The sequence below is a fragment of the Pseudomyrmex gracilis genome, unplaced genomic scaffold, assembly GCF_002006095.1.
Source record: "Pseudomyrmex gracilis isolate BER0280 unplaced genomic scaffold, ASM200609v1 scaffold_3, whole genome shotgun sequence".
Lineage (NCBI taxonomy): Eukaryota > Metazoa > Arthropoda > Insecta > Hymenoptera > Formicidae > Pseudomyrmex > Pseudomyrmex gracilis.
Window position 1 is genome coordinate 123,582 of NW_018020587.1, and position 72,089 is coordinate 195,670.

General features: G+C 33.3%; 6 protein-coding genes across 17 annotated transcripts in view; 2 read left to right on the plus strand and 4 right to left on the minus strand.

The window, feature by feature from the left end:
• Nucleotides 1–3,616: 3,616 nt before the first annotated feature.
• LOC109855696 (putative glycine-rich cell wall structural protein 1) lies at nucleotides 3,617–6,248 on the minus strand. The gene is made up of 2 exons (XM_020430213.1): nucleotides 6,159–6,248; nucleotides 3,617–5,582 (listed from the first exon to the last, which is right to left on the minus strand). The coding sequence occupies exons 1-2, from the start codon at nucleotides 6,174–6,176 to the stop codon at nucleotides 5,058–5,060; spliced, it is 543 nt and encodes a 180-aa protein (XP_020285802.1). The 5' UTR covers nucleotides 6,177–6,248; the 3' UTR covers nucleotides 3,617–5,057.
• Nucleotides 6,249–18,170: 11,922 nt separating this feature from the next.
• On the minus strand, nucleotides 18,171–20,166 carry LOC109855712 (lysozyme-like). The gene is made up of 2 exons (XM_020430239.1): nucleotides 20,074–20,166; nucleotides 18,171–19,709 (listed from the first exon to the last, which is right to left on the minus strand). Exon 2 carries the CDS (start codon nucleotides 19,674–19,676, stop codon nucleotides 19,194–19,196), a length of 483 nt encoding a protein of 160 aa, XP_020285828.1. The 5' UTR covers nucleotides 19,677–19,709; nucleotides 20,074–20,166; the 3' UTR covers nucleotides 18,171–19,193.
• Nucleotides 20,167–21,952: 1,786 nt separating this feature from the next.
• LOC109855063 (chondroitin sulfate synthase 1) lies at nucleotides 21,953–37,395 on the minus strand. Of its 4 annotated transcripts, XM_020428881.1 has the most exons (8): nucleotides 37,216–37,395; nucleotides 36,618–36,815; nucleotides 32,549–32,657; nucleotides 30,877–31,858; nucleotides 27,552–27,692; nucleotides 27,064–27,244; nucleotides 24,518–24,874; nucleotides 21,953–23,712 (listed from the first exon to the last, which is right to left on the minus strand). In XM_020428881.1, exons 4-8 carry the CDS (start codon nucleotides 31,687–31,689, stop codon nucleotides 22,763–22,765), a joined length of 2,442 nt encoding a protein of 813 aa, XP_020284470.1. In that variant the 5' UTR covers nucleotides 31,690–31,858; nucleotides 32,549–32,657; nucleotides 36,618–36,815; nucleotides 37,216–37,395; the 3' UTR covers nucleotides 21,953–22,762. The 4 variants fall into 4 exon arrangements, with proteins under 4 accessions (XP_020284470.1, XP_020284497.1, XP_020284478.1 ...); XM_020428908.1 differs by lacking the exon at nucleotides 36,618–36,815; XM_020428889.1 differs by lacking the exon at nucleotides 37,216–37,395 and having other exon boundaries at nucleotides 36,618–37,209.
• Nucleotides 37,396–39,825: 2,430 nt separating this feature from the next.
• Nucleotides 39,826–56,351, plus strand: LOC109854955 (A-kinase anchor protein 9-like). Of its 8 annotated transcripts, none has more exons than XM_020428612.1 (19): nucleotides 39,826–40,139; nucleotides 41,199–41,324; nucleotides 41,426–41,674; nucleotides 41,865–42,035; nucleotides 42,368–42,703; nucleotides 43,170–44,834; nucleotides 44,969–45,460; nucleotides 46,083–46,217; nucleotides 46,462–46,739; nucleotides 47,220–47,893; nucleotides 48,038–48,165; nucleotides 49,131–49,187; nucleotides 49,942–50,109; nucleotides 50,681–50,740; nucleotides 51,295–51,609; nucleotides 51,685–54,455; nucleotides 54,610–55,390; nucleotides 55,510–55,883; nucleotides 55,963–56,351. In XM_020428612.1, the coding sequence occupies exons 1-19, from the start codon at nucleotides 40,077–40,079 to the stop codon at nucleotides 56,087–56,089; spliced, it is 8,970 nt and encodes a 2,989-aa protein (XP_020284201.1). In that variant the 5' UTR covers nucleotides 39,826–40,076; the 3' UTR covers nucleotides 56,090–56,351. The 8 variants fall into 8 exon arrangements, with proteins under 8 accessions (XP_020284201.1, XP_020284219.1, XP_020284211.1 ...); XM_020428630.1 differs by having other exon boundaries at nucleotides 50,684–50,740; XM_020428622.1 differs by having other exon boundaries at nucleotides 49,134–49,187.
• Nucleotides 56,352–57,406: 1,055 nt separating this feature from the next.
• Nucleotides 57,407–65,359, minus strand: LOC109855540 (2-phosphoxylose phosphatase 1). The gene is made up of 4 exons (XM_020429925.1): nucleotides 62,602–65,359; nucleotides 61,354–61,521; nucleotides 60,360–60,925; nucleotides 57,407–59,091 (listed from the first exon to the last, which is right to left on the minus strand). Exons 1-4 carry the CDS (start codon nucleotides 62,711–62,713, stop codon nucleotides 58,372–58,374), a joined length of 1,566 nt encoding a protein of 521 aa, XP_020285514.1. The 5' UTR covers nucleotides 62,714–65,359; the 3' UTR covers nucleotides 57,407–58,371.
• A 2,868-nt stretch (nucleotides 65,360–68,227) lies between these two features.
• The window catches only part of LOC109855313 (patched domain-containing protein 3), a 22,989-nt gene continuing 19,127 nt past the window's right edge, over nucleotides 68,228–72,089 (plus strand). The window contains exon 1 of one of the 2 annotated variants that reach the window (XM_020429471.1): nucleotides 68,228–68,548. The gene's annotated coding sequence lies outside the window, so the exon portion shown is untranslated. The remainder of the gene's footprint in view (nucleotides 68,549–72,089) is intronic. The other variant, XM_020429445.1, reaches the window with a different exon arrangement.

Here is a 72,089-nt window from a genome sequence, read left to right on the forward strand (position 1 = left end):
TCTTGTCCGACTTACCATACGTCGCTCGGTACCAACGCTAATCCATTCGCTTAGTTTCACATTAGTTCCGGCGTTTTGTTTTCAATAAATTGGAGATAAATAAAAGTTTTATATATACAATATATATATAATAAAAATAATAGAAATAATTATTGTCATTATAGATTTTAAACAGTTCATATTAGTATATATTAAAGTATCAAATAAATGTTTTCTATTTATTTGTATTTTATAATAAAACACATAATCATAAATCGATTTATTTCAAATATTCGCGCGGGGTAGATTGATTAAATAAAACATATATAACTTGACAGATACATAATTTGATAGCGCACAAGTTTACGTCATGTGTATTCGTAGTTACAAAAAAAAAAGAAGAGAATAGGTTGCCTAATTGTAAGAGGAAAGATTCGCTGAAGTTGTCTCTTTGATTCCTTCAGATTAGCGCAAACGTTAACGTTCGCGATGTTGTTGAGCAACGCGCGTGCTTCTGTTAAAAGTCTCGAGCAAAAAATGAGACTAGCGAAAGTACCGGCGAAAAAACTAGCAGCCGCATGTGGATCCGGTGTTTTACGATGTCTCGATAAATGTGCTTCCCATAATTGATACCGCGGATGGTATTGTGTGCACTTCCTCTCTCGACGTCTCTCTTTCTTTCTTTCTCTCTCTTTTTCGCACGGGTAATATTTTTTTCTATGGTCCGCATAGATTGGTTCTGCCGATTTGTACTATTAAACGATCTGTTAAACAATTACTATTACTATTAAATTATTACTTTTGTACTATGAAATGATCTGTTAAAAAATTTAAGATTTTCAAAAACAATTTATTTTTTCTTCCAGAGTTTATCAGCAGCGCAAGTAGAATGTTTGCTTTTTTCACCTAAATTTACTCGCGATTGCCTCATTTTATTACCGACAAAAAATGAGAACAATTGTCAAACGCGCGAAGTAAATCGTGTTTTTGTAACTTTATCTCAGGTGCGTATTTTTCTTTTTTCTCACGCTGGTGAGGACGAATTCAAGCGCACTTCTTGCAAAATTCCACCGAGAATCTCACATAGCGAATAGGTAAGTATACTTACATACATGCGCTTCTCTGTCTCCCTTCTCTTTCTTCTTTGGTGATCTCACCGTACTCCCTGACTCGATGTCGGCACTTTCCCTAGTGGACGTCGCAGGTGAGTCTTTCGGGACAGATAGACCTGCTGATATACCACGCTTTCTTATACGTCTCTCACGGAACCACTTTTAATGGGCACTTTGTAGTAGAGTCATCAGTCGTGCGTCGTCTTGCCAAGTGGCGCAACGAAACACTATATGCGCGCTGGCTTTACGTGCTTGTGACGCTTCTTTACATATGGATAGTTTGTATTTTTAGCAGATATAAGATTTTCCAGAATTTTAAAATCGTGGCTTCTTATGCAATTATACAAAATACGCATAAATGTTGAAGCATTCAATTTTCTCGGCAAACGGATTCAGCGTTAGAAAATAACTTTCTTACGCTGAAGTTACCGCTGATACGAAAATTATTCCAAGCGTATATGACATTTCTGACATCTTATACGTAAAGCGTTCATTTTTATTGCTCGTTATTTGTAGTAAACTCGCGTTTGCATCTCTTACTCTTATTTTATAGTTGGTTTCATTGACTCTAAAGACGCCTCAGCAACGCGAAAACAAGTCTTGTTGATCTACGTACAACACAACAAGATAGATAGATAGATAGACGTTGTTGGCACGAAACAGCACTATTTATCGAAAATGACTTACAGTTAGTTTATGTCTGATAAAAAAGATAGGATATATTTTTCTTTATTAAAGTTTCTTGGGCATAAATGCATATTAGTGCACTTGAGTGATTTTCTTTGAATCTGAATCTTTTAAAATATATTATTAACAATATTTTCTTCATATCGATGCTTCCTTTTTACCTGATTCTTCGTATTTCAAGTCCGTACCGTTGAAACGCAATATTAATATTTTCTAGTTATATAATCTAGCCTAACGTACTTATAATTTATGAAGTTTCTTACACGCATTAAACGTCATCTCGTAATATCTCAGAGATATATGCGGAATTCCGAGAAAACTTATCCGTGTGCAGTTATAAATTACTGTGTGAATTACTTAATTCTCAAAAAGAAAGTAAAACAGGTAATAATAGTTCTGTCAATAATTGAAGATGAAATATAATTTCACTTTCTAGTTCTCTCTCTCTTTCTTTAGTTGTATCAAAGAATGAGTCGTATTACGACTTCTAATGATAAAAGTTTATATTTAATAAATGTTTTGCTTTGTAATATACTCTTGTTTGTATATTTGTGTCCACTTGTGACGCAAATTACTATATTCTGTGTAACAGAGAAAATCTAAATAGTTAGTACACATAACTTGTCATTGTGAATGCAGATCATATCGCGTTACACAAAACTATCAGTGATGAATGTCGTCATAAATGTTTAACTGCGTTATTCAAAGAACATAGTAATTAAGTATTTTTGAGATGTCAATATCTATAAATAGCTATATTTGATAAAATAACAAGACTTAATTAACTTAGTAAATATATGAGTCACGTTTTCTCATATCAATTATAGTTTGTTACAAACAAATTTTAAAATAACAATTATATTAAAAAGAAGTATTTTATTAAACAAAATTTATATAATACGAAATCAAATATACTTTGTACTACTTAGAAACTGAAATAATGTTATATGTTTTATATCTTGTCCACTTATTATCACCTTATAAGATTATACAGAGAAATTTTGATAATTATTTATTAATCGCCGATTACTTAGTATATGCATTTCATTATGAAGAACGGATAATAATCTTTGCCTTCTCTTTAAAAATAGTATTCTAGCGAAATTTCTGAGCACACAAATCTACCAGCATTGCAATCCACTCGCAAGCCATATGCTTACATCATCTCGTCGCAATTAAGGAACTCGAAGCTTAGATGTTAATCTCATGTATAACACGAACAAGAGAATAGAGCTCATGATTGTAATAGCGGTGTTATAAAGCCTTTCGAAAGTATAATGAAGAAAGAGATTCCAACATCCCTCCCGGACATCCTTTGCTTAAATCAAATATCCCGGCGAATATTGTACTCATCTCTCAATGCAATCGTAAAGTCAAGCCACTTTCGAATCCTGACTGTTGGTCAGATGCTTGTCTCACTCTCTTTCTCTCGTAACATGATGGCCTTTTGCGTGTAGTGGTTCTACTTTGCGTGCTCGTCAAGCATTTACGTCATGCGCAGGTGAAGAGAATCCCTCCCCACCTCAACGAAGATAATGCGATCCCGCTGGATGGTGGTTGTGCGAGTGAAAGGAGAAAGGCGCCGATCTCTCACGCGAAACGCGTCATCGAAGATAAAGAGAAACGATGTCTACGGAAGATATCGCGAAGCCGAAAAAAACCATCCGTGCGAAGAAACCTAATGTCTTTGGCGACGGTCGTGAGGTCATGTACGTTATAAACCATAACAGGGAACAATCATGATCGGTTAATGGAAGAAGAATAAGATTAAAAACCGCAAAGAAAAGACTAGTCAGAAGCGAATCGTGCCGAGGCAATAAAGAGAAAAAATACGCAAGGGTTTTTTAACGGTGGCGACGTTTTTTTTTATTCTTTTTTCTACAAAAAAGCCTTTATACAAGTAAAAAAGATGCGTGGTTAAGGAGTAGAGCGATAAAATGTATACAAAAATAATGTGTATTCGTAGCTTTGTGTATGTGTCGCCCGACACGTTGTGGCGTCCGCTCCGCAAACCAGCTTGTTTTTCCACCGATGAACACCATCGTGATCTCGCGAGCGGATAAATTTCTATTCTTATCCTGCGCGAAGTCGAGTATACGTTTGTGCGAGCTATTCGGGGAGAAAACGGGTCGGAAGACTGTTTTTCATGATCTACTGACTTTGGATCTCCTGATTTAGTCTTTTAAGGTCTTCCGATGTTTTCCGCGTCGTTCGCAGTTGAACTCAACCCTTCGGCGGAACATAGCCAAATCACGCAGTGAACGCTACGCGCGACGGAATTTTATTTACAGAGAGCGCTTTTTTGCGCCGATCACGTCTTCGGCTTGACGGCCTCCTCCTCCCGCTCCTTCTTTGTTCTATGAGTGACTCCTGGCGATCCCAATTGTCGGGAATGTGTGATGTGTGAAGTCTGCGTCAACGATTGCGCCTGTCTTCTCCGAGATGTCATTGATCTCGTTGATTTCACGCGCGCGGATAACGACCGCGACGGTTGATGTGATTTTGGTACGGTAGACTCTTTGGCATCCCGCCAACTGCTGCTCAAAACACGTCTTGAGAAGAACCGTCCTTGGAAAAGCAAAGAAAAGAAGATAAAACTGGCCCCATGTTCACTGCCGTGGTCCTCAACTTGTCGGAGCGACGACCGTTAAATCTCCAACAAGTCGAGAACTCAGAGAAGGGTGCTGCTTGTGTGCGCTGAATTGCTGTTTCCCAAGTCCTGGAATATCCCGAACCGTTGAAGCGACGACTATTTGATCTTCAACGAATCAGGATCCGTCTCAAGGATCTACATTTTTCCTCGTCTCATTTTTACTTGTTCTCTAGTTACATATCTTGACATTGAGATTGAAAAATGAGAGAATGTTGGAAACCGCAAAGATAGTAACGCGAACCTTCAGCGGTCCAACTTGGACGATTCTTTTTGATCTTCGTGAAGCAGATACGTGACAATTTGATCTTAGTATCGACAACCTTCCGAGTTTGAGAAGTGTGTCACTTTAGGAGAAACTGGTCTAGTGATTCGTAAACAGTCATGACCTTCTTGTAAGTAGATTTGATTTTTTTCATAAATCCTTTTATGTGTTTCTATTATATTTCGGCTATGTCTCGGAAAGTAGTCGTCGTTGGCGGATGCCATTTTCCACTTTTTCTCTCGCTCATTCTTTTGTTCTCTCTCTCTCTCTCTCTCTCTTTTTCTCTCACTTTCTCTCTCCCTCTCTCTCTCTCTTTCTCATCATCGTCATCATCATCATCATCATACAAATTCAATATGATCTCTTAGTACGGTGCGCCATAGGAGCCGGATGGCCTGCTAGGTGCTCCGTATCCCGTGCTGGGTCCGCTGGGATAACCTCCTCCAGATCCTTGACTAATCTGGTTGAATTGGGCTACCTGAATAGCCTGCCTGATGCCCTCGAGATCAATACCTACGACGCGAGTCTGATAACTGGGCACGCCGTATTGTGGGGATGGAGCACCATAGCTGCTCGATGGAGCACCATAGCTAGAGCTAGGTGCGTATCCACCACCTGATCCACCACCGAATCCTGATCCGCCACTCTGTTGCTCTTCCTTCAGGAGAATTTGACGGATTTGTTCAAGCAGTGCTCCATCTACAGAGGCACCTTCGTTGGTCTGGTAGCCGGTGGACACTTGGGTATAACCGCCACCGCCCCCGCCACCGCCACCGCCACCCCCAAGGAAGCCGCCGAAACCTCCACCACCGGTAGGTCTGTTGTAGTTGTAACCGGAGGACACAGGCGCCTCGGCTAGAGCGAACCCTGCCAGACCGACAATTATACACTGTAATAAAAAAATTGAACATATTACTTTGCAAAAACTGTAAAAGTTTGAGAAAAGAGTTACAAAAACTTATTTTCTGAAATTATTTTTTTTCCTTAAAAAAAGTAGAAAAGAAAAACAATTAATTATAATATCAAACTCATATTATTTAGATATTTTAAGTTTATTATTTTTAAAGTCTTTCTTTCTCTCTCTCTTTCTCCCTTTCTGTCTAACAGTTCTATTTGTTATGTTAAATTTTCTTCAACAAAAAGTTTAGATTAGAAGTAATCGTTAAAATACAAGAAAAAAATCATCATTAACCGCCTATCACCGCTTAACGTGAAAATCACACGTCACAGAAAATGACGGTATATAGGTAACGATGATATGCAATCCAGAATATCAGCATTCGTTGTTTTCTTACTGATCAAGTTGTCGATCACTTGATCTTCTTTACACTTCTTCACGATTTCTCGCGCGCACATTTTCCCGTTCGCTTTCTTTTTTTCAGTTTGGTTTGTTCTCTTTTTTTGTTGTTTCTATCCGCTTCACACCATTTCTTAATGTTAATAACTATGAAAAAAGCGTGCTTACCGCGATCAGAGGATTCATGTCGGCTTCTGCGATGCCGCTCAGTTCTGTGACTCCGTGGAAGGTAGACCGGAGTCATTTATACTCCCGGGAGAAGCAGGGGGCTTCACATGGTGCCCCCACGAAAGAAGAGACGGGGGGACTTCTCGAGTGAGAGTAATTCACTTGTGAGACAATTCTCTCCCTCCTTTTTCTCGATTTCGTTGCTTCTCTTTTTCTCCACCGAGTTCTTACGTCGAGTCATCCTGTTTGCCAGGAATCGCCGGTGAACTCGAGATTTGGACGATGAAATCTTACGAAACCCGACCTCTTTCGATACTCAAGCAGCAGATCCCTGCTTGTGTCCTAGACCTAGACTCGGTTGGTCGAAACGACTCCTTGTCGTAACGACTGTCTCAGAAAGGACCTTGCCTTAGCCACCTGCTAGGCTATGTATATATTTTTCTTTTTTTAACAATGACAGAATATGAGCAGTTATGAGATATAGTCGGAGATAATGTACGAATAAACATAACTTGATATACGTTATAAGTTACGAACAACCGTCAGTTTGTGAAATTAATTTTCGAAGTTTTTAGACATAAATTACATATTGCAATATAAGAATGTATTGTATCTACTAACATTATCAAGTTTTATATTTTAACAAAGTACATTTTACAATAAGTCCAAGTTCATAAAGATTTTTGCTTTCTAATTTAGTGCATTCTCTTTGCATTTCTCTGTTATTTATTCTACGTTATAAGTTGTTATTGTAAGATAATTTAGAAACTGATATTTGTTGTAAAAATTATCTAGTATTCAAGAGTATTGTAGTGACACTACGTTGCATCCATATTTGAAAACTACTTCTTATCTATCGAGTTTTATTTTTTAATTGAATAGTTTGTTGCAACACGTCAGAGAATTTTCGTAATTTATTGAAAATTTGATTTTTATATCATTATGTCACACATAAAATAAAACGAGAAACGATTCTACTTGTTGATAACTTTGCGTTAATTATATAGCGAATTTATGTGGCTAACGTATGTTAATACTGTAGGTTCCTAAATACAGGCGCATATTTTATTTCACTAACGTTGCGAAGCATCACGTAACAGGAGTTGAACTAGAAGAGGACATTATGTAACAAAGTTTCTTTGTTCGTGCAGTATATAGTACCGGATGTGCACCGAAGCATTTCCTCATCGAACATTTCTGTTAATTGTTTCACGCCGTAAGAGAAAGATTTCCGTTTTTTTCAAAAAACATACTTTTACTATCAACTATTTCAAAGAAGTTTATTATCTCTTGCAAGATAATAAGAGCCCAGTGGTTCTTATTGCATCTTGAATTAATCATTTTAAAGAAAGTATACAGTATTTCAGCGTTGAGGTCTTATATGATTGACAAGCACATTACTCTAGATTCAACTAGTGACTAGTATCTAAAAAAAGATCAATCAAGAGATGAATATATTTTCCAATTAATATTTTCAGCAAGAATATAACTAAGCAGCAGTTTTCTGTTAATTGAGATATGACTAAACCCTTCTCATCGCGAAATATTTTCATCCAGTCTAATTGATATTCTATAATCATCTCTATAATTCAGTGTATTTTGTTTTTCACCAATTTTGTTACAAAATACAAAATAGTCGAAGATAAAACTCTTTTAAAATCTACATTGAAAAATATAAATTTTGCGAATCGAGTTTTCTACAAAGACGATACAAAGACGATAAATCATTCGTATTTTGTCATTTGTAAGGGTTGCGTCTAAGCGAGATTGAACCGTGAAGTGCACAATTATCCGGCGTGAAGTCACGAACTCTCTGATCGCTGTAGAAGTAGAAAGGTTAGAGAGAAAAGTACGTGCTTTACCATCATTGTATCATCTACGCAGTAAAGCTTCCGTGCGTTCGATTCGACGTAATCGTCGATTTCGTGATAAACGCATCATTAACAAGCACAACGTTGCGACATTAAAGTTCTCAGTGCATCACTTCAGAGCTGTTACTTGTTCAGATAATCTCTTTTATAATAATAATAATAATTTTATAGTCCATTTTTTTAAGTAGGTTTTACTTGTTTAATAGACACTTTTTTAAATGTCTATGCTTATTATATTTCGCAATCATTACATAAAAATAAAGAGAATACTAGATTTCAATAGGAATTCATTTTGCATATATATTCTACAATTTATGTTTGCAAAGTTATATTGTTTGGTTGCAATGACATTGTGAAGTTACATGACATTTGTGAAGTGTATGATAGTAAAACTATCAGCTTCTTCGGATCTTAACCTGGCGATTGTATGGTTATTAATGTCTAAACTATAATTAGAGGAGAATTCAACTTGTGTAGGATATTTGTCACAAAGGTGAGAGATCTGAAGGCGTCTGGAGAAGGAAGTCGATTACAGGTGATCTGGCAACACAGCGTTTGGTCAGAATATCCGGCTTCCATCCTCGAAAGAGACTTGAAGAGGGATAAGAGGTGGGAGGGTGATGGTACTCACTAAACGAGAGGGAAAACACTTTCTTCAGCAAGGAATTTAATTATCTGGCTTGTGAACTCTCGGCCCACTTCTTCATGACGATCTGATGTATCTGGTCCGCCAGCCTTCCGCAACATCCTTTTCTGTTTTGCTTCTACATTTGATCTGACTATTCTATACTTTGTTTTGTTTATAGAATATGTTATATTCGCGCGATTTAGACTTTTTTCTTGACGAAACAAAAGTCTGACATGAGTTTTGACGATTATTTTCACGTGTTCTTGCTGTGTTTGTTCGTTCTTGTTAATAAAATACACATAACTGTGCAACCGGAGAAATGCAATTTTGGCGCATGTACGTATAAACGTGTTAATTTAAACTTTTTTCACGATCTTGCTTCTACCTCCGTTGTATCAGCGGCATTATATTCTGTTACGTAAAGATCACAAACAGCTGCGTTTCCTGACCTGAGTTGGCATATTCGGTTTTACGCTGGAGAACGAGATCTTTAATATATACATGTATATACATATGTATAAAATAAAAATATATATATTTTTTATATTTACAACACTAACTTATTCTTCAATTTCTTGACTTTTGAGACATAACAAATCTGATCTTTATGTAGATTACAACATGCTGAGAGTTTTGTTGGTAAAAATATCACGTACTTGTAGTTGCACAAGTTTGCAGTATTGAGTGAAGGATCTTGAATTAAATTTTATATATCACAAATATTTAGTTACAAAAGGAGGCTTAATTGTTTTTTTTTTCACAATAAAAATAAATCAAAAATTATTTTGACAAAAATTTTTATGTGTAAATTTTTTTGTATGTGTAAATTTTTATCTGTAATCTTGATAATAATTAAATTGGTGGTAAAATAATTGTTGGATACTACTTTAAATCTCGAATTGTCATTAATAACAATCATTACAACATCTGAGGAATGGATATTTTTTATGTTTTCTATACACATACTCTTTCAGGAAATAGACATGACATTTGTTTATAGAAATGTGCGTCAATGATAAAGTTAAATTTCTGAGTAATTTACAAATATACATGTTTTTAACTAAACTTCCTGATAAATAAAATTTTGTTTGTTATAAGTTAAACAAACGGCTTAAAAGATTGAAAAACTTAATGAGATCAACAAGCTGGTGATCCGCATTGTTCCTTATTTACTAGTATTTTTCATACATTATCTAAGATTTTAATACACAATTATTTACACACACACACACACAATATGTATTTATGAACTTTTGTGTTATTTAAATTACTTTCTTTAGTATATTGTTCAGAGATTTTAGTTAGCTCGTTCGATGTCCGTAACAGCAAAACACGAGAGAATATTTCTTGTTTTAGAAAATAGTCCTAAATCATTTAGCGTCAATAACTCAACTGTGAATAATAAAATAATAAATATATACACATACGCATGCTACGACAATATTGCCTTTTGAATGCGTAATAATTTACTTTTGTGAATTTCGACACTGATCGAAAAAGAGAAAGCAAACAAATACGCGAATCGTGGAAATACAGGAGTCATTATCTCGCCATATTAAAAGAAATACGCAACAGTTTGTGCAAAATATTACTAGTAGCATTTTATTTCTTAAGGATAAAAATGATGGCGCAGAGAAAATAATGACGTGTAACATTGCAACGGTATTTCGATCGTATATATTCGATGATCGTAAGATTTTGTCTCGCAACGATTAATCACCATAATCTCCACTCAAAATTCTCACAATGATATAGCGATGGATGATTATGACGATCATGGATAATTTATGGATTCATGGGAGTTATTGCTAATCTTGATATTTTTTGACAAAAAGTTTTGATGATCTTGGCTTTTCACGCTGTAGATATACGTACATCACATTTTCGTCTGCTGTTATCTAAAGATCTATGTTATAGTTATTAATATATGTATAAATAAAAGATGTTTATATTTAGTAAAGATCATTAATTACTAATACATACAAGATGTAGTGGATATATGATTATTCTTTGTTACCAAAAAAATTTAATCCTGAATAATGTATATAAATTTCTACATAGTTTCTCTCCCTCTCTCTTTTTCTCGTTTAAAAACAAAAAAAACTTAATCTATAGATCTCTATCTATATCCGCGTATATCGTCGTCGACAGTTGTCGTATCACAATTTTGACTTCCTCGATAGGCAAAGCAATCGGCGACTATCGATCTTGACGATTTGGGGTTATAGCTCGAGCTTCTCGAGTCACGTTCCGATGTGTGCTGCATCCGAGTTTCTCGGATATTAATGTTGCAAAATCGCGCGGTACGAAAGGAAATCTGCTGAACTCGAGCTTGACTTTCGCTCGGACATAGTATCCGAGTTTCTTCTTTCTCTTCTTCTTCACGTTATTCACTTCGTCGTTCTCGTTCTCATCCGCATCGCGTGAATCTTTCTCTCCAACAGTCGCGACGCTCTACTCGACTTCGTTGAGCACGAGCTTCTCTTTAATTTTGTCAGACTTGAATTGCGTTGAATTCTCGTAAAAAAAAACACGTATATACTCGGCCGTGGTGTTCTTAACAATTAAAGACTTGACCCATACTAATTTGTATCTTTCATTGTTGAAATGTTTGATGAAAGCACATACACATTCAGTAAAAACTGTAGTAGAGTAGTAAATAATGTTGTAGTAAAAACTTTCAATAGGTTCTTATATTTTTTTCTTTTAATATGTAGTTGTGTTTTTAATTATACGATTTTTAATTTTAACGTTGGATTAAAAATGAAACTGTTTTAATCATTTCTTTGATAACATATGTTGTACAAAACAATTAACTTCACGTAAGAAAAGAGATTATTCCAGCTTTTCACTCGAGACACGAAATTAGTCGGTCAATAAAAATTATATCATATCTATCATAATCGTTACCGAGTTACACACTTCTCTACCGAGAAATTTTTTCACTAGCTAGCCAACTGAACGATCAAATAATTAGCTATATCGCTTTATTAGCCGCTTGTCCGCGTAATTATTGTACAACTGCCGCGTGACTATCATCCGACTGACCACGAATGCCGTGTAGGTTACAGTTCAAACTTTCACAACTTTTTATATCAAGGAGAATTTCGCCGGAGCCTCTTGTAAAAACAAATTTACACATCAAAAAGCGAAAGCTAGAGAATTGTCTCTTTTTTCACAATATAATATTAATTTAATAAAAACAAATCAAATCGAATTAATAAAAACAAATCAAAGTTTTCTCATAGAAAGAGAGAATTAAATACAAATTGTGAATATTAAAACAATGTGGCATTATTAAAAACATAATACGTAAAGTAGATTTGTGTTCTTGCTTGTAATTGAATGTATTTTTAATGTTTGCTTAAGCTTCTCAAATGTAATCGCCAGTCAAAAGAGAGACGCTCATGCGTATGTGTACCTACAGAAAAAAGTAGTAATGTTCGGATTAATAATCAGCGTCAAGAGCACTTTTTTCAACATGATTTTATGTATAATTCGCTGCCATAACTTGCGCGTTAAACTTCTTATTTGAATATTGTAATTGTCCAAACGCGTGGGATACGCGTGCGGTGCGCGAGACCAAAGGAAGCGAGCATCGAAAAGCTACGTGTTTTCATAAGGTGAAAGGTTGAGTTCGAAGTGAAAGGCAAAAGGAGAAAAACAATAAATCTATGCTCGCGCAAAGCTCGAATAAATAAATTGCTCCTCGCAATATTAGCGTGAATCATCCGCGCTTCCCGAGAGAATCCGGTAATGATTCGAGTTACGGTTCACGAACGAGATTCCAATCAGTATTCAGCGTGTTCTACCGTCATCACTGACAACTAGATATGCATGCGATCTGTTTGAAACAAGCGACGATTTGCGTCGCATTTATATAGCTGAGGCTGTAAAACGTGTAAACCATTCCGTCACAAGCGGCACGATGCTCTTGTCACATTAGCGCTCCGACGCGAATATGTCTGCAAATATTTGTGCGTGAACTATTCCTTTCTCCGTGATTCAATTGCACATGTTACAGTAGCAACGATGCACGCAACGATTTCTCGGCTAAATTCCGAGCTTTTTTTCTTACAATTACTTAGTGTCGCTAGTAAAATCAGATCCTATTCCGCTTCGAATTATTTTGACATACATAGGTAATTTTTTCAAGCGGCAAAATTATGTAATCGGCAGTGCTTCTATATACATTATATATAATTTTTTGTAGTTTTCGAGATTATATATTTATATACATTAACTGCATATATATTTCCTTCGATTTTTTACTAAATTTTAATTTATCTTTCTATAATTATTTTCATGTTTTTTTTTTCATAAAAATTAAATGTGCCGTCATTTCACATTCTCCTTATTAGGTATATTTCGTCATATCAAGTTTGATCGTACTTTTTACAACGAATTAATTTTCTTCAACATGTTTCTGAAAATAAAAATAACGGTTCTTTCGCTAAGATAATATATACGAAATAAGGAATCTGTGGCAAGAGACTCGTTTATTAAAGTGCAGTAGTCGTTAGCAACGTTGAGGCCGGCAGGCATTTGCTATGATTACGCAAAATTGCTCCGGGGAAACGTAGCAGGTCTGCGTTTAACTGGACTCTCTTGCACAAGTGAGGATGTTCTCTCTCCTTAATCCAGATTGCACGAATTACAATATCTAGTGCGCATATGTTACTCTATGCGTAATAACGCAATGGACGTTATACTATGCATCTGATGTTTTTAACAATTTTTTTTAAACGTGCACGGAAAACTGAAAATTTTCAACCAGCAAGGTACAAGTCACTTTCGTAGATAAATACAATATTTACCCATCAGTTTTTCTGCACACATTTACTGCAGTAAATATCTGTTTTAAGACAAGTAATTTATAAAATGTATATAATAAAATGTATATAATAAATGTATATAAGTTTCTAGAATTTATTAATATTATAATATAAAAGTGTTTTGTGCTAAATGAATTTCTTAGAAACCAGATTACAAAAAAAAAGATATTAATAAAAAACAAAAAAAAACTACGTGAATGTGAAAAATGACAACAATAGTTACATACATATCTTGTTCTGTAATGTCTAATAAATATTCAGCAAAATTCTCTGAATTTCAACGAAATGACTTATTGTTAGTGCAAACTGTCAAAATTGTTATTCCGACACTCTCTTGTCAAAATTTGAAATAATGTAAATGTAGAACTTTGCATACATTATTTAAACATATAGATCAACGTCATTAGACGGAGAAAGTGCGCGACTGATGTCTAAAATATTCTTAAAAAAAGTAACAAGCAATGTGGGAATCTCTTTACCGCAATAGAATCTCTTCAAAAATGGTAACATGTTTTGTGGCGTAACATGTCTCAGATATGCTATGTTTCGCGCCGTATGACAAATACGTTCATTTACAAATCAGATACGACGATGTATAAGCGACGATGTATTTGGGAGCACAGGCTTGGTGGTATTAAAATCAAGCTAGTTCAAGAAAAAAATCATGAATACCTTCTTACAAAGGTAATTATCACCACGGCATGTGAAAAGCGGTGAAACGCTTCCGGTTTGTTTGTATCGTCAGCGCGACGTCGCAATAATAAGCAAGGACTTAATTTTTGTTACATGGCTCATGTACCAGATGTCATAATTTCTATTATATTATTATAAAACACATAGATATTTTTTAATTATATAAAAATTAAATAATACTAAAAAATAATAAAAAATAACTAAATAATAATAAAAAATAATTTTATTTATTATAGTTTATTTTGCTACACAGACGAGTGATCATTTATCTCTAACAACAACAAATTTGTCTATTTCAAAAATTTTTTCATCTTCTAAAGGAAAAAAACAAACAATTAAATAGCATTGTAACATTCAATTTTATATATATTCAATTATACGAGACAGCATTGATATATTTAACATGTAGAAACAGAATATCTTGCAATATTTTCCGCAGTTGTGTTTAACGACGTGAAATCGAATCAATTGGTCAGAGATTCTAGTTACGTCAACTTGTAGACGTTGCTAGGTGCGCGTTTACTTAACGATTGAGCAATTGCTTAACAGCGTAATAATGTTATCGTCCACGCAGTCTTCTACATTCTAGGCTAATCTCTAGCAACACGATTGCGTCTGTTTTCTCCAAGAGTCTTTGGCCGAAACTTTCGATAGTTGCGCGTCACCTTGATCTCCAATTAAGCAGATTCTTTTACTTTCAATTAAAAAGACGTTCCAGATTAACTATTACTTGGCAACTATCAATTTTCTAAAGACTTTAAAGTCGAGTTCTTTTTAGCAAAGATTATAATTTACAAGGTTCTATTTTTATTTCATAATTTTACATTTCTCTCCTTTCCCTTCTCTTCTACGCAAAACACGTGTCGCTGTTTTAAATCACTGGCGAACTATTCTGATTTAGAGTGCACCATCACTGCCTGCACCTGAGCGCAATCACAATTATGAGCTTCTTCGTTTTCACCTTATCAGATTCCTCACTTTCTTCGATGCAAAGCAGCAAGACCTTTGCAGAGGTCGCTCAAGTTTCACTGGCGCGTTTATCCCGACCGACGATCCCTCGACGTAATCGGACGATCAATTCGCTACTTCCTTCTTCCCGCGCTATATTAACTCTTTAAGCGTTGTTTGTGACCATTATACATTATAATTATTTAATGTAAATTATTACAATTTTAGATAAATGCTAGTATAATCTCTTGATATACATATATATACATATATATGTACGTAATTGTGTAAAGAAAATAAAGATTTTAAAGAAAAAAGCGTGATTATTTAATTATGTTGAGCTCTAAGTTGTGCTTTGATTTAAGTTTTGAAATTGTTTTTTTTTTATCTATAAATTATAAATAATATGACGAGGGAAATATTTATTAAAATATTTATTAAATATTTATTACGTTTACACAATAGGAAATAATATGCGCAATTATATGTGCGCACGTGAACTACGTGAAGTATTTACTCGACAATTATCACGAGTCATATTTATGTAAACATAGATTTGATTTACGATCACTGGATGATATCAATATTGTTTCGCAAATATATATATATTATTGTCTATAGTAATCTTCTTTGTTAGCTGAATGTATAATTTAGTAACAACGCTAAAGCGCACGACTTTATATGCTGGTAAAATAACTCAAAGCTACATATTATCAGACGTAACTTTATATTTAACAGAAAAAGATTTTATATTCTATTCGAATCTGAATTTCCCTGAGCTCATAACATTCGTGATTACACGTATTTACGTGCAGAAATTTTGTCTCACAAGTGCGCCGATAATCATTTATAAACTTGCTGATATCGATCTAATCATAGATAAGAGAACGTTGGACACGAGTGGATGAGGCTTAATATCTACATTTGAATGTTATTCTCTGAGTACATGTAGAATTAATCCTTTCACTGCTACCATCGGTTGTGCCTACCATATAGGTCCGACATCGTAAGCGTCGCTTCGCGTTGTCTTCCGTAACGTGATTCCAATTGCGTTGTATATCTCGCGCGAATATTTTATTATGGCTGTCAGAAATAAAATATGGAACTTGAGATTATTTTTGAACAAAGTCGCTTTTATTTTTTTGCAAAAACGGCTCATTACTTTTCCTCGTCCTTGAATTACTTGAATTATATCTGAGATTTAAAAAATAGACTTCCGTGTAAATTTCTAAAAATAAAAAATAAAAATTCCTCCTTGCAATTTATATAAAATTCCTCTAAGGTTGCAATATTGAGAAAATATCTGAGAAAGAGAGAGAAATTGAAGTTGAAAATAAACAGGACATTATTTCATTGATAGATATATTTATCGATTATCATATCATAGTTGTCATCATTAAACGTAAGACTCATTTGTTCTAATATCTTCAACATTGAAATTTGTGCAAATATAATCCGAATTTTGTTAGTAATTATAAAGTCAGAATCCCGTGTTTATTATATTTAATTCTACCTTACAAAATAACAAAAAGTGGCAAGAATCATTAATGATTTATAATAAACAACTAATATCAAAGGAAAGTCGGAGATAATAGAAGTTGCGTGGCAAAGTTACGGCGGAGTCTAGATTCACTTCCTGTATAATTTTATTCTTCGATAAATCGGCGAAGGTGATTTTTTGCCATTAAAGCGTATCTTTTCGTGAGACGGCCGAACACCGAATAAGAGAGACCAATAAGAGACTCATTACGCTCTACGTACATCTATCTTCGTGTGATTACGCAATCATAAGACGATGAGAAAGTGAATCGCTCTTCTTAGATTCGCACATTGCACGTCTGCCAACGCGTGCATTAGTTGCATGCATTAATTGCTGCTGCAAGACGATATCGAATAAGCTCTTGCTTCTATACGAAAACTGCAATTGTCTGTCAATGTCTTACTTCCGTTAATAAATTAAATATTCTTCAAGAAACCGAATGATTATCTTCAACTGCAATACACTAATAAAAGATTAATTATTTCTTTCTACATTACTATTGTTAGTAAAACGTCCGTTTATATATATATATATATATACTATATATTTCATAAAAGCAAGAATAGATAGAATTCTGTTATTTGCAAGTAATATTATCTGCTAAATATTTCTCTCGAAAATTCTGGTATCTAATTCGAGAATACTTTTACAAGCGCTCGCCTATTACAAACGAATAATGACCCAGGTCGCTCTCACGCGTCTGCCCCTCAGCTTACTTCCGCTAGTGAAAGGTGCATCGTAGTCGGGGGCTATGATAAAACACTTACGTACACCCTTGTGGCAAGCGTTGTCCGAGCCAAGTACACAGAGCTCTTTTAACATCTGGCAGCGATCGCGTGGAAAGACAGCTCGGCTCGATGTATTATTGATTAGCATTCTGTCAGGAATGAAGTATATGACATAACATAGTAGATTTTTCAATTTGCAATCATTGTGATGTTTGAAATGCAAATTTCAAAAATCAATGATAGAAAAGATTTAGGACAATTGGTAAAATATTTATAAAAATTATGTGATTCTTTATAAGCCAATTACGTCTTTCTTCGTGCTGTTTTAAATCTAGGCTAGATGTTTTATTAAAATTCTACATAGTAGTTTTAAGTATCAGTTTTCTATGTGTTCTACTCGTTAAGTAAACACTTTATTATGCAATTAATCACGTACCCGCGCTTTATGTGTCATAAATGCAAATCCAAACAAGTGATTTGAGTTTTAAAAAAAGAAAGAAAAAGTAGAGAAATATTCAAATTCAATGTCGAAAAAATGGATTTTCTATTGGTTCTTATAACAATTATATCTTTCTTTTATTTGTAACATGTTTTAAAATATATTTTTATCAGATGATTTGCTACAGTAAATATTTATTTAAAGAATTAGTTGATTTTGTGTTATTATGTAGTATATATAAAATTATTAAATTTGTTAGGTTCAAAGTTGCAAGTAAAATAATATTTTTTTGAGAGATAGAGAAAGAGAAAGAGAGAAAGAGAGAGGAGGGATTTTTTATTGATATAATTAATTAAAGTGTTATTATGTCACAAATTTTATACAAATAGATTATGATATTGCGGATATGTGTATTATTCGATTTTATACGATCAGCTGAGAAGTCAAAATTTGATCTTGATATCGAATTCGAGAAAATACATCAATTGCGCGCATTATATAAAGATGAGAATTGTTCGTTGAATCTTTTCATATCTCACAACCTTGGAGATTTGATATCGCTTCTTCGAAAGACGAATTTAGAACCAGCTGCACTTTCGCATATTCCAATTGTATTCGCAGAATTCATGTTTAAGAATACAATTGCTTGAATTTTACTGTATCAGAATTATCAGAATCTCAATATTTATTCAAATATAATTCGAAATAAATTTATGCAACAAACACGAGAAGCACACGTTTCTTTTGTATATTATATAGATTATATGGAGAAAAATACACATAGTTTCCATATATTACAGAAAAACTTTGTTTATTCTAAATTTTAATTTTGTACACTAACGGAAAAAGCACAATTTAAGTAAATAATAATGAAATCGGGAAGGCCTTAACAAATTCTTATCACGTACAGTTTTGTGAGTCTAATCAGCAGAACTTCTAAGTCATTGTATTGCGCCTGCCAGGTCGAGCGAATCGTGATGTGAACACTTTTACGTCACATCTGGCCTGAATCCAATCGATTTATATATTCAAAGAATATTTCGACATACATTTTGTTTGTACAACACATTGCGTGATTTATCAAATGTGACACTGTTACTGCGCGATTAAATGTAATACACAAAAAAAACTCTAGCAAAATGTATTATCTATATACAATCGCAACTAAATTTTAATATGTAAAAAGTACACACAAAGAAAAATTTTATTATTAAATTAAACTTGATAAATTTGTACTTAAAAATGATAAAATTTTCTAAAGTAAAGAATTAATACCTTATCAAGTTTAATTTAATTCACGTAATATGTAAGAAAATCAAGCCTCTTTTTGGCAGTCCATTGTATCAAACGGCATCACAGAAGGATCATAGGATCAACCTCTTCGATTTCATCCGTCATTCTCTTCCTTCGTTTACAATGGCCGATATTGGGCAACGGTTTGTTCTTGCACTTCTTCATCCATCCGTTCCACGCCTTGAATCCTTCTCGATCGAAAATGATCTTCGCGCACGCAATATCGTCTTGTATGTCGTCATTTATGAACGCCTCGCAGCGTTTGTTGCAAATACCACCTGTACGTCCTCGGGTACACCATTTGGCGCTGTTGATCTGCAGAATACCAAAGGAGTAGCTGGATGCTGTCTTTGGACCAGTGACCAATCTCGTGTTCATTCCACTTTCGCTTTGCATCAGGCAGACCCAGTTGCTAATGAAGGTTCTTTCGATTTTGGCTCGCTCCAGCTCTTTCACGGCTTCGCATTGCGCAAGTATTTTCCCCTCCAAAAAATGAATGATAGTAATCACTAGGATCGACAGAATCACCCACAATCTCTTCATTTTTTAATAAATACTTCGATCAGAACGTAGTGACTGCAAAATATGATATTACAAAAGATTTCTTCTTGAATTACTTAAATTACTATGTGATCGTTCTTGAACGTGAATTGATTTTTATGAATAGGGAATATAATGATACAGTAATTGCTATATATTATTGTTGCTGATGTCGTTGTTAATGATCATTAGTGAAACGATGTTTTACAATAGCTTATAGTAGCTTATACGTTCAGAGATTATCACTATAAAACATATTTTTGCAAAAAGATAAAAATATTTCTCGTATTCCTTGTTTTATTTGACAACAGCAACAACTTTAAGCATGCACATACATGTACTGAAGTGTTATGTTTGTCGCAATTGATTCGCAATTAACAGTATTACTGAATATACCTACTTGCAGAAATACACAGACCACTTGAAATGCTTTTAACTCTCTGCTGACTTGTACTGAATGAATACATCTCTCAGCTCGAAAATAGACGGCAAAAGTTGATGACCCCGTCGGTTTTTTCTCATAACGTGTAACGCACGTAACGAGACATTGACAACGATTACACTGACGACTCTGACGAGCCACGAGTAAATATCTGTCTCTTATAAATGCGTCGTCGTTAATGCCGCGTACACATTGTAACCAACCTTGAGCTTGAGCTGATACGCTCTATTATCTATTATTGCCATAATAAAATGCAAGACTGTGAGACAACTGTTTTTCTTCGCGGTTGCGATGCCGTTTAATTAGAAAAAACTATAAATTAGGATTATAATTTTGTTCCAGTTATATATATAACTTAAACAAAATAAGATCTAATTCTAATATATATATTCAATTCATATTTCATTGACATATATATTTAAAATATATATATATATATATTTTGAACACATATGTCGGTGTGATTAAACGTTTCAAAAACTATTTGAAAAACTTCTACAAATTATTAATTATCTTGATTGTAGTAAGTGTCCGCTGTGTCTTTCTTTTCCACGCGCGAATCATGTATTGTAATATACTTTATAACATTAATAACTTTTATACTTTATAATATTAATTATTCAATAAAATATCGATACATATGTATAACCATTTGTTCACATTGCACCACATAAAAAGAATCCTAAATAAATTTCGTTAATATCTCTCTTATCAAATAAATAGTATTAATATTAAATTGTGTCATTATTGTTTGTAAACGTTTCTAACTGCTTTTCTTCTGTTTCAGCTGTATAATCACTTACTTGGAAAGAAAAACTGATAAGGTATCACTCGTAACACAGATCGTATAAGATCGATTCTTTTTGACTTTAGATATTTTTTGTAAGTTTATAATATAGTAATTTAAAGGAATGATTTATAGATATTTTCAGTATATATATATATATATATATATATATATATATATTTATATATTTATATTTATACAAGGTGATCCAGAACAACTCTTTATCCTTGAAAATACATATTCTTAACTAAATTCTAGAACAACTTTTTATTTGACAAAATTTTGTCTGAAGCTTACTTTTTGAGTTATTAATAAAAATAGATGACTTACCACGAGTCGGATACAAGAGGTAGGCAGGAGCGACGCAACTCACCGTGATTGACGGTGAGTTATGTGATGCACGGATTAAGTGATACAAATTACAAACGAATAAATAAATAAGTGAGAGAAAAAGAAAAAAAAAACAGAGACAGAGACAGATATAGAAATAGTGTGTAGCGATCATCTGATCACGTCAGGCACTACATGTAATCGCCCGCGTCTGACGGCGCAACCCCTGCCTACCTCTTGTATCCGACTCGTGGTAAGTCACTTATTTTTATTAATAATTCAAAAAGTAAGCTTCAGACAAAATTTTGTCAAATAAAAAGTTGTTTTAGAATTTAGTCAAGAATATGTATTTTCAAGGATAAAGAGTTGTTCTGAATCACCCTGTATATATATATATATAATGTATATGTATATGTATATGTATGTGTATATATATAATCGACGTTATATTATTTAATAAGAATTTTTTATTCAATAAAACATAAGTATATAATACCGATTGCAGACAGAAATTTATATATAGATATAAAGATGCAAAGTTATTGTAATAATTTAGAAAAGTATCTATCTCACACACATCACACAGTCATAATATACATTTATATTCTTGTTATAATTGGCAGTACATAAAATTACGGAGAAAAAAAGAATTTTATAAAAGGCACGACAATATCACATTGATTATTTATAATATCTAAACTTATTTTTTTATACATTAGAGCAAGTTTATATATATATATACAATATATATTATGTTTATTACGGATACCTAAATACTAGTCACACAGAAAATTATCGATTACATATTACAACTTTTATTAATTTGTTGGATCCAATAAAAAAATTATTGGGCGGTGGATAATGATCTCATTATATGAACTACTAAAACCAAATATATGACCTTAACATTAAATTTAGAAATCTACTGATATATGCTTGTAGTGACTTTGGTGATCTCCATCAATTTCCATCAGATCTGTTTTCGAAAATTATTACGTCAATATGATATCCCACACAGACATCCATCCATCCAAACATCCATTAGACATCTATTAAATGTCGCATGGAGCTGTGGACGTCTAATAGACGTCTAATGGAGTTTTTCTTCTGTATGGGATGCTTATAAATCACAATAAAAACTTAAAAAATGTAGTGTTATTGGTATTAAAATTTTGATATATGTATATATACATATTTAATCATACAATATATGTCAGATTGCATTAATTTTTTATTTGTTGTCTCGTGTTGTTTGTTTCACGTATAATCACGCTTCATATTTACAAGACATAAATAGCAAGATGTATTGGCACCAAAGTTAGAGTGTTTCGATAGTCCATTCGTCAATATATATGTATATATTATGCATATATCATATTTCACAACTAACAAAGCCGATATCAACAGAGACGTGCGTAACAGAATAAAGCATTAATTTTTTATTCGCATCTCTTAATTTGTAATAAATTATATCGCGTTTTAGCAACTATATTTTCAACAGCCGATAATTTTCATCTTTAGCAAGATTGATCAACCAGCAGAATTGGTTATCTTTTGTCTCTTTTCTTTGGCGAAATGCAATATATCCGGATTTTCGTAGATTATATCAGCCAGGGTCTCGACGCTAGCGTATGTATCAGCCTTAGATCCCATGCACATGAAATATTGAAGGCTGGAAAGCTCCTTGCTGCACTCTATCTCGTGATACACATGCACCAGATGTCTATCTGCGGCTCGGAAGACGTCAAAACCGGACTTAACCGCTTTCTCAAAGAACTCCACGTCCTCCTTACCCCATCCTTGGATTGAGAGATCCAGACCACCAACAGTATGGTAGTCCTTCTTGTACAGAGAAACAATTCCAAAGCCGTATTGTCTCCAATGTCCGGAAATCTCATTTATGATAAATGGCTTGTCCTGTCTCTTGGTCTCGCTGTAGACAACTTTGGGATTGTACTGACTGAAGACAATCGGAAAATACATTCGCTGGCCTAATAGCGTGTTCAGACGAATTCTGTTCAATGCTGAATTTGTGAACACGATGTCTACGTCGATGAATAGCATCAGATCGTTGACCTGCAGTTTTGACACGCCCAAGTCCAATGCTCTGGCTCGGGAAAACTTTCCGGAAACCGGTAAAATGTCTAGACTGGCGCTACGATATTTGTACTTGAACTGCTTGATCAGATCTATCGTTTTGTTGAAGGTGTTTTTATTCTGATACAGCACGACGAGCAGAGACGTTTTCTCACCGTTACTCAAACAGATATCTTCGTAATTTTGAAGAAACCTTTGGAAAATTTCATAGCGACCTGACAAAGGCAAAATAAAGTTGATAGTCTTGCTTCGTACAAAATCTTCCTCTTGAGAATTGAAGTTGAGATTCAGGAAGCCACCGTGAAATAAACTGTGAATAGGTATATTATCTGATTTCTGAGAGTTAATCTCGACGCCGTTTACTGTCTCACGTATCTCTAATCCTATAAAAAGAAATATCTATTAATTTGATTAATAATCTGGAAATATTTTAATAATGTTTAACATTTGTAAAAAAAGAGAGAAAGAGAGTTTGAAAGTTTTATCACAAATTTGATTACATATCAATAAAAATATTAGAATTAAGAATTCTCAAATTTCTAAAACAAAAATTTACAATATAGTGTAGTTTCAATATTTTTAATTTAAATATTAAATAATATTACTAATAAGTTTAATCCTACTCTTATAAATCTTGATATTTATGTCCGACGCAATTTTTAATTGATTACAAAAACACAAAACATCAGTAAAAATTCATGGAGTTTTTAGTCAACTAAATTAAGAAAATAAAATAACATTAGTTTTGATGTTTAGCAAAATTTTCTTTTTTATAATATATTAAAAGATATCTCATTTTCAAAAATCATTCGGACAAGTTTAGAGCGTTTACAAAATTAAAAGTTAATACATACACAATAATAGTAAACAAAAATATATGAAAACGATATAAAATGAAAATACGATATGAAAAAGATAATATGTGTGTGTGTGTATGTATATATAGTCAATTCTCGATATTTGCGCGCCTTCCAATTTATCAAACTAACACATAAGTTTTTCTTCTACTGCGTTCCTTATTCTACAACACAACGAACTGCTCATGGTGTGTCGCTGATTCCGCTAAAAATTATTAGCATATTACAGTATACAAAAAAAATTATTTCCCTACAGTCCCATATCCGCGTAAATATCGAGAGTTAACTGTATCTATATGACATAAAGATATATCTATATAAATATACGGACCGGTAAAGTGTTGATGAAGATAAACGTGTCGCCTGACAGGAAGCGTTACTTTTCTGCCGCGATACTTCCGATAGACTAATAAAAGATCCAATATCGTATCAGCCCCATAAGAATTCACCCTTCTGTATCCGTAAAGAGCCGATCGTTCTTCAACAACGCGGCCGCGCTGCCTCGAGTAGGAATTTATAGAAGCCATGACCTCTCTGGTAATATCTTCCAGACCTTCTTTGATATCGCTGTGAATACGTCGCCTTGGATTAGAGTCTATCAAACTGTATTCTAGTTTTGAGAGAAAGTCCCACGAGATCACTTCGTCGCTTATAGCCGGTTTAAATGAACGCAGACTGGCAGGCACACCTGAACAAACATAAATTTTGTGTAAGAAATCAATAAATTTTTGAAACTGATTTTCTTAATTAGCGCTTATCAAAAACACGTTTCTAAAAAAAATGTCGCATAACATTTAAATATATAAAAAGTAAGAGACCAATTTAAACATTTCAATTTTTATAAAGGTAAAATGCAGTTTTGATTTGTTGCTTTCTACATCTGTATTACGTATACATTTTATATAATAAACGTGATTAAAAAAATCAATAATGTTATTTAAATTTAATTCGAAGCATGAAAAAAAGAATTAAAATATAAAAGTCAACTTTTTAAATATATATTTGATATTTTTACTTGCGATTCTAATATTATAACTCATAGATACGCATTATACATTATAGTGTTCACAGAATTGCTTCACAGACATGAAATGACAGAAAATTAATTTGAGGAAGTAAATAGATATAGTAACTTCCTTTGAGATCTCGATGTGCCTTGAACCGCGACCTCAACTACGATTTTATTGGTGTACTATGCTCACTGTTTTCAGTCGGTTATTCATATTTATTACATGTATATACAAGATATGTAAGTTAACGTGCTACTAAAGCAACCGCAAACTCTTTTGCGAGATATGCAGAAAATAGAAATGATTGGTATAATAACGTAGCAAGGTTCTTTCGATCGTTTACGTTTGATAAGTTGAATTAAAGCGTGTCGTATGCACAGTTCGTATGCACATCTCTGCGTACTAAATCGGCCATCATTCGCGTACAGTATAATCACGCTGAATAGATTTATCAATAAAAACTATCTAGGATAATACAATCGTCGTTAAGATCGTTAATCTAATAGTTTTATGGATATCTTGATTTAAGTATTAATATAATGTTAAGTTAAAATAAATACAGGTGGAATAATTTTGTTAAACGATGTAAAAACACTTAAAAATAATAATTAAAAAATTAAAGCGTAAATAAAAATGTGCGAGATAAAAAATATAGAGAAAATTAATTTATAAAAATAATTTATAAAGATATGAATAATTTATTTTTAAAAATGTACAAAAAAGAACTCATTAACGACAATAAGGTCTTTGCTTTGAGATCTTCGTTAGAGATCAAGAATTTGTAACTGTGCGAAGAGATAATGTTTATATCAGTTCAATCTGAAAATTTTTATGTACGTAATTCTTGTGCGGTCATTTTGTGGCGAAGCAAGAAACACTCAGTGAAATGTAATACGAGAAGACGCAACGTAGTAACGATGATAAATATAAAATCATGCATTGCGATTCTTGTCTCTCCGCAAGATATACTGCGTATCCGGTTTCAAATGGATTTGTAATCCCTCTGAAATATGATTTGACATGAAATACCAGTGAAAAATTCTTGGTTGGAGACTCGCGTTAAAACAATAACTCATGTAGACATGTGCATAGTAAGTGCGAAAGCGTTATATGTATAATGAAATGTTGATATGCAAAAAGTTTTATAAAAAAAAAATGAAGGTTATTATCGTTTTAAATATATTTTATGTTTCGAAAGTTTGCAGAAACGCGTAAGTAGAGACAAAATTGATGATAATTTATAAATTCAAGTATGTAACAGCATGTGACCGTCAGATAGATTTTGTTTTATTCACAACTAGAAAATAAAAAGAGAAAAAGAGAGAATCCATACAGACATAATGTCTATTAGACTTCTAATGAACATACATGCAATTCAATGTGACGTCTAATAAACATCTAAGATTTATATAGAATATATAAGTCTCATACATGAGATTAATTATAAATCAACATACAAAAATTTATATAGAATCTGATATTTGATGCTTTTGCGGTGTGTTGTATAAACATTCGAAAATGTTTTCCGAGTTTTTTAAACGTCGGTATAAAAATGACACTAACGCGGTTCAAACCCGAAAAACATCTTCGAATTTATATAGAATTTTGTTTCATGTAAAGAATCATAAAAAAATTTGTAAAAGACAAAACTAGTGCAAAGACTAACCTTTTTTGTCAAGATAAATATAAACTATCTGAGAAAATTTCTTAAACATACAATTACAGTTGCAGAATAATGTAATCCTAATAATAGCAAAATGAAATATATAAAGGGCAAAAGCATAGTTGTTTTATACTCGTATCTTGTGAATAGTTTTATGAACGTATAGCTCGGCTTCTATGGTCATTGACGGAAATGAGAAATCACCTAGAATGTCCGTGTCGCCGGGATAATCTTCGGAATTAGGATTGACCGGAAAAAGACGCATGCCTTCCGCTATTTCGTAATTTTTTAAGGTTTCAAGGCTGACTCCCAATTCCTGGGCCATTGTGTAAATGTCTCTGTGCAAGTGAATTCTTTCTTGCTGTAGATCTTGTATTCGTAATCCCTATAAATAATTATATTATTATTATTTTATCATTTATATATACGACATATCGATTTATGCGCATTGATAGCGACTGATTTTGAATACGTAATAAAAGTACGTTCTTTTCTTTAATGTTATCGAAAATAATCGTGCATACTGTTAAAAGTATTAATTATGAAAAGTGCTCCTCTTTTACATCATTCATATTACTCGTTTGCCATGTAACGGTAGTCAAGTTATTTCACAATTACGAATAAATAATGCAGCGATTGTTTTTCACGAAGTTGTAGTGATTATCATAATTACAGCGCTTGATAATACCAACCCTCATGTAATTGTGCAGTCTGTACATGTGAGGCGGACTTTTCACAGGATGCAAAGTAATGGCACGATGAACTTCTTTTCTCTTGAGATTTCCGGTGAACGCCTGAGCCCCGCTGCTGTTGTGATAAAGAATGGATTGCATCTGCGACATCGTCAATCATCAAGTATATCATGAGCATTATTAATTCTGAGGGAGAAAGAGAAAATAAGCAACAGTAAGTACAGTCATTGCTTTTTTAAACCACATTGAATTAATGTTTTATCAATTATTTTTTCATTTTATTAGAATATAATTATTATTGCATTTTAAGGAATTTTTTTGCTATTGTATGAAAGTGTATCAGCAACACTTGCATGTGTTTGACAGATTTTAATTGGTCATTTGTTTGTGTTTGCCAAAACTAATTTAGGAAACAATAACAAATTGGCACATTGAATCGCGCACTGGTATAATCATCGCGACAGTAGTATTGCGTCTGTCAATTCTGTGCGAGTATTAGTCCGTTCCGAATGTCTGAATGAACGCACAAGCGAGTCTCGGTAAATGACAATTAGCACGCGCAGAAATGGAGTTAAAGTACGGACTTCCTGTTTGAACACATTACGACTTCATAATAATTATTATAAGAACGTACATAGTTGATTTTTTTAATTTTTAATTTTTATTTCTTTTTTTATTATGTCTAAACAAAAACTAAATGTAAGCTGTGCGAGTGTTAATTAGATATAATTGGGCGTGGTGGTTTCTTATTTCATGGAATTACATAGACGTTTCTTCATAACAGCAAGCGTTTTGAAATTTCGCGTCGCGCTTACGTGGCAACAAATTTGTTATGTTTTAATCATATGTTTACTAATAGATGTGTTATTTTTCTCAAATCTTCAGATTGTAAATAAAAAATTGTTCAAAACAAATATCTCAATAATTAAAAAAATATCTGTGGAAGTATTTTTATATTTGTTTTGATCAAAAAGAAAAACACAAAAGTTTTAGTACAAATAAAAAATTTTTATTTTTTAATTGTGGATATTTATACATATTTATGCATTTGAGGCAAAAGATTTATTTACAAAATTGAATGATTAGTATTTAAAAAACACGAAGTTTTAATTTCATCTAAATCATATTTTATACGCATGTAGATATGCGTGTATTTATTTTCGAAAATATTTATATATTACTTTATTGATATTTGATGGAGAAAAAACCTAACTTAATTCACAGATTTTTTATTATTCCGTCAATATTAAATATTTTATGATTTTACTTATCACAAAAAGCTTAATGTTAATTTTGTCCTAAGATGGTCGGAAATAGCCGCAATATTGTTGCTCTTTCCTGCGCTTGTAATAGACGCAACAAAAGACAAGTGGCAAAGACACGCAACCCACTGCCAAGATCGTAAATTTCTCATTGAATCTAGAGGATGCCACGATCGATCAATCACTCGTCAACAGACATTAAACGTGCAAACACATATATTTGTCAGGCGGCAAAGTACGTGCACAAGTGTTGCATGTCGCACGAACAATTGTTAAGTGTTTCGACCTTATGTCGAGTGTTAAGACGAGAACGAATAGATCCTAGACAGTAGGTTAGCAGGGTACGATTTGTGCAGACCTAACGAGTAACATCCTCATCCGTGCACTTTCGTCCGCGTATTGTGCCAGTAATATCAACGCATGTCATCAAAAACCGCGTGCACCTACGCAAGTGCATTGGCAATCCTATCCATAGTGCAGTCGGAGCGAGATGAGACATCGTCGTTTTGTTCACGTACGTATCTCAAGAATGAATAATAAATTATTAATGAGTTAAAATTAATGAGTTATTAATGAATTATGTTAAATATACTTGGCAGTCTCTTTTTATCGAAAAAGGTTATCTAGTAAAATGTTTCACTCCGCGTTTGCATAATTGTTTATTTTCTCTAAATTGACTATCAATGCTTTTTTAATGAATTCTTGTTTTGAAGTTGATATGTTTACTTCAATATTTTCACTTTATCGAATTAGATCATAATTTTTATCACAAAATATATTTCAGACGTGTTTTGCTAAGTTTGTACGTATTATTATTAATTTTATTTGATGTATACTATATTTTGAGTTTTTTAAAGATTTCAGCACTTTGTAATAAAAAAATTATTGTTTAAACGGTACTTAATGTGTCTAAGTGTCAAAATAAAGAAGAATAGTTCGATCAGGTCTGGGTTAACAAAGTAGAATTCCTGCGAATGTCTATATACACAATCAAGTCTTAGTATAGAAGATAAAAGCTCACTCAAAATAGTTAATAAATCATAAATAACAATAAACAACCACAATATATAGTTATATAGTTTGTAGAGTGAGTTTTTCTCTCTCTCGAAGAAAATAAAAAACATCTAAATAATATTAAAGGCTCGTGAAAGTTTCAATGAAAATATAAAGCCGATACGAGCCATTCACAGGATGTTGAGCGGAACTTGTACGTGTATACAAGTTCCGCTCAACATCCTGTGAACGGCTCGTATCGGCCTTATATTTTCATTAAAAAACATCTCCTTTGTTTTTATAATTAGAGTGTTAACACAATAGCAGAATCATACAGTACTGTTATATGTAGTAAATATTTAATAAATAAGATAATAATAATTTTCAATAAAAAAAACCTCTGTGCGTGCGTGCGTGTGTGTACATATAGCTTTAATATTTTTTATTCTTGTCAAACATATCACAATTGTCATCAAGATTTAGCTATCGTTTTAATCGATAGAGAAAAATAGCGATCTCAATGCATAAGATCAAGGTGCAATAAAGTTTTGGCACTCATTGTCAGCAAGATAACACTTAGCATGTATTTTTTGTTGAGTTACGATAAGATAAGAAGTTCGAATTACCAATCTGTGTGTACAACACGTATCATATTCTTGACGATGAAGCAACAAAATCAATACATAAATTAAAAAGTCTAAATTCTTCTCGCAAAAAAAATAAGCGCAAATTTTGCTAATAAAATATTATTTTATATATGTTCAAATAGTTTTTTTCTTAATTTTTATTTGCATGTATTAATATATTTATTTTTAGTAAAGAAAAATTATAAAATAAATAAATGTTACCAAGGACTTCTCATAATTTTAGAAAAGAGGATTTTTCTAAGAATATAACTTGTTGTAATTTCAAAACTAATTTCTAAATTTCTAAACTTTACTTCTTATTTTATACTCTACTATTTTCTTTTTTCACTCATTTTAAATAAAATTTTTCTTTTACATTCAAATATAACCATTTGCAACAACGTCACTTCTCTATAAATATCGTGATTACGAAAAAAAAATTACCTCATAGCTCCAAGTGCAAGGAATGCCTGCATATTTCTTCACGCATCTGCCTAGCTCGACATCTTCATGTGTGGTATACAAATGCCGCAGACAGTACTTGATGTGTGGCACAATTCTTCTTAGCGTTTCCCTGGACAGCACCACTCCCGGACCACCCATGCAGAAATTCTCGTCATATTCCAACGACAGCAATCCAAACTCTTCTGAATTTCCTCTGCCTGCCTGTCCGATATACATCGCTCTTCTGGAGTCAACAGATCTCAGCAACGTCTCCAAACGGTCTGTTCTCACATACACATCATCATCCGCTCTCAAAAACCATTCAAAGCGATCGCCAAAGTTATTCCACATGTATTGCAGCATCATGAAGGACTTTTTCTGCGGTGGATATGTATCGTCCACTCGTGGAAGTGGCACCAGCGGTAGATCCGGGCAATTTTCCGGGACTGTCGAAGATTCCGACGAGAAGAAGGCGATCTTACCGGGTAATTCCCTGCCCCACGTTTCATAGACAGCTTTCGCCCGCGTATCTAAGTACTTTTCAGCCGTCATCACACCTACAAACACCAGATTCGAGCTCGAGCTGTTGATCTCGTTATCTTTCAGCTCCGGTATGTTCTGAGCCAACGCTCTCGGCAGCGATCGTAATCCAGGCATAGAAGTCCAGATGGTAACCTGTTGCTGCTGATTCGTGACGACTAGGCGGTAGCTCAGAATCAGAAAACCAAGAATCAATCCCACAACAAGGCCCAGTAAGGCACTACCCAATCCACGTCGTTTACGCATCACTAGGTGATACGTCACCTCTCCCATTTACGCTCTTCAGAAGTCTCTGGATCTTCGCTCGGGTTCATTTTCGTTGTAGTACCCGCGATCGCTAACTCAGGTATAATAATTAGTTCCGTTACAGAATATTCTTGGAGCAATCCCATCGCTCCGCTTATTGAGAATACGAAGGAATTTTCTTCGAGATGTAGAAAATCTATAGATAGAATTTGTTCTACGTTATTTTATATAGTAAATTGAAAACATACTTTTTTCAAGAACTTTTATAAAAGTTATTATTTTTATTATTGTTTTCAAAAGCGCATATTAGAAGAGAAATAGATCTCTATCTAATATTTTATTTTATATTTTATAACTAATAATATATAGTAATCTCTCAATATTTTCTTGTGTGTGTGTGTGTGTGTGTGTGTGTGTGTGTGTGTGTGTGTGCGCGCGCGCGCGCGTGTGTGTGCAAATAAAAAAACCTCAAGATATAAGTTGGCATAAATTGTGTCTTATGCATACAATGAGAAAACGCTTATGTATATATGTTGTCAACTGATTGTTGAATTTTAAATGAATCTTTGTAAAAAATCTTTTTTTTAAATAGATTTCTCCTTACAAAATTTCAGATAACATTCTCAGAAAGAGTTACATGTGTTATCAGATCTTTTAAACGAATTCTGCGAGTAATGCGTAGACCTTGATTTATGTCAAGTGTTCTTTGTAAAGCAAGTTTTGACTGATTTTCTTCTCACAAAACTTCGGTTTAGGCGATTAGTCATTGTTGCGCTTTATTTAAGAAACGCAAATTTAATATTATCTTTGACGCATTAATATTAGTTTTAATTTATCGTTTGCACATTTAGTTAGAAAAGTACAAATAGATTTTTGCGGAACTTACATTAAATATTTGCTTCACTAAGACAACAAAGATCGTCATATCTATTGTCATATTGTGTCAATAATATTGGTATGATAAAAGAACATGCAGTAAATCCCCTTTTGAAAATCTGAAAACAAAGCAAATTATCAATTCTAAGATGGATCATTAAATAAATAATATGTCTATAAACATATTAGTGAACTCAATATGTAAGAGTTATATCCAACTTTGAAAAACGAAGTCAAATGCGTAAAACAACAGAGATTCAAGCCAATATTGTCAGCAATTGATATACAATTATTTTTCATCATCAAGCATTGTTTGCAATATATGCTTTATTGTAATGTTAATTACGGTATCGTACACATTAATGTAACTTTAGTTGTGTGCATATTACTCTATCTTATTGTAATATATATATGTCGCATAATAATCTAAAAAGTAAAATCTTCTCAGAGTTAAAAATATCCTGAAGTTTAGAAAAGAACGATATTGTAATTTACTTATGTATTTGAGTCGGTGTTTTCGTACTCTAGAAAAATATTTCTGCACGATTGATATTTAATAGCCGGTCACATAACTTGTAATAACAAGAACTAAAACAAAGCAAGCTTTGTCTAAATCTGGAAAGTCGTAAAATGTGTGTATATGTAGCGAGCGAAACACGTTGTGTTCAGAAATGAGAACCCGTCGCCGTTACGTTAAGTCTTTTCTCGGTGAATTAAGCACGCGGTTCTGTTATTTTCACGATTGTGCTCAGGAATGCAACATTCTACAAATACGCAACAGATTACTTGTTGTATAAACGTATATTCATATATGTAATTAATATTTAAAGCCTACAATTTTTATCTGCCATCTTAGCCACCTTATATGTCATATATTCCCAGCTATAAAAATATTTGTCAAATAAAAGTTCTAAAGTTAAATGTTTTTTTTCAGCTAATAATTACACGACAAACACACATATGTTGCCACAGATTTAGTTGAGAGTTTATAAAGTTCTTCGCGCGTGTTTTGCAGACAGCGAAGCTCTCTGAGGATGATGTTTTAAAAGGATGATGTATTTTTTGTGTGCTCTTCGTTTTGGACGTTCTTTCTAGAGATTGCGTTTGCATCGTTATTTTTAATTTATTTATCTCCAAATCAGCGTAGACAAAGGCTCGACTCTCGGCTGAACCGGTTTCATGCCGGTCATTATACATGCATGTGCATATTGACGAAGTAGACTTGAGTAATGTGGTGCTTTCTAGTAAAATTTTTACAATTCTTACCGAATCGCCCGCAACGCGTCGCAGGTCCTTAACATACTTATCATTATAAAAAAAATAAAAAAAAAAAAAAACTACTTTTCGAAGCTTCTGTATAAAATATTTATTGAATTAACATAAGTTTTGTAAGTCTGCAATATAACGGTTTACAACGCAATTGGCAATTTTTAAGGTAGCGTGACTATGTAGTCAGTTTTGTTTCTGAAAATATAATATCTATATCGCAAATTCGAAAATTCTCTCGAAAATATGGATAATTATCGGACGAATAATTATGAATTGAACTATTATATAGATACACTTGGCTAGATCATTATTTATGAGATCGTAGTCGATCTTTATCAATTGATTGTTTCGCAGTAGTTTTCGCACGATCTCTTCCGTTCACACATACCACATTACACACACACAGACTTATTAGAGAAAAACCTATGTAATTTCTTTCAATAAATTCTCTGAGATTCAGGTAACTTACCCATTGCGTTGTATTATAATGGCGAACACGACTCGCCTTTATTCAACACTCAATCACGCAACTATATTTTCGCATGGTTATTAAATTATTTACAGAACACACACGATTTTGCAATCGTATTACCAATTGCATATTAAAGCACATCAACATTGTTCTTTATTGAACACTGCAAATTTTGTTCAACTACACACATTAACGTAAATATAAATAAAACAAAATTCCACTAATATGTTCTTAAACAACATTAACACCAGTCGCTTTATCAAAATAATGCAAATCTCTCACAAACATTAATCACTAAAATCATAAAACACTTATTTTCTTTAAAAGTAAGAAAACTTTTTTAAAAGTAAGATAAGACCGCGAATTGATATCGCGAAAACAGGAAACGAATGATCGACTGTAGTTCGCGAAAAATTACTCGAAGAAAACAATCCGAATACATAGCGAATATATCAAATCCGGTACTGGTTAAGAAAAAAGCGTGTTGGATGCAGGGACTGATTGGGGTCAAAAATCACGAGTCCTCAACATGTCCGCAAAGAGAGAAGAGCCAGTGAAGTAGCGAGTACGCGGTAATCGCGATTACACGCACGACTCTATGAATCCACGAAATCCCGGTGTTCGTCCCGTTAAAGGATACGCTCTCCGGAGTGACGTGGACGAACGAGCGTATATACGAAAGACGGGAGAACCGGTTTAAGCCGAAAGTCAGTGTCGAACAGAACACAAAGCTAGATCGCGCGCGCGATCCGAGCAGTGGCGTCTAGGCCGATTAAAGTAAGGAAGCGACGGAATTTTAGGTCAAGGCAGTTCTTCAAAATCATCTCCACAATGCGCCACAGTGAAGACAAAGACAAAACTAAGACATGTAAAATAATGACCAATAAAATATCGACTGTGGGAATTTGCGTAAAAGTTTCTCCGAAATTCATGTGAATAGTATATTAGCGAAATTTTGATAATTAATATTTGAAATATTTAATAGTGCAGAAAATTGATTTTTCCACGTGAGAAATTTCTGTCATTAAATAGATCTACATATTGTATTAATTGAATTTTTGTTTAAACCATTACATAAGTGAGTCATATATATGCAATAAAGTCTTCAAAAAATCTCGCAATCAGCAAAAGTGATAAATTTTAAAATTGGTAAAAGTAATAAAAGTAATTTAATGGCAAAATCAGTTTTTTTAGAACAAGTTTGTTATTCGTATACAAAACTGGCTTTGTGTGTTATACTAGTTGTATATATTTTGACATTACATCGTTACATTAAGATGAATTCTTGCAAACTTCAAATGAAGTTAATTTAGTATCAAAATAGTAAATTTATAACTATGTTCTTGTATAAATTGTATTGTTTTTGAAAACTAAATAATTATAGAAGTGTTTCTTTTGTCGATCTTATACGAACATTTCTAAAAATATATTTAAGAACACAGTGACTCGTGACCGGCAATAAGTGATTTTATAAGTACTGGAAGATTCGATTTCACTATAAAGTTCTCAAAAACGATCAAAGGCGTTTTATAGCAAAACACCCGGATGTCTAGAAACGTGTGGCGGTTAGTCAACCGCGGAAATGTCAGTTTACATTAGCGACGCAATGGCTGTACGTTCTCAAGATATCTTGATCCAGCCGTTATCTCCGGTTTGTAGCCGAAGCTTTCGAAAACACTTAGTTGAAGAGAAGAAGCTTTCTCAACTAACCAGACGCGTCAGACTCGCTAATTGTTCTCACAGATGGCGAGAATCATCACTGGAGAACGACAAACGGATGCAACCAGATCGTCGAGGTCGTGACTCGAATCGGAGACGACAAGCAAGACTGTTCAATCGACTGGACAAGAGTCATCGACACGGAGCTACGACGAATTGCCTTTGTTATTCGTCGTCGAACGATTTTATTTCATGCTCTAGCTAGTAGACTTTCGTGAGAAATGTCGACGTTCCGTGCTCTTAACCCAAATTTAATCTCTCGTCTGTAAAATGTAGGTAAATTTTTTTGACGAAGCGAGTTCAGTGCTTTTCAAAAAATCATTGATCAGAATTTTATTGTGCACATATTTTCTTTATATATGTAGCTTAAAGTGTGCGATATGCAATTACGGCAACATTTTTACGATCAAAACTCATTAAAGTGAGTATAGTATAACGAAGTGGGTCTTGTTTAATCATAGATCGGATCTTAAAATATACGTAACGTTTACAACGTTAAAAACATACCTCATTCTATACGTATTCAGAGTAACATGTATGAATGTGTATTTATATTCTTTAAGAAGAAATACGTTATCTCTCTCTTTCTTCCTTTTTCTGTTTGGAAAAAGAAACTTACCTTTTTTAGAACAATGATTATTTCTTCGTCGACATTACTGTGTCCGCGCAATGTGATGCGCCTTTCACAATGAAAACCGCTATTGTCGCACGTTTCATTTTCGCGGTCGTAAACTTCGATAAGCCACACAATCGCTAATTCACAGAAATTCACTTGCTGACGACACTCCGTAAGAACAACTTCTGACTGTCTTTTTCACTAAAAAGATAGGAATTAGTCAGCTCATTACCGGTCATTTTATGATTATAGACCCCACTTTAATCAGACTCATAAAAGTCTCAAGTAAAGTTTCCGAAAGTAGAAAATCAAACAATTAATAATTTATGTTTAATAGAAGTTACTCGAGGCAATTTTCAATATTTCAATATCTCATCAAACAAATAGCACAGTTTGCAATATTTTTGTTTCTCAGTCACACAATTTTATATATTTAAACAAGCGCAAAAAAATGTGTAAATATATTTTTTTATTTAAAAACGAAACAATTAGGGAAAATTTATTGTAATTCTCTCATATTGTTCTTAAATATCAGATCTTCACAGGAAACGTAACAACAAAATCGAGTATCGAATGTTCGTGGGCTTACGAGAGAGCTTACTTGTGAAACTGCGGCGAGTGAAAAGTACCCTCACCCATGCCGGAAATGCGATCCGATTAAAAACCGGCGTTGAGGCAAGCGGCGGTGATAGTGGTGGTAGTGGCGGCGGCGGCGGCGGCAGCAACAGTAACGGCCGCTTTTCGAGTCGAGTCGAGGCGTGTGTTGCGAATAGGATACCACCGCTGGCCACCGCCGCGACTGACTGAGAGGAACGAGAAGTCGGCAGCTACGACAAGGCGGGCAAAAGCAGCTCAGCCGGAGCAGGGAGAGCTAACCAATAGCCGAATCGAACAAATAAACGCGCGATCGCTGCATCGCTAAGTTTTTCGAGTGACAAGCGGTTTTTAGTATTTTTCATCTTTTTTGATGTCTGAAGTTTCTTCAGCCAGAGCGCCGTTGATCTTGATCCTCCTGCCGACTTCTTTTCAGATTCTGAATCTTGTTTGCAGTAAATGTTGCGGACATACTGGTGGCTCTCAGAATGTATCACGTGTGCGTAACATATTGCCGGCTGACGATTAAGAACCGGGTTTGCACAAGTGCGAGCTTTTGAACTTGATAAAGTATTCATGTTCAGATATCTCTGATTTCTTATCGTATATCTAAAATTAATTTTTTCCTTTTCAATAAAATTATTTTCTACACAATTTTTTTATACCTAGTATTTTAATAATTTAAGTTTAGATTTTCTTACACTTGAAATTTTGCTTTTTGTGATGTAATAAGCTCGTGGAAAGAGCACCACATGGTGTTTTCTGAAATTATTATCTGATATAGATTGCAACACTGAGAATCTATGATGTAAGTGCAACACAATGGAAATAAAAAATTACAATAAATAAATAATGGCAGTTTGTAAAACGTCCAGCAGTTATCGACTACCGTATACATACTCGAATGATGAGTCAGTTTTGTTAATCGTAAGCACGAAGTTGCAAAAGGGCATTCCGCTTTTTGAACGACAGCGCGTTTGCGGCTTGATTGAATAATTAAAGTGAGTTTTATTAATCCCCTGCACAGAAACGGAAAATAGTTTAGTAGAATATATTTAGATAAATATTTCAATCATTTGATCACATCCCTCTATGATCGCCTATCATTAATGTTCTATCATTCATCTCATGTCGATCACATCTGAATCTTTAACGAGCCGGAAAAGTAGCAATAATTGAAAGACGCGCCTAAATAACCTTACTATCTTCCGCTTTTGATATTCATGACCGAAAAGACGCATTGCGTTTTTGTACAAATCATACTATGCTTCAAAATATTAATTGCTTAAATTTTTACACAATTAGTTTATTATATAATCAATGAAAGGTATAATTAATAATTTGGTTGGTCGCGCAAAGCAATAGTATTTCATTTTATTTTTTAAATGCAGTTTTATTGTAAAAGAGAAAATTAATTAATTAAACGCCATTTTATGTGAAACAGTGTTTTTCAGTGAGAACGACATTATGCTCACACAACATTATTAAATACATCGCGTTCTTAAAACAACTCGCTCAGTGTAAGAACAGCACAAGAGCTGTCACAGTCGGGTTACGGCTACTATAGCTCGTTATAGTAGCGAGCGTGTCTGTAAAGCAGGAACTTCCGTCGAAATAGAGGCGAATTGAACTATCTTTACGCTTCGTGAATTTCACATTATCTCTCATTCGCCGCGCTCGATTCTTGATAGACCGGAACGATCGGATTAAAACACAAAGAATAAGCTTAGAAATATATGCGTGAAACACATGTGAATATGTAGAGTGCAAAAAACGACATGTGTCGCGTTGTGACTAATTTATTTAACCAAATCCACTTTCGAAATCGTGACAATCGAGATAATTCAAATTGTTCGAAAAAGTAATAGTTTTATTATATATCAAAAGATATTGCACAATAAAAATATGTTTAATATCTGCCACAAAAGTAAACTCAGAACATCTTCGTTTATTGAAAGTCACCATCGCGACAACGTGAATATAATCGAACAACTATTGCTAACGGCTCTCTCAGATTCTATATTCACATACGGGTTATTCTATACAAATTTCCATATTCCAGACCGTTCATTCAGAGAGAAGAATGAGAGCGACCACGGCCATAAGAGAATGTGTAATCACTTTTCGTGGACATGGTTCCATTCCGTGGTGTGAGGAACACCGACGTGGTAAGAATACGCACACAAGCGAGAACCGCGTCGTCATACATCACATAATATGGTCTGCACTTTTTCACGAGCCCACACGGACGGCGGTTCTCGCTTGTGTGCGTATCCTCACCACGTCGGTGTTCCTCACAGCACGGAATGGAACCATGTCCACGAAAAGTGATTACACATTCTCTTATGGCCGTGGTCGCTCTCATTCTTCTCTCTGGTTCATTAGACGTCACTTTGAGTTATGCACGTCCATTAGATGTATGTCGTCTATACGTCATGGGTTTTGCATGGGTAGTTTCAAAAACCTAACCTAACAGCTTGAGATAATATCATCGACTGTTGTAAAAGTTGTAATGATTATTACCGACTCGATAATGAGCTTTTCAATTAAATTTCTAAATTTTTTTTCGCTCTGTTGGCACGACTGACGCGCGACCGTTTTAGACCAACCGTTTTCATTGAACGTTTTACGTGTTAACTCCAACCACTTTTCGTGTTTGTAGTTTTATTAAATAAATTAATTAATATTTGCAACGAACCAATATAAATAAGAGTCGCATGATAATCAATAGCTGCAACAGCTGATGTAGTATAACAGAGTGTAATATTACCTTTGAAATGTAATGAATTACAGACTGAGCGAGTGGTTAAACATATATGTATTTAGCTTTGCGTCCTTTATATACATTGATCATCAAGATTTATCAGAATGAGCACGTCACAGGACGAAGACGAGCGTAGAAAACGTTCGCTGCAAGCTGGTAGAGAGATAGTAAGTATTTCCTTTTTTCTACTTATGATAATCATTTCTATTTTGTATCCTTGTAACATATTTGAAAATCACTTTTTTTATTTTCTATTATTAATATTGTTCTCTCTACATTTCTTATAGTATAATAAGACTAAAGAAGTAAGCTACTGATAAAATAAAGAAATAATATATAATCAATGATACATGAAATCCTAGAATATTTCTTGATTTTTTAATTTTTGAGTCATTTTAACATACACATTTGAAAAAACAATGAGGCAACAGAATAAAAAACACAACATATATTTATATATACAGCAGGTATTGATTCACCAGAGGGCTGGTATGTTTTCCTCAAAACATCTTATACATTTGAAATCTTATATATTTGATGTTTAAAACTTATAAATATGTAAATATAACTTGTACGTATAATAAACATCTTACATAAAGTTATTATGCAGATTCAGAACTAATATATTGGTTGCCAGTTTTCTAAGGGTTAGAGTCAATAGTCTTATAATAGATAATAAATGTTTGCTTTGAACTATTACAAATATACTAGTAAAAAAAATATGTATATATATTAATAAGAGGCAGTAGATGGAAGATTAGCAAAAAATATGTTGAAAAAATTTGATTCTTTTCAATATATTTGTTACAAAAAAAAAAAAACATAAGCAAATAAAACAAGGACTAGATACATAGATTAGGAAGAGAATCACTAATTAATATCCTTTGTGATTGACCAGTTAAAAATGACCATGTTGCTATACATTGTATTCCTGGTTATGCTATTTCATTGCCCATAGTTTTTATTAATATGCTAATGATTATAAAAATTAAAAGATTAAAACATCTTTGTATTTAATGCCCTTGAGTATTTATAATTTTTTTAGCCATACATTTGATAATAGAGTATTGTTCTCTTTAGTCTTAACACACTATTTAATTTACTATCTTAAGATTTTTACTATAATCTTAATTTGAGAAAACATTGTAAAATTTCTTTTAAATTGACAAATGTTTGTTTTAATAAATCAATAAAGTATAATAATGAAAATTTTAATTTTTTTGCAGTTGGAGCAATATAAGGCAAGTCGGTTCAATAAAAGCAAAACCAAAGCCACAAGCGAACATATGGAACCACAGTCTGACAACGAATCGTTTAGTAATGAAAAATCTATATTGCATACAGAATCTGGTGTAAGAATAAGATAAATATTCTTTGTTAGAATATTTATAATTACTTTATCACATATTTGAATTAATAATAGTTTTACTCTTTTATTTATTTTTTATATTAGACAAATGAAAGTATATTTTCAAGAGATGTAACACACAGCAGTGTTAGTATAAGTGAAGGAGATTTGGAAGGATTAGCAGGTCGAGTTGCAGAATTAGAAGAATTACTGCAGGGAAAAGAAGCTGTAGTTGGAGCTTTAAATGCAGAAATAGATCATTTGCGAGCTGAGACATCATCTCCAAACTCATCACATAGTCAGAGTAGCAGTACAAAAGATGGAAAAGAGATTACATTCTTATATCATACAAAAGTATGTGACATCTAAAAATTACCTTATAGTATATACAACTTAATTTTATTACTTTTTATTAATATAATATAGCGTAAAATTATTATTTTAATAATATAAATATATATGTGTGTATATATAACAAACACTGCAAACATAATCTCTATATAAATTTAGAATAATACATCATGTTTTTACAAATATGAAACAGCTGCAAGAATTTGAAAAAGCAGTAAATCAACGTGACACTCTAATAGAGCACTTGACAACATCTTTAGAACAAGCATTATCTGCCAGAGATGCTGTCACAGCACAACTTAATGCTTTGAATATTGAAAAGTTGACCAATCCTGTGGTAGATAATATGAACTTGCAGCAAAAGGCAAGTAGCATACTTCATACAACATTTCGCAATTGTTATATATTGTAACCTTGCTACATATGTGTAACTGTGCTATATATGTGGATAAAATGAATAAATTTAACTATTATAAGATGACAGACGATATGTACTAGGCTTTAATTAATTAAAAAATGTAAATATAAAAAAATTATCAAATATAGTGAAATAAGTGAAATATTAAAAGAAAGGGAAGAATAGGAAATAGTGAGAGCAAATCACAGAATCAGTACGCTAAAAAGTCCCAGTTAGAAATGAAGATAAACGTCAAAAATCGCTTTAATCTTACATAAATAATTCTCTGAATATTTTAGATTGAAATTTTGGAAACGACAATGAGTGACCAAGAGGCAGTGATCCATCGTTTAAATGCACACTTGACAGATATTCGTAAGCATGTACAAACACTGGAGATGGAAAGAGAAACACGAAATGCAGAAATCAATGATTACAAAATGCAGATAAATAATCTTAATGAGCAGATCCGTTATGGAGCTGCCGAGAAGAATTTAAACATTGATGAAACTTTGAAGCAACAGAAGCAATATGAAGCACGTGTTGATAAAATCAAACAGGACATGGAACATATTTTAAACAAATTCACCACTGTAACGAATGCGAATGCGATACGTCATCAGCAAGAGTTAAAGGTAAGGCTTTTTATTAGAATATAAATTTTTTATCATTTTCTCTACGTATAGATGCGATCGGGATCGTTGCGATCGCAAAGTAAAATCTACTCTATATTTTTTCAAAAAAAATATAAAAATTTTAACATGTGTGAACGTACATGTGTGTAGAGTTGTTTTCTTGTAATTCAGAAACTTCTATACTAGAATATACTAAAATATTCTAGTAAAAAATAATGTAAGAAAATAGAGAATAGAAGAATGATACATAAAAATTACTATTCTATTTTATATTTAATATTAAAAAAACAAAAACAAACATGAAACATTAATATCTAATTTAAAAAAAATAAAATAAAGAATAAAGAAATGAAGCATAAACAATATCTATTTTTTGTCTTAGTTGTGCATTTTCGAATCATTAGAATGATCGTTTCACTAAAAGTTCTCTGCACTGATATTACACTTTTATGATATATGATTACAGGATTTAGCTTTAAAAAACGAAACTGAAATCGCGAATACAAAAGCCAAGTATGAAGAATGTATAAAAGCACTGAAGGACGAAAATAAAATGTTAGCCGATCGTTTGAACAAGGAATTGCCAGACTTGGAAAGCAAGCATGCCAAAGAATTGTCTGTCTTTCAAACGCAATTGGCTCACTATAAGAAAACAGTCGAGGCATTGAAACTTGAATTAATGAATCACGCCGAAGCGCAAAAGATTGCTCAATCTGAAGTTCAATTGTACAAATCAAAACTCGACGAAGTGAGATTTGAAGCAGAAAACGAGCAACGCATGCAAAGTTTACAGTTTCAAAAAGAAAAAGAATTATTGAACGAGCAAATCAGATTGCATAAAATTCAATTAGAAGACATTACGTCGAAGCATATCACAACGATGAGTATCTTGGAATCTAAAGAGAGCATCGAGCGTTCACTGGAACAAGCTCTATCAAACGCTGCTGTGTTGAAGCAGGAGAACGATGTTTTGAAATTTAAACTTGACGATTTGTCGTGCAGATATTCCACTGCGCAGTCGATAATCGAAAATAGTCAAATGCACGAAAGGACTCTAAGTGGTAGAGTGGTCGAACTAGAGAGATCTTTGACGCGGTTTGACGCTACGAGTGTCAGCACGGTTAGTGAGCTGGGTGACACTATGTACAAAACATTCGATGAGGAAGATGTGAAGAAACAATTAATAAAGCAAAGACTTGAGGAAAAAACAGAGATGGAAAAGTTGTTGGTTGAGAAAATTCACGTACTTGAAGATGATTTGTTCAAAGCAAAAGCCGAACTAGAACAGGCTGACTTTGCCAAGGAAGCTTATGAGAAACAATTAAAAGACATGAAGAATATGTGCGACAAATTGCAACAGGAGGCTGCTTCGGTCAATGCTTCCATTCAAGGACATTCAGAGAGCCTCTCAATGCACATTGAGAGCGATTCAGTGCAAAAACTAAAAGAACAACAGAAAGAAATCGAAAGTCTGAAGCTGTTAGTTGAACAGAAAGAAACGGAGAACGCGAGTTGTAAAAAAGACTTGGTTGAAATGACGGAAAAGACGAAGAAACTAGAAGCACAATGTGAACAATTAAAAGATGGTTTGGCTCAGGCGTGGGCTCAATGCGCTGAATTTGAAGAAAAATTGAATCAAAGTATAGCGATGAGCGAAAGCAGTAAAATTAATGTGTCTCTGAATAGTACAACTTCGTCAAAACTTAAAACAAACGAAAGTTGGGATGACAGTGCATCTGATCAAAATTCAATGTATAAGAAGAAAGCTGCGCAGTCGAATAACAGTTATGTGAAGAATGACAGCGAAAACTTGTACAAAGAGTTACAGCAAATTATGGAAGGCGAGTCGAGCTTAGATGAGGTCAAGTTCAAGTTACATCGCTATTATACATTGTGCGAGAAAGTGGCAACAGAAAAAGCGCAACTTTTAGCAGGAATAGTTATTTCACAACAACAACAACAGGAGACCAAAGACTTACTAAGATCTTCGAACAGCTTACGAATGGAAAAAGAACTATTGAGTCAGAGAATTGAGAACATAGTGAGTCGATATAAAGAAGAACTAGAATCCGTTAAAGCAGACTCTGCTAAAGAAATCAAAAGACTTCATATATTGCTACAAAATATCAAGGTAAATTATTTTTTTAATTTTTGTTTAATATTTTTCTCAGAATTTTTGTGTTATATTACTTTTTAAGGTCTAATAACATTTTTTGCGATTACACTTTGTCTTTTTGTAAATTTATATAATTTTTTATATTCTAGGATGGCGATGCAAACTTGAACGATCTAAGAACTGAGCTCGAGACACATCATGCTAAAGAAATGGAAGAACTGAGAACATACTTTGAGAGGAAGTGCTTGCAAATGGAAAAACAATATTCAGAGGAAATTTTTAGCCAACAATCGAAACGTATTTCCGATAATGACAGTGAAACTGAAGAGTTGACTGATGATCTTTATTTTGGTGGTGCTGGTGATTGCTTAAACGTATCCAACTCACGAGCAGCAACGCCTGGTGCGATCGAAGAATCTCTAAAAATTTTAGATGTTGAAAATCAAGCACATCTCGAATCAGAATTCGAAAGTAGTATCGAAGTGTTGCGACAGGAATTGGAACACAAAATCAAAGAAATACAAAATATAAAAGCTGATCATGAAAAAGCAATCAAAAAGCAAAAAGAATTTTACGAGTGTCAAATTCGCGATATGGAAGCAAAACTAGAACGCTCATTAGCTGTTTCTACCGTTCATCAGGTAAGACAAACCATTCGCCTTATCATGATATTGCTTTATTAACTGTGCTGATGAGAGTGAGATTTCTGTCTTTTAATAGCTATTAGAGAAAGATAGAATGCTTCTTTATTTGAAAAATTTAAATTATTTCAAAATAAAGCTAAATCACATTTAAATTGCAAGAATGTTATTTATTTGACTTAACACATCTTGGCTTGGTTTGTAAATGTTTTCGTTAAATTTAGTCTCTATATTGTGGATTTACCCTCACGAATTTCTCTTTATTGTTAGTATTGCTTAAATTGTTCAAGTTTTAAGGAATTTATATAAATATGCCGCTTATATTGCTTTTTTAAAGTTATTTTTTGCAAAACAATTTGTAGTAGATTTTGTTTTGTATGAATTTTCAGAGAGAGAGTATTAAAATAGATGATGCATGATAATGCAGTATACGGATTATTTGTCATTCTTTTGTCTCTCTGATCTTTTTTGTTTCATTTTAATAGGTACATTTTTTGTATGAGATTGTAGTAACTAAAAAATAAATTTGTATTTCATAGTCTTATAAAAAATAATTGTCTATTAATATGCAAATTTTCTTGTGACTAACATATTGTCGTGTGACTTCATGTTTTGCATGTAGCATTGTCAAACAGAATGGGAAGCATTGGAGAATGGTGAATTGTCGAGTTTGCGTGATGCGTATAATCATCAACTCGAAGAACAGATTGCGCTAGCTAAACAAGATATTGTCAACGCACTTCAAGAGCAATTTCAGGTAGATTTGCATTATATGCAATCAAGCTGATTTTAAGAATGAAATATAAATGAGATAAAATTACACATGTCTCGCAATTACATTCTTAAAGAAAAAAACGTATGCTCTTTGTTTGTTATATGTATATTTTCAAGACAGAAATATTCTTTATGTTATATGTATATTATCACATTTGATTCATATAATTTCTCTCAATATATTCAATAACTTGTTAGATGATTATTGAGTGTTCTCTGATTCGCAGGCATTATTAGAGTCAGACAAAGAAGAAAATTGGCCACTCGAGTTGTTGGAATTACGAGATAAATTTACAAGCAACGCTAAGCAAGAAATCCAAGAATTAAAAAAAATGCATTGCGCTGAATTAGCTCGTCTGAAAGATGAACATAATAGTGTTGTAGCGCAAATATTTGAACAACATAAAAAAGAAATCAACAATCTTAAAACAAATATTGAGAATGTAGATAATAAACAGGAAACTAACTATGTCAGATCTTCAGACAAAAGCATCGTAGTTGAAAGGTAATTTATTATTAAACATTATAGTTTACTAGGCTATATAACTTTAAAAACAAAAAAATGATCGAAATAAGGTTCTGATGAATTTTTAATTAAGAGAAATAAGAAAACATTTAACAGTTGAAATCATCAAAAACTATCAGAGCTGTATTTCGATTATTTGTTTAAATTCACGCTTTTTGAAAAAAGCGTTATTTCGTAAATATTTTATATTGAACATTGCGAGAAATATCATTAAGTTCTTTGGCAGCCAACTATTAAGCGACTGCATCGAATGCGGGAAATTCGGGCTTGACTTTTCTAGTCAAGATGTTTTTTTCGCAACAGGTTTTTTTCCTTTTTTAAATTAAATTTAAGGCTCAAAGGAGAGATTTTTTTATACGAGATGCAAACTAAACATCCACTGTAGTTTTTCAAATTAATACTAATTTAAATCTATGTGGTTTGCCAATATATATTTATTATATATTTTATTTTTATTAGAGATAATTTGTACAAATTATGCATAAAACTCAAGAATTTTCTTGGAGAATTACTTAACTACTTTTCGGACTGCGAAGAAGAAGTTAACAACACACTGATCAATGAAGTTTTGAAAAAACAACTAACAGAATCCGTTTGCTGTGAAGGAGATTTAAACAAAACTGATAATGCCATTGTATCTGAAGTACCACAAAAGGATTTTTCCGATCAAACAAAGCAACTGATCAAACGAGTCCATTTTGTACCACAATCTAGCAAAATAACTTCCATTGTTAACAGCGACGACAGAACGCTGCAAAGCTTAATAGATGAAGATGTAGATGAGATACTGAAAAAAGAGCTGAAGACTTGTTTGAGACGCTTAAAGACAGATAACATGCGAATTCTTAATCTTTCGTTAACAGACGGCGAAAAAAAAACTGCATCGCCATCAAAGGAATCTTTTTTAGATGAAAAAAGTAATGAAGAGCTTTCTTTGAAATTAAGCCACGCTGAAGCATTGATAATAGGCTATCAAGAAAAGACAGAACAGCTAAAATTGCATATTTTAGAACTGCAGCAAAAATTGATTGATGCAGAAAACAAAAAAGAAATTATTACTGAAGGATATGGCGAAAGTGACCTTTCTAGAGGCGACGTTGCATTACAAGACTTGTCGCAATTACAAGAAAAAGGTAAATATTTATCTAATTGTATTATATAAATACACACACACAGATATATATATATATACATATACATACATACATACATATAGAAAAATATATGTAATTTCTGTAATAATTTTTATACTTGGATTATTCTTATGTAACTTGCAGCTAGACACGTATTATCAAACGGCGGTGGCGATACGTCTTATTTACTGCAATTAATTGAAGAACTATGCAGGCAGAATGATAAGCTTGTAGATGACGCTAAAAGAGAAAGAGAAGATTTACAACAACAGGTAAACTCATATGTCAATTTTGCTTGAAATGTATCAATTGCATGATCTCTAATTATTCTATTATATATGGTATGCCAGCACAGTGATGAATATTGCGGTGTATACGGTGTTTCGTTGAGAACAAACTTGTTTTTATAGTTTATTCAGTCTATATTTCTGTATTTTGATGAGCTTCGGCATTTATATTATTATATAACGTATGTGTTTTTTTTTAATTGTATAGCAAAAGTTGTTAACACAAACATTTTGTCATTTATATTGCACGTTATTTACACTATGCAATTATGAAATAGTTGATGTTTTTATTATAAAGTTTTTATTTTTTTAAGTATATTATAAGATTATATAAAAAAATCACGCTTCGGTATGTACACTATATGTAGAGTGTCACAAGAAACCCGAATAATTAGAGTTTTTATTCTTCTGGAATCCTAGATTTTCTGTTTCTTAGGTAGATCGTTAAATATTTTCTATATTCTTTTTTTATATTCTTGTAGATCTGCAAAATTGTAAATCTTTACGCATAGAAATCTTGGCGTTTGAAAGTTGGGTTTACTTTTCTATAGTTGTATTCTTCTCTTTAAAAGTTAAAGATTTAATAATTATTTGCAAATAAACGTTATATAGTTAGTATTTATTTTTCTTTGCACTTTTTGTACAAAATATTTCCTTTAATAATCAATATTATAATTGTATAAATATAATTTTCAGTTAGATAAGAAAGAATAAGTTAGAGAGCAGTACATATACACAGCAATGACATATTAAAAAATACTTGGCTCTCATGACCGTTTAAATTTCGCGTTGTTAGTTTGAAACTTAAGATCCTAAACTCTTAAAAATACTTTTTATTAATGAAAACTATAATTCGATTTTAATTCTTCAATAAAAAGAATCCAAAACAAAAGTGCATAGCTCTGCGATGCAGATTTAAGAGATTGATTGGCGTTCTGTTGTCTTGCCAGCAGGTATCTTTAGAACCTACTCCTACCCCATACATTCACAGGGTTTGCTGCAAAAAGGTAAATTAAAGAGTTACTAATATTGTGTATAAAACGCTGTCCGTAAGTTAAATTGCTTATATTAATAAACGTAACATTTCATCGCCAGTAGAAATGCGAACAAATCTTTAATTGAAATATTTTTCTATTTATATAATACATATGTGTATGCGCGCGCGTCTATTTATTATTACATTTGATAGTTTGCTGTGTGCATGATGTTGAAATTAAATTGTTGCCTTGCATGATATGTTTTATCGGAATTTATTGGGATTCTACTATTTTTCTATTTTTTCTGTTAAATTGTCGTCAGTTTATATGCATTTCCTCAAAAGAATTTTGGATATTTTATCTCCTCTCTAATTCTATTAACATTCTTTCATATTGAATAACACTGTAGTTTTGAGAAGCGTTTAGAAGTTTTTTTAAATATCTAAAGTTTTGGAACAGTATATTAATTGTTTTTCTTTTTCATTTTGCAAAAACTTGTTGTCAGTTCAGATGTTAAAGTGTGTTCTTTAATTAAACAAAAATACTAATTAAAGTATGTATAATAAAGTATACTTAGTATATAAATATATCATAGAGTATTGTATCTGCATACTCATTGTATTATATATATATATATATATATATATATATATATATAACATTTATTTGTTTGCACTTGTAAGTCATATAGTTTAAATAATACTATAAATTTAACAGAGTTTAAAATTTTATTTTTTTAGTTTTATTTAACTATATTTCTAACTAGTGTGTTAAATTTGTTTAGATCGAAGCAGCGGACAAGCAGTTGCGAGCGACTCGTCGATTCCTGGATGAACAAGCGAGTGAACGCGAAATGGAACGAGATGAAGCCGCTAAACAAATTCGCTTTTTGCAAGGGCAACTGAAGGAACGCGAGCGCGAGAAAGAAAGAGACATGCGTATTAGTTCAGAGGTAACATTTTATTGAAAATACTATCAATATTTTATTGAAATAATTTTTTTGTTGTTTTATAAATGTGACGAACTTTTTGTTAAATACGAACACAATGATATGCTTCTTGTTATCACTCGCTAACTAACTTTAGAATATGTTGTCTAGAGCAGTATGTTTTAGTACAGCAGTTACTACACTAACCGGGAGATTTCAGTGAAATGGCATAATAATTGCCATCTATAATATTTAACTACAGATTTGTATGGCTCATGTAATAAATCTTTTAATCTTGGGTTTAAAAACTATCGAGAAAAAGGATCATTTGCTTGTGTAAAACATTTTAAAATATTACATACATTACTAGGTGTTTTTATTTTGATCAGCAAAGAGAGGAATCTCAATTTCCAATTAATTTATTCCGAAAACATAATGATAAAACTCGAATATAAATTGTAAAACTAAAAGTAATATTATTTTATATTTCACACTTTATATAATATATTGGCATCAATTAGTGTCACTCACCACTACTAATAGTAATAACACATTTTTCTGCACTCTGGTTTGGGTTTTCTGCTTGCGCACAAAGCAGTCTGAGCCTGAAACAACAGACATCCGTGAGCTTCAAACAACTGACACCATTGCAGCTGTGAGTGAGATTGTATATTTAATTTGACTGTTTTTACTTTTTGTACAATTCTTTTTGTGATATATGTATAGTGAGTAAAAAAATATTTTTATTAAATTGTTATCTAATGTATTGCGTATTTTTTGTTTACATATCATGATTTGGTTAATAGAGAAACAAAATGTACTCACTGCATTTAAATAAATTTATTTTGAATAAAAATACAAGTGAAAACACTTAAGAGAATAAAAGTGTAATGAAAAAGTTCAGACTAATTCAGTTAATAGAAGTTTGTTTTTTGTTTACTTTGTATATTAATTTTATTGAATACTTTATTTTATATATTTAACAATTATGTAGTTCATCTCCTTGTTATCATTAATTAATTATTATTCTTTTTTCTTTTTTTTACTCACTGTATATTAGTGTAAAATTATCATAAAGAAATATATATATATACTATGGTCTGGATGCTTCACATATTGGATCACGCTTGACTGTGGAATTGTAGGTGATATCTTGAAAAATCGATGCATTGATAATTTACACATATACATATATAATTTATGATTTAGGTGGAGGCTCTCGAGTCTCAGATGAGAGAGATGTCATCATTAATGTCCGATACAGAAGCAAAGAAATCAGAAAAAGAGAGTGAATTAAAGGTGGCAGTGGATAAAATATGGCTTTTACGAGATATTATTGCTGATTTAGAACAACAGTTGCAAGCTAAAACTGAAAAGGAGGAGTCGTTGCAAATACAAATTAGCCAGCTGGAAACTGTGATAACTGCGCAGACAAAGAATCAGCAAGAATTAGTTCAAGAACTAGATACTATCAAGTCCGGTAGCGAGAGTAGACATCTGAATGAACAGATTAATCATTTACAAGTAAGTGTCAGGTGAATGAATTTATAAATAAATAATACATAGACATTGGTTACAAGATAATTTTTTATGTTTTAGGAAGAACTGAACAAGCACAAGTTAAGTTCGGAACACTTCAATGTTAATTCGTCCGTTTTGAAGCAGATGAAGACAGAACTTCATGAGATGCAAAATCATTTAGACAAAAGAATTCGAGAATTAGAATCTGCACACATGTGCGCTTCGAATCTGAGCTTGAGTCAGCCGAGTGAAGACGTCTCGATCAGAGAACAAATCGACGCAGCAAGGTGTCTTACTCCAGACGATCCGTTCTCGCCACCTATGCTACCGCTAGACCAGGTGCTCAAGTTAAAAGACAAAATGCTGAAGCATGCACGAGCGGAAGATGTAGCCTTTAAGAGAATCAAAGATCTAGAGATGCAGTTGCAAGCAATAAAGAATCAAAATGAGGAATTATTGGCGGAACAAGAAATTCTACATCAAACGGCATCCGAACAATTGTTCCAAATCGAAGCGATGCGTGGTCGGTTGGAACAACACAAGCAAAGCGCTCCGTTTGCTCAAAAACAAGCAACATCTCGATTGGAGTTGCAGTTGCATGAAGCAACTACAAAATATCACTCTTTGGAACAAATCATTACAAACAAAGAAATTGAGATAAAGGAATTGAAAACTCAGCTTGAAAGGGCTAATCAAATGTTGGCAGAGAAAGAAACGGAAATGGAGAATCTTGTGGAATTGGAAAACAGCGCGTTGCAAAATCTGAAAGATCAGTTGAAGCTCATCCAGGAAGAAAAAAAAGTATTGCAAATGAAGCTTGGAATGCAAGAACATACTCAACTGGAATTGCCACAACTAATCGATACCATGTTAGCTGACAAAAACGAAGAGATTGACCATCTGAAGGAGCAGCTATCAAAAAAGGAAAGTCAGTTGAATGCCTATTCATCGCTCGTGTTAGACGACGTGCAATTGGGAGAATTAATAACAAAACAAACGGAGGCAAAAAATAGCGCGCGTACGTTGAGCGATATTCTCTCTATTCATTCCGAATGTGAAGAACCCGAAGCCATTCGTACAACTAACACAACGCAGATGACATCACACAACATCTCCAGTTTCAGATTACCAACGATAAAAAATACATTAAATACGAACAGTCTGAACACTGTCGAAACGGCTTTATTCGATGCAAACAAAATTGACACAGAAGTCCCACCATTAGATTTGGATTCGCACAGTCCCAGTAACGGTATTCATCACTCGGAAATAGATTTGCATCGTAGTGAATCGAAATTGTCGTCTTCTAAAAATAATGAAAATATCAGTGACGATTCTCATCGAACTGAAGAACTGCTTAATGATAAGCTAAAGGAAATTGAGAACAAGTATGAGTTGGAGTTAACTTCCTTACAGAATCAATATCAAAACTTGCAAGACGAATTCAAGGAAACAGTTGAAAACTTAATGCAAGATAAGAACTTCTACAAGAGCCAATATGAACTGGCTCTTGTATCAGAGAGTAAAATCAAGAAAGATCTGGAGGAAGTAGAAAACATTCTAAAGTTAAAAGAAATTGAACTCGATGATTATAAAGACAGAATCCAGGTGAACGAGAAGATTATTACCGAGTTGAATTCAGAGAATACGAAGCTGAAGAGAGAAGTAGAAATCAGAGAAAAGGATCAGATGAAGAAGAGTTCGTTATTACACGAGAGCGTGCAGGAACTGCAAAGATTCAAGGAACTTGTACTGGAGAAAGATATCGCATTAGAGACTTTGCAGACTCGCAATATTGAAATAGAAAATGAAAATAAACAATTATACGATTTCAAGACGAAGGTTTACTCGCGGGATCGTGAAATCATCGACATGCAAGACGAGATCCTGCGACTAAGAGACGGTCTGAACAATCGGGATCAAGTAATTTGTAAACTAGAAGAGATGGCGAGACAGACGAGTGACATTCAATCGGGAGCTTCGTCACCGTTATCTTCTAGCAACAAAGATCAAGAAATTCATCATCTGCAAGAGTTCCTAAAGGAGAAAGACAAAGTGATCAGACAGATGAGCGATGACAGCAAGAGTCTTCATCGAGCATTGGAGACCATTCAGAACAAAATGAAGGAATCGGGTAATGTGGTGGAGTTAAGAAGAAAATTGAAGGATGAGCGAAAACTGAACGAGGAATTAAGGGAAATGGTGCAGAGGTTGCAGAAAGAATTAGAGTTAAAGGATGTGTCTGCGCAACGCTCACAGGATGATAGTGATATCGAAGATATGGTCCAACGAGAATTAAATCTTTCCGCTAGACTAGATAAGCAACTTATGCAGGTTATTAAAACCGATTCGGGAGAAGTCACGGGAGGAAGAGAAGAGCATCGGATGAGATTAAATGAGATTCGTGATGACAACGAAGTACTGAGAAGACTGATGGATGAGCTAGAAATCGAACGAGACATCATGAAGAACAAGATCGTTGAGTACGAAAATCGTATCTTGCAACTGAAATCGGATTTGACAGAGAACATGAACAAGATAGTCAAGCTCGACAACGAACTCGCCTCAGAAAAAAACACGGTAAAGTACTTGAGGATGCAGATAGAGCAGCATCGTCAGATGACAGAAGCGGGACGTAGTCAGGATACCGAATTAATCGAATTCCTTCAGAAAAAGTTGAAAGATTCTCTCGAAAACGAGGAAAAGCTTCGTAATGATCTGACGTCGATGAGACAGCAACATATTAACCTGGATTCACAATTACTATCCATGAGAAAATTGATAGAAGCTCAAGCTGAAAACGCTAGTAAAAACTTATCGAACTTTGTTGCGCAAGATAAGTCAGAGAGGTAAGCGCGTTTGCCTTATTTAACGTTTATCTTTTTGCATTGTAAGAAACTTATTTTACAAAGAAATAACTTATTTTACAAGAATTGAAATTTATGTCAATAAGTAATTTTTTGAATTTTAATTTCTTTCTGCTTTTTTTTTCAATATTTTAAGTGAAAATACCGAAGAAGGACGTGAGAACATTGCAGAATTAAAAGAAACTATTAAAAGATTAGAGAACAAGATAAGTAAATACGAGAAACAATTAGAAATTGCGGACGAAGAACGGGAAAGTTTGATCAGCAGTTTAGAGTTAGCCAATGGAATGAAGGAAATCTTAGAGACGAATCTGCGAAGGACTGAAGAGGAGTTGAAAGCGCGTGAGGTGGAATTCGATTATCTGCAGAAACAAATAAAGATGATGAAAGATACTGAAAATAAGAAACAAGAGCAACGAGACGCTGAAGTAGTTGAGGTCAAAAATCTGCATAAGGAGATTAGCACTGCCCGAGATACCAGAACAGATTTGGAGACTGACATCAGTCTTACAAAGCAGGAATTTAAAAAGTATTCAGAACGAGAACTAAAGTTTTCGCGCGCAATAGAATCTTTGAAAGAAAGAGTAGCGGAACTCAATAAAGAACTGACAGTTTCGAAAGAAAAGGAAAGAAAAATGATAGAGTTAATTGAAAATCTGCAGACAAGAAGATTAAAAGGAGAAGAAGATATGAGAATGTTAAGTGCTAGAGATATCTCGAGTGTCATGCAGAAAAACAAAGAATTAATTGAGAAAATTGAAAAATACGGTGTCGAGAAAAATAATCTTGAAGATAAACTTGGTAGAATGCTACACGATAGGGACTTATTGATGCATCGTGTAAAGCAGCTTGAAGGACAGTTGATGAAACTAAAGACTACACAAATTTCAAGCCAACAGACAGTTTCTTTCGAAAGGGTATATTATGATTATGATAACTAAACTTTTCAATGCGATTTAAAGTTTTTTCTTGCGTAGTTTAATGAATTCTTTTAACTGTTTTGTGATAAGGGTGTACATTTTATTTTGCTTTCTAGTTGCAAACTTTTTATGGCAAATATTTACGTGTGGATAGCAGAAGAAGAGCATTGGCGTATCAGAAGAAGTATTTACTGTGCATCGTCGGTAGTTATCAGTATTGTGAAGAGAATACACTATGGGTGCTCGCACAATTGACTCGAGATCAACGTTCTTACACGCGGCAGTCGCGTAGTAAAAAAGTGCGCTTTAGAATTGTCGTATTCACGATAATTAGTATACGAAGGATGAAATGGTTGATTCAACGTTGGCGAACAGGAAAACGCGCCGGTGCTAACGCTATCATGGGTAGTATCGAACAATTAATCGATTTGTCGCCTATCAGAAATACAGCATCAAATCATTCTCCACCTGTCAGAGAAAGAACATTGAAGTAAGTACGTGCGATTACTAAATTGTTATTCTATATCATGCAATATAAAGAAAAATCAATAAATAACAACAAATTGTAGTTTTAGTGGAGGTAATGAGGGACGGAGCAGTTTTATGGAACAGTATTATCCAGAACTAAGAAATTCTCAAGATATATGCGATTCCGTTATGCCGGAGTCTGGCTCTAGTCATTATATCCCGGAATAACAGTATCTGTATACTTTTAGTATCTGTAAAAGTTTAACTGTACAGTGTTAGTATTACGAATATCGCATAATTGTTTGAACGATGCATAGTATAAATCGTGTTTTTTAAACTGACTTAGTAAATTCCGTAGATAATTTTTAAGTTTTTTAAACACTAGAGAACACGTAACATTGATTGGTCTTTTTATCTGTGAACTTTCTAAATTTTTTAAAATATATTGAAAAAATCAAGTTTTTATTTGCGTTTTATATAGATATTTATAATTTTTTTTTTTTTTTAATTTATTTATTTTATAGAAGTTGCGAATATATGAGTTTTGTTTTTTCTTAGATTTATACATGTATCTTTATCATTTTTTGTGTGTCAAAAACAATCGTATTACATATTCTTTCCTGTTTAACAAACACGTTCTGTGTTTTGTACTAAATTGCTGCAGTCGTCGATGAACGATATGCATGGGATTTCTATTTTCGTTCGACTGCACGAACGGTTTACGTCACATTAATCCTTAATGATTAATGAAGAAAATGTGAAGCTCGTCAGCTCGACCGGAAATAATTAAAACTGGGCATTTACGCGGACCTAATAGATTGCTGACTTTTTATACTATTAATGTTATCTCGCTATATGTGAGACTGGTTTGACCTCTTATTGATCATGATGACGTAGTTTTGAAGTGTCATATACAAAATTGTAAAGCGTTATATACCAGATGTCATTAATAAGTGAGAAAGTGAAATGTGTGCATGTAAGATAGGTTTCAATATTGTAAATTACACAAAAATCAATTGTTACCAAAATAAAAGCACTCTGAAAACAAAAATTATAAACGTTAAATCAGATTGCTTTTAATATTGCGTAAGTTATATATGTATTGTAAGGTAGTATAAATATGTGAATCTGCGTGCCTTTGTGCGTCTAAAAGCGCATTTATTATTTATTTATCAATAGACAAAAAAGTCATAAGGCTTTTTATATATCTCGATTTGCATTTAATGTGAACATTTTCTGAAAATTCTATAATAAAAAAAATCTTTTAATATGTGCAATTTACTATTGCTTCTTGAATATTGTAACTTGTAAGTATACAAACCACAACATGAACAAATTGATTATAGATTCTTCAAGTTGAATGAATTTTTATAAAATATAATGAATAATGAAGTTTATTTTATCGTGAATGATATGTGTATCTCTTTGTAGTAATAATTAGGAAGAAAATATGCAATAGCATTTTGTACGTATGTATATTTATTGAATACTATGATATGTATTTACATATGTACAATAGTGTGTGATAAAATATATAATAATCGACTAATCGGTTTATTATATATAGTGCTCTATCGTTTCTTGATTTATTTAAAAAGATACGTTAATTTAAAAGTTTAGAAATGTAATCTATAAAGAGATAAGGCTTGCTTCGTGTTAAAATGCCAACTTATGCACTTGTTGTTTAGATTTTTTTAATTTTTGGATAATTTTATGGTTTCTGATATGTGTGCGTTGATATAGCGAAATGTGAAAAATCTGAGCCGCAAATATCTCATTGAATATGGTAAACAGATAGTTTCACATATGATCGTTGTAATAGCAGACTAAAAGTAGAATACTTTCCTGTATTTTTTTTCTTTTTTTTTTGTTTTAAGGCAAAAAACTGCATTTCTGTCATGCATAATATAAGAAAAATTTAGTAGGAAAATTTCTTAAAGGATTTCTTTAGTTATGATGTGTCTTTTCACAATATATTCTTTTATATAATATTCATAATTACTTTCACAGCGACTTATTACCTTATTTATAATGCGTATAATGCAAGTCGAAATGTTTGATCCGTTTAAATATGTAGACTTGTTTTTCTATCAAAATAATATGTATATATAGATGAATTAAAAAGAACTGAGATAAGAATTTATTTTGATGAGAACACGAACGCTTCTATAGACTATCTAACTCTTTCCATATCTTTTTATAGGGCTCTTTTATTCATCAATTTATATTCCTAGACGGATCCATTTCGGATTAAGGAAAGATTAATTCCCGATCTAAAATTAAATCATCAGTTAATTTTTTTCTTTATGTAATATATATATAGTTAAATAGTACGTGCTTCTGTATATAGTATATTAAGAGTGAAAATGGATTAAAAAGAAATATTCAAAAACCGTTGAAACCTCTTATAATTCTAACTTTGAAGGTAAATTTTCTATTACAAAAAGATGATCTTCTCTCAATTCCTTTTAACTCGTCGATTTCTGCAGAATCCTTTGAATTGATTAATTTCAACGGATCTTGTGATTCGAACAGGCATCTTTAAAATTCGTCGCGTTGAACGGCACGAAATAATCATCATGCAGTTGTCTGACAATGTTCTCTATCGGACACAGTTTGATGCTTTTTTTTCCTGTCTGTTCATCGCCAAAATAGCTATTGGCATTTCTGCAGAACGGAATTCTCGGCGTGACGTCCCGGCCGTTGGCGACAACGCGGAAATAGAAGTCGCTGGCGAGGCGATTGTCGTTCCGCGAATTGATCTTATAGATCTCGATGATGAGTCGGGAAGCGTAATATGTCGCCACATCCGGCACGATGCCGAACGCCGTGGCGAGATACTCCAGGGACTTGTCGTGGCCGGAGTAAAGAGCAATCTTCGGCCGGGCTTCAGAGATGACGCGCAACATAAAGTTAACGATACTGCGTAGCATCCCGTAAGCCTTTAGCAACCCGTATTTATTGTGACTGTTGCTCTTGGCGATCTGTTTGGATTGCCAGTCTGTATAAGCGAAGAGCCCGGTTACATGTTCGCTTTTCACGCATATTCGCTGCGAGTCGAGTTCTGCACATGGTAGCGGAGCACCGTGGCATACGTATGTCAACAGCGCGTCCCTCAGCGTGTTTGGATCGCACGTTTGCGCCTGATCCGGAAGTTCAAACACGGCGCTCGCTGCCTGTCTGATTAGCTCACCGATGGCCGGATGAGATTTCAGATGATTCGAGGTCTCCTGGAAAAAGATAACAATGCTATGTTAGCGAGACATTGTCGATTTTGTTATAAACAAATCATAATAACAAATATAAATTTAGAATCATTATTGATCTTTTTCTATCTTTTAACGTGCCAAATTGAAAAGTAAAAACTGCATCACGAAAAATAGATTTGCTCGAGCGGAAAGAGAAAATTAACGACTTCTATATATTAATGAGTTTTTGTGCTGACTTGTATAGTTTTTACAAACGTCAAAAATTGCAATTAATTTGTGATTTTATATAACTTCAGCAGAGTAGTAAGATATGTATATTGTCTGAATAAATTTTATAATGTACTCACATCTCTCGAGACTATTTCTCAGTTTTTTCAATAAGAAAAAAAAAACTATAATTAAAATATATTGCACATAAAAGAAAATTGAAAAAGATAAAGAAAGAGAAAAAAAGAAATAGAATGATCGCCGAATTAGTAAGTTTGCACGCTTAATGTAACCCGTTTATAAAGCGGAACAAAAGAAGTGTTATTTTTTTGTTAGTTAAAAACTGTAATTATATCCTCTTTAACATTTATCTTATGTGGTACGTTGCCACATGCCGCGTGTACGAACGCGTGAAGACAAGACTTATTTTCGTCGCAAGAATTATTATCGCTCGCGAATATTTTATTCAGATAACACGCTGAAAAATTCAGCATCACGCCTGGCAGTCTAGAATGACCTACATAATTTTATTGGATTTCCTGAGAAAATAAGGAGAAGAGCGCGATGTTGATGCAGATTATTTAACATGTTTCCGAGAAACTGAAATAGGATTTCATTAAAACTTCCTTATAGCTAAGAGACAGGAATATGACGAAAAATACATGTTATTTTATTGGATCTTTCTTAATAAGAACGAAAGAGCAATATTAATGCAAATTTATTTTATATGTGTATATATATACATGTATATGTATATACATATATAAGGATGCAGCAATGTGAGAAAAAAATTTCGAAAATATATAAATTAAAATTTATTTGCATAATTATTTATTAAAAAATTATATATCTTTAAAATTCTTATAAAATTATATGTCTTTAAAATTCTCATAAAATACTCATTTTATTATACTATTACAATTTTACTTTTTATAGTATACTGAGATTTTACATACATATATAGATATTTTACGAGTGCAATGATTTATCATTTCTTTGTAAAAATATGTACGAGCTGTTCGCCGTATATTATTTATATTCATATTATTTATATTCACATAATTAAAGTCTGCGCGTATTACCTTCAAATGCTGCTTCAAGAATTTTTCCGTCGCAGGACAGGCGCATTCGTTATTGCAGAATGTGTAACTTTGGCTTTCCTGCAGACTGATCCTCACCAAGTTCTGAAAACCGTCGTTCTCAAAAAATGCGTAGAGCAAAGCGATCACGCTTTGCACAGTCCTGCGGTAGGATGTGCTATAAACAATGACATCTTTGTTGTAGGTGGTGCCGTTGCCGAGATTAAGCTTGTGATAATACGCGTTTCTCAGGAGAATCCCGGTTTTCAACAGCTGCAGGACGCCGAGCGTGGTCAACTGACCGATTTTACAGTCGCGTGTGTTTGTCGGTAGTATAGGCATACCGTGAAACGGACCCAGAAATTGAGCCCACGCAGTTCTCGAGTAGCTGGATACATTTTGTACTAAATTGACATAATTCTCGTACATGGTTTCCAACTCTGTAGCACCGCCGAAATCACCGCCACAGTTTACGCTGCTTATGTTTCGTATATGAGTTAGAGGTCCTCTGTCTCCGTGGCGGATGAAGATTAGGATGCCGCCCAGTGTCAAGTTGCCCTCGACTTTTCCTATTTTGACGAAAACACACAGCGCATAGAGCCATATATATAGTATAATTGGTTATTTTGAGAAAAAAAAAAGAATAATTTATACATAATAGGTTTCTCACTTTTTTAAATAAGATTATAAATAACGTATTTAATCTTCAGCGTATGTTTTTTGTTATTAATTAACATCATAACTGTATGTATGTTTGCGATCAACTATATATATATTTATGTATTATCTATTACAATTGTGCGATTATCCTGTCTGCAAAAGAACTTACTAATGTGATTTAGGCACACTGTGATATTGACATATTTAATGATATAATTTCTATTTATTGTTGCCTCTCGCGCGCGTAAAAGTAATTATTGTACAATAAAATATTTCCTATTTTGAAACAAACAAACACACGTAAAATTGTAAATATGAACATAATTGCAAAACATACCTTCGGCTTCTGCGGTTATCTCGTGCGGCAAATTACAAAACCGAAAGATCTTCTTTGTCTTTGCGTCAGACTTTAAATTTCTTGGAAATTCTCGAAGTGACAAATCATTATTTAAGATTCTCGTTTGTATAGAAGTTCTCTCATCTACGCCGATATATTTGTACATACCTATATAATAAAAAAATTATTTATAAATCTCTTACTTGTCAAATAGATAAGAGTTGTATATTTTGATAAAATTTTCTACATTATTGCATGTATATTTTATAATTATTATATCCGACAATAATTTAAAAAATAAGTATCTATTTTAATATATTTAACGTAATAAATTTTTAATCTAACAAAAGATTTTGTCAGTTTAGAAACCTAACTTATATCTAAAATTGTTTAAAAAAAGAACATAAAACGCTTTATTACTTTTCATTATAAAAATAATTGAAATTCTATCACAAGTATGAAATTAGTCCTTATGGATTTGTGTCGATGAATCTCTTTCTATAGCCGATTGCGTTGTCAAAGCAATTGCACTGAAAAAACAGTTTTGTTGAGATTACCAAATTTTGGTAATCTCAACCAACATTTAGTTTCCAGAACACTTTATTTGGTTTAATTTAACAAATTTTTGTTATCTCAACAAAACTGTTTTTTCAGTGTGATTATTTCCTTTATTTTATGAGAAAAAAAAATCAAAATAGTCACTAATTTGATAACACATGATGACGTTCATCTATCTAATTCTTTATTGGAAAACTAGCGTTCTATTTATATACTTCTGTTATTAAATCTAAGATAGTGTAACATGTGACACACACAAGCGTTCGATTGATTATCGATGACAAATATCCTTTATATGTAGAGAAAATCCTCTATATGTAGAATAAACATTAAGAAACAAAATATGGTGGTATTGATATTGAATTATTTCCAAATTTGTAATAATGTATTGACAATCGAGTATAAAATATAAATTATTTCCTGCAATGTGTTTGCAAAATTTTATCTAATTTTAATAAGCTCAATTTTTTGTACTATTAAAACGATAAGACATATCTTATGTTAATTTGTACTTTTTTATGTTATAAATAAACATAAATTAAATTATTTTTGCTTAGCATTTCTCCGAATTATCATAAAAATTGTATTGATTTTTTTTATAAGTTTTGGTCTTTCTTTTCTATGCAGAAACATAAAACTCATTCATCGCAGCAGTCAGCACAAAATGAGCGATCACGAGGTTTCGTTTACCAGCGACCAGCAGGAAGATCCATACGCTCAGAATTACGTAGCAGTAGAACGCTCGGTGCTGATGGGACAACATCGCGAGCATTCCTCGGCGCTCGAGCAGCAGCTGCGACATCGTCGTATTCCGGGCCCCGTGGGACCGATTCGCAGAACAGAGAAGAGCGACAGTTGTTAGACTTGTCTTCAAGACGATGACGACGACGACGACGACGATGACGAAGACTACGCGCGACAACGCGGCGAGGACGCGACTGGATTTCCGTCCCGCTCGAAGCCGATCGAAGCTGCATCTTCTTCTTCAAACGTCCATCGACCACGCTTTCCGCATATTTGTCGGCGGTCTGGCGACGCACCTGCTTGCGTGCCTGATTCGTGTAACTGCGACAACCGCAAACCGAGTTGCCAAAGAGGAATCGCTGCCGACTTGGCTGCACATTCGCTCGAGATGGAACTGCCGGCCTGTATCCTGACATGGCGATAACGGAGGGTGGTGGGTTTCTTCTCGGGCGCAGGCGCCAATACTCGCAATCACCCTCCACTCTGAAGAGTCGGCTAAAGTTCTCCGCGACGCGAGGCTACAGAGAGGCTTTCCCGTAACGTTTATCGACCTTCCTTTATCTGCGCGGCAATCAAACGAAGAGCGCGATCAGCAAAAGCCGGTCGCGGTTATATCCCGCTTTCTGTTGAAAAAGCTATTTCTCGTCTCTCACGTAGCGAGATATTAAAAATAGATCTGCGGATATATATATATATAGTAATGAGCTTTCTCTGACAATTACTGATCGATCCTCAGCGAGAAACGAGAGTGACTGACGGATTATTCGGCATTCTGCATCTGACCGACTTTTACGGAAGCGCGCAAGTTGAATGTTTTTTGGATGTGTGTGTATGTGCATATCTCTCTCTTTTAATATATAAAATCCGCGCTGATTCGATGTGAGTCACAGCAAATTTATTTTGTAACTTTTTTTTGCCAATTATTCTGCGAAACTTGCAATCTTAGCTATTACTTGAGACAAAACTTGCACAGAATAATAAAAAAGATAAAATCTGCATAATTTCTACAAAAATATGAGAACTAAACAATTACACATCGAACTTTTAAGTATAGTAAAGAATATTTCTGACATTTCAATTCTAAACCCACACAAAACAAAACCATTAGATATCTCATGGAGTTGTGTTGACGTCTAATGGACATCTAATGGAATTCTAGTTCTGTGCGGGAAGATGTATATAATTCTATTTTCAATAAACAGGCACAACAGCCGCGATCACATATCACAAGAATTGTAATCATATGTGTCCGTTAGCTCTGATTAGTTTAGCTTTCGTAATTAACCAGTTTCTGAGTACCTCTAATTGACGTTAATTACAATTCAAGCGAGATTCCGTAGCATCCGCATTTTAACATCGGCGATTGAACTCACCACGATTACATTATTCGATTTGATCGCAAGTTGGAACTCCAACAAGTGTTATCAAGCAAATAATCATGAAAAGCAAGGTTCGACGATGAGACGCAACGGCGAGGAAAGCGGATGCTGATGTCACCGGCACGGCTTTGCACTCTCGGCCCAGTCAATAAATATATTCCGTTTAAGACTGATGGTTAGATTGTCCCGCAGTTGATGGTTAGTCTCGAGTTCTCATATCAGAACAGTTGTCGCGCTCGAGTTATATCGCATCGGCGCGATTGCACGCGAGTAATCATGCCTGTCTACACTAACACCGTCGCGTCGCACCGTCGGCGACTGTCATTGGTAATTGAACGCCCTCGCGACATTGTAAACTTAAACGGTCTCCAGACGAGTAATATTTTTTGTTAATAAGAGTCCTACTGTAAAAATGACGTATTTTATAGTAAAGAGATAATAAGAAAATATCTTAAATAACTACATCGGAAACTGATCAAAAAACAGACACTAGGATTTACATTATAAAGACACTTTGTTCATTAACTAACATGTAAATGTGTGTATAGTTAGAGACGATTAAACATGTAATTATAAATTGTCTAATATAATTGTTAAATCGCTCCAATAGCTGCCTTGGCATTGAAATGATCGCCAATTCTCTTAGTTTAGATCTCTTAGTATTTCTAACGCCAACAACTGATGGTAAGAGAACATCCGGTAGTGATATAATATATCGCGTGCATTATCGCAAAGACTAAACTTTAACAAGCTGTACATCAGCCACTGTGCGACATTTCTAGACGCATATAACATGTCGCCGTACTCATCTTATCATCTTATTATCAATCACATTTTTACTTTGTATCGCTTGTTATGTTTGAAATATTTGAACAGACTTTGAAGTTTATAATCATTGTATAATTATTCTATTATTGCTCAATCGCGCAATTAAAACATATTTTTTTTATCAGTCTGACATTTTCGAGAGTCGTCTGCGCAAGCATAAGCGATCCCTCTCGTTATCATTATCATTATCATCTACCCGCGTGCCTGATCTCGTAGCCTTGGCAAGATCATTGCCACCGTTACGATTGTACGGATTGTCATTGCGGTAATGATAACGAGCACCTCCGTTACGGGATGCTCTGTACAATCAAGATCTTCGGATTCCTAACGCACTTGCTGCATAGGCTGTTCGATTGACAATATAATTATCGAGCATTGCAAATCAAATTATAATTTGCTCTTTTTTCACAATACAATAATTAAAGCTATATTTATTATGCGACATTTCTATATGTTAAGTTCTATATGTGCAAAAGTTGTCTATAAAAAAACACGAGTCTTTGTCTTCTACATTATTGTTTATAGATACATAATATTATAATAATTAATACTAATATATTTTCACAGTATACTTTGTTTTTGTTTTACATACTAATTGTAAAATTACGAGTTATAAAATTATTAGTCACTCAGAAATTCTATCTAAGAGAAAAATATAAATATTTAAATAAATATATAGTATATTACCAGCTTACAGCTTTAATATAATAAGATTACAATTTTATTCATAATCGATAGATGTTTACTTTTATTGAAATGACTGATTGTGAAATATAAGTAAACGAAAGCAAGTGCGTCTGAAACTAAATTAGACTATGATAAAAATCAAATTATTTTTTCAAGGTTGTAGCCATAAAGATTTTTTATTAAAAAGAAATTACGTGCTTTGCATAGCACAACATCTTGGTAAACTTATTCTTTAGACTTTGTCTAACATATTGATAAGTCGTGCGGCGTAAAAGAAGAAAAAGATTTGGTATGTAGTATAACCTGTTTCGAAACCATTATTTTGTCCATCTTATACACGAGGGATGAATTTTTTACCTGCACAGGTATGAGATTCAAAGACGCACAATAGCATAAGCAGATCAGGATATTTTCAGAAGCACTTCTGCGTACATCTACCATATATTTATTGCAGAAAAGAGTTTAATTTTATTACCAAAAATAAATTCCTTATTACAATAGATATTATAGCAACGTTGTAAAAAATTTTGTTATTACATATTTGTGATGGTTACAATCATCTGAAAGCATTTCTAGGTCTTTCCAAAATAATATATTTGTATATATGTATATATATATTTAAGATTTATAAAAAGAAATGTGCTCTTAAATTTTTTAAATAACACAAAAATATTTACATATTATATTTTTTTATCCGATATTTCTGATTATCAATCTCAGGAGCACTTGTAGCGCATAATAGTATAGTAAACAACTATATTCTTAAACTAATTATGAAAAAAATCTCTTATTTTTTATTAAGTAAATTTCCAACGTGTGTCGTTAACAAAGAAAACAAAATAATACGTCAAATAACTTAATAATAATAAATTACGTTAAACCGTGACGCTAACTAAATTTCCGAAGAAGTTTTCTGCAAGCCAGAAAATCCGCGGATATCGTTATCGCGGAACGATCGAGTCGATCAAGCGCGAGAACGTGACGTAAAAGGAAACGCAGATCGTCGGGTGTAGTAAATGCGCTGCGGTGGCTGGTTTCTGGAGAGTTTTATCGCTCTCGTTGCAATCTGCAGGGGTGGAAGGTCAGCTTCAAGTGCCTTGACGTCTTGGAAAGATAATAAGATGTATTTACGGTGTCAACCACATTCTTTGTTTCCGCCCAATGCGAGCACAATCCGTTATCATCGTCGAGCTCACGCGCTCGATATTAGCTGGCTGGCTGTCGTCGAAAATTGTGTATTATATGTATTTAACAAACTATCTCGAATGTTTTGAATGCTATTTTAACGCGATATGTTGTCTTACCACAAATTAAAAAAATAAGGTCAGCGAACAAAAAACAATGCTCCTATTTAGAATTGTACTTTCTTATTAACATTGAGTTAAGTTAAGGACAAATTAATAGTTTGTTAAATATAACGCGTGTACATTTTTAACTACACGAATAATACTCGTATTACTTTTGTCAAATGATATATTAACGTTTATAAGGAGTATTAAATAGGACTTTTTACCTACTTGTTTCTTCTTAATTCAGAAATACACGTATGAATATTAAAGCCACATTTGTGTTTCAAATCAGATTATGAAAATCTAATTAAATATTCAGTTTTTTAAGAGTTTTAATCATACATTTGGACAATTGTTTTTAACTTAACTTGTTTCACAAAAACAACTTTTTAACGGAGAGAAACAAGTTTAATATACATTGTAAACTTAATCATTTCAGTGACGTTAAGACGTAATCCAAACTACGAATTTCGCGTTTTGTGCGTGATAGGGTATTATTTTTCATGATATCAGTCAATGTAAATACCAGTTGTATGCGTAAACACGTGCTGTGCGCTACCATCGTAATAAAGACCGCAAATCGATTACGATCTATTACGTAAATTAATGAAAGCGACGTTTAATCGTGTGGTCTTTTGTGACACTTTTCAGAACGCAACAACTAGTTTATGTGAATTCTTCACATAAACGATCACGCGTGTGATTGGCCAGCGAGGAAGTGTCAAACTAGATAGCGCACGGCCACATTCATTACTTCCGTTTTACCACGGATGCTCTACGCTCGATGCGTTTGAGTTGTATTGTCGAGAGAAGATCAACTTATCCTCACGATATACTGGATAATTTATCAGATCAGCTATATCCTTCATTTCTTTCTTTCTCTTTCTCTCTCTCTCTCTCTCTCTCGGCTACAAATAAATAAATGTTTTCTTTATTATTGTAATTGCTATTATATTGAAAAAATCTAAATCAAATAACGCAACATGAAATATTCATTATCTCAAATTGACAACATCACAAATGTAAAACCTGAGTGTAATCACATTATTTTATTTGTTTATCAGTGAAATTTTTATTTATCGAGAAAAATAGAACATTTTTTTAAATTGCTCTAAAAATACAGAAAATATATATACATAATAGTTATAAAAGCTATTCAATTTTACCATATTTCTTTACTAAAAACAAAGAAAAAATCAAGATTTGTTTAAGATACAATAGAACGATAGCCTCGGAATTATTTGGAAATTATCAGTGATAAATTTTTCGACGTATCTTTTGAACGCTGATTGATTTTTCGCAAGCGATCAGTATCTCATAGAGTGGTGAGTGGTAGAACGGAGAGGATTGGAGCACGGACGAGAGTATAAGCGGGTACGAACGGAATCTCGAGCGGCACGTCGAGCAGTTTGAATCCCGCTTCCTTGCGACAACGTTCGACCAGCTCTTTTCTGTTGGCCTCGTTTGAATTTCGATCGTCGATCATGACACGCGAACGGACGAAGACGTGCAGGTGAAAGACGTGCCGCGCTTCCTGACCTATCAGTTCGACAGAACACGAGAGAGACACGCGAAAAAGTGTTACCGTAAAAATAAAATAAAAAAATAAAAGTTTTCTTAGTTTAAATTTTGTCGTATTTTAATAGATGGTGATAAAGTGTGTGAGTTTGTTGAGGTTTTAAGGTTCTTTCAATTGAATTGAGAAGCAAGGTAATTATCATTAGCTGATTGATGATTACATATGGAGAATAAATATTGATTTTGCATTTCCGCGATTGAAAATGCATACGGATAAATTGTAAACTCTTCTCTTATGCTTTCTCTTTCCGGATTCTGCGCTGAACTCTTTACTCTTTTTATTAATTTTTTTCGTTTAAATATATGTATGCACATATAGAAAAGAAAATATTTTTTGCATAAAACATTAATTTTTTAATTTTTATAAATATATTTTTAGTTCTTTTGCAACGTAAATAATAATAAAAAACAAAGTATTTTTAACTTAAATAAATAAAAGTATTTACTTATATATATAGCATTAATATTTAATGAAATAACAGTTTACGCACTTTATAGCACTTCCTTGTTTTTAATTATATAATTACGTGTTTTTATTTCTTTTGAAATTTATGTGATAAAATCTATATACTCTCGCTTTTTGAAGAGAGAAAGTAGAATAGAAATAATCGTAGAAAGTACAGGAAAGGAAAACGCAGAAAGTCTTATTGTAAGATAATTAATAAAACGCAATTAATCTCTCTCTCTCTCTCTCTCTTTCTCTCTCTCTCTCTCTCTCTCTCTCTCTCTCTCTCTCTCNTCTCTCTCTCTCTCTCTCTCTCTCTCTCTCTCTCTCTCTCGTACGAGTCTTTTTGTACTCTCGGTAATGGTGGCGCTTAAGTAACTCATAATGTCCATTACAAACAGCCCGTAACGTTTGTTAGAAATTACACAACACGGCAGGGCTGTATTCTTGATGCAACCGGAAGGAAAAATATTCGATTTTGCATGCTTAATCTTAATAATATTAACTCGATAATCATTAAATTAATTTTCAACTCTATGGTTTGCAAAAACACTATTACATTTTATATTTTATAAAGATAAATCAAAGAGTTCAGAACGGCGAAAAATCTGTCACGTTTTATAGAATTGCATTATCAAGTTTAGAGGGCTAACGATTGCAAGTACGAAGCTCGCGTACTTCCTTGTTAAAACGACTGTAATCACGGAAGAATGCTCGGTGAGTGCTCGCGGTGTAAATAGGAAGCGCTTTTGTTACTAGGATTATGTTATGCCCACGCAGTTTGGTGCAAGACTTAGTCATCGTTTACCGGCTGCGTTACAAGCAGCCCTCTGTCGCCGACTCGCTTTCGTATTAACTCACTGCCTCGAAGCCACTTATTATCTTATTAAGGGCTATTGTACCGTTCCTAAACAATAAAGTAAGGGACAACTCTATGATGGGAAACGTCACTTTGAGAATACGTAGAAGTTGGACTTTCTAAAAGCGGCAGTGTGCACATCGCAGAATGCGTAAAATTAAAATCTCGCCGAGTCAAGGATACACGAAACAGAGAATTTACAGGAAATCTATAAATCTTCTATCAAAATCTTTGCAATAAACTTATTTTCTTTTTATTGGTTTTTTTGTAATACTATTTGTGTTATTATATAAAGTTTTTCAAAACTTGTGTTATTATATAAAGTTTCTCAAAACTTGTGTTATTATATAAAGTTTCTCAAAACTTTCTAAAATCTTCAGTTGAAACACATATCGCGAGATTATAATTAGATTAGTGTACTGTAAGTTTATTAAAACTATGATCGATGTAATTGTTAGAGTTGTTTTATAATGTCACGTGTCTGCTTAACAAGGCATCCAAATGTGAAGTAATCGGGAAATGGTAGTTGCCATTTGCAAATGCGGACTCCACGTTAAGTGACAAATAACACATTTACGTCACGTATTATCTTATTCCGGTCGCAAACTGTATGTCGTAACGCTGAGCCGAAGCAGTTCGGACTCACAGAGAAAAAGTATCGCTCTCCAACAACGGGTCAATCAACTGCGCGCTGTTGTGACATGTTCCTTGAACATCCCCGTTCCCGTAACAAATTGTTGACCTCGGAGGGTCGGTAGGGAATTGCACATTACTGACGCATCGGCAAATACGTACATGCAAGGGGACACGCTGATGTTCGCGAGGGCCTTCGTCGATCTGTTTTCGTCGAAAAAATTACCGGAGAGAGAGAGAGAGAGAGAGAGAGAGGAAGAAAGAGAGACAGAAAAACCTCTATAAAAATGTCTTGCAAAACTTTCAATATTGATTTAAATAAATTATTTATACATACACTCCAAATTAAGTTTCTGATTAAATCTACGATCTTTCTGACGAACTTTTAATACAAAATATTCAAAATATACTGTAATTACAGTGCGTATATTATCATATTTAAACACAATCACGGCAAATATCTTAAGCGCAATTAACTCTGTTTCTTTGCTAGATTATCGATAGTTACGAACTTATGCTCTCACGAGCGCACACACGCATAAGAATTCATTCCTCTCCGTAACCGCGCAGATCTGGCGAATAACATTTTTGAACGCCTTGGCAATACGCGTATGGACCAAAAGATATACTTATGCAATCTGTTTAAAGGAAAGTAACCGCGCGCGGGTGTTGAATAAAGAGAGAGGCGATTGTCCGGCCCATCGCGTGCGCCGACGTCGCCAGTCGATCCTCCGTAACCGATAAATTAAACACTCCGCAGATATCTCTTCCGGTTTGAAAGCATGCGGCTGCGCGCGCCGACAGTAGCCGGTCGTTTCGACGGAAGAAATCGAGCGAACGATCCAGAGACTACTATAGCGCATTGCACTGCGTTGCACTCGACATGAAAATGTCATGTCTCATTACTCAATTCGATAATAATTCAAGTTGATGAGTCAAATCATATTCTCGACGTACGGTGACTTCGGTTTTATTTTCGCCATAAGGAGACCTTTGTCCCGCAAATTTTGGTTTGATTATTTGAAAAAACATATCAAATGCAAAAGATAATTTTATATTACATAGAATTTTAATTCTAATCTCTTTTAACGTATTATTATTTTTGTATATATTTAAGTTGAAGAAGATTGCAACAAAATCTGACGTTCTCTTAGCAGCAACGATCTTTTCGATGTCACTATTTACAATTAAAATATATAAAATATTTACATCAATATTTACACCAAGTTCACAAACATTTTACATTCTGTTATACAACCCAGACTTGTAAATATTTACTTTTTTACAAGTAGTCCGTCTTTCTAATAACGTACATTAATGAAGAAGTTATTTTTAACTAAACAAATTAGTAAGAAAATAACTGGTTCAAAACACATAAGATACATAATGATTTAAAAACTAAAAATATTATATAAAAAATAATACATAAGTCCCATAAAGATAAAACCACAAAAAAGAATGTCAAGAGGAAATTGTTAAATGTTGACAAGTCAATATCCACTCTAACGTCCAAAATATGCTTCTAATAATCAAACAATTGAAAGATTGCGTAAAGAAATAAAAGTCATGCTTATGGTTAGTCTTAAAAAATCAAGAACTTGACATCTCGAAACATACTCTGAAAAATAATTTTAATAAAAATTAAGTTACAAAAAACTGATTACCTTTTTAAAAAGATATACGGTATGAAACTATTTTCATTTTATATAATTTTTTTCTCGTTTTCCTTGACTTTA

Coding starts and splice junctions, on each gene's coding strand:
- LOC109855712 (XM_020430239.1), bottom strand. CDS start 19,676: ATGAAGAGATTGTGGGTGATTCTGTCGATCCTAGTGATTACTATCATT.
- LOC109855063 (XM_020428908.1), bottom strand. CDS start 31,689: ATGGGAGAGGTGACGTATCACCTAGTGATGCGTAAACGACGTGGATTG. Junction 24,875..27,063: donor CGGCGACACGGACATTCTAG/GTGATTTCTCAT, acceptor ATGTTTGTTCAG/GTGTGCCTGCCAGTCTGCGT. Junction 23,713..24,517: donor TCTTCATCAACACTTTACCG/GTCCGTATATTT, acceptor TTCTTTTTATAG/GATTAGAGATACGTGAGACA.
- LOC109854955 (XM_020428612.1), top strand. CDS start 40,077: ATGAGCACGTCACAGGACGAAGACGAGCGTAGAAAACGTTCGCTGCAA. Junction 46,740..47,219: donor AAAAGCATCGTAGTTGAAAG/GTAATTTATTAT, acceptor TATTTTTATTAG/AGATAATTTGTACAAATTAT. Junction 50,741..51,294: donor CAACTGACACCATTGCAGCT/GTGAGTGAGATT, acceptor TTTATGATTTAG/GTGGAGGCTCTCGAGTCTCA.
- LOC109855540 (XM_020429925.1), bottom strand. CDS start 62,713: ATGTCGCAGCTGCTGCTCGAGCGCCGAGGAATGCTCGCGATGTTGTCC. Junction 60,926..61,353: donor GATAACCGCAGAAGCCGAAG/GTATGTTTTGCA, acceptor TCGTCAAAATAG/GAAAAGTCGAGGGCAACTTG. Junction 59,092..60,359: donor TCTTGAAGCAGCATTTGAAG/GTAATACGCGCA, acceptor ATCTTTTTCCAG/GAGACCTCGAATCATCTGAA.